This window comes from Prionailurus viverrinus, chromosome B3, assembly GCF_022837055.1.
Source record: "Prionailurus viverrinus isolate Anna chromosome B3, UM_Priviv_1.0, whole genome shotgun sequence".
NCBI lineage: Eukaryota > Metazoa > Chordata > Mammalia > Carnivora > Felidae > Prionailurus > Prionailurus viverrinus.
Window position 1 is genome coordinate 142,063,435 of NC_062566.1, and position 55,902 is coordinate 142,119,336.

General features: G+C 61.3%; 2 protein-coding genes across 6 annotated transcripts; one reads left to right on the forward strand and one right to left on the reverse strand.

Moving 5' to 3' along the window:
• The first annotated feature begins 12,687 nt into the window (after positions 1–12,687).
• On the forward strand, positions 12,688–20,179 carry PLD4 (phospholipase D family member 4). Of its 2 annotated transcripts, none has more exons than XM_047863680.1 (10): positions 12,688–12,828; positions 14,387–14,580; positions 14,942–15,125; positions 15,266–15,386; positions 15,772–15,899; positions 16,464–16,664; positions 17,214–17,353; positions 17,494–17,659; positions 17,748–17,844; positions 18,340–20,179. In XM_047863680.1, the coding sequence occupies exons 1-10, from the start codon at positions 12,802–12,804 to the stop codon at positions 18,540–18,542; spliced, it is 1,461 nt and encodes a 486-aa protein (XP_047719636.1). In that variant the 5' UTR covers positions 12,688–12,801; the 3' UTR covers positions 18,543–20,179. The 2 variants fall into 2 exon arrangements, with proteins under 2 accessions (XP_047719636.1, XP_047719635.1); XM_047863679.1 differs by having other exon boundaries at positions 12,716–12,828; positions 13,736–14,580; positions 15,664–15,899.
• A 1,242-nt stretch (positions 20,180–21,421) lies between these two features.
• AHNAK2 (AHNAK nucleoprotein 2) lies at positions 21,422–53,425 on the reverse strand. Of its 4 annotated transcripts, XM_047863674.1 has the most exons (7): positions 53,306–53,425; positions 46,817–46,875; positions 46,623–46,721; positions 45,858–45,968; positions 44,901–45,051; positions 44,443–44,627; positions 21,422–44,299 (listed from the first exon to the last, which is right to left on the reverse strand). In XM_047863674.1, the coding sequence occupies exons 4-7, from the start codon at positions 45,870–45,872 to the stop codon at positions 21,953–21,955; spliced, it is 22,698 nt and encodes a 7,565-aa protein (XP_047719630.1). In that variant the 5' UTR covers positions 45,873–45,968; positions 46,623–46,721; positions 46,817–46,875; positions 53,306–53,425; the 3' UTR covers positions 21,422–21,952. The 4 variants fall into 4 exon arrangements, with proteins under 4 accessions (XP_047719630.1, XP_047719631.1, XP_047719633.1 ...); XM_047863675.1 differs by lacking the exons at positions 46,817–46,875; positions 53,306–53,425 and having other exon boundaries at positions 21,422–35,554; positions 36,071–44,299; positions 46,623–46,715; XM_047863677.1 differs by lacking the exons at positions 46,817–46,875; positions 53,306–53,425 and having other exon boundaries at positions 21,422–29,284; positions 31,880–44,299; positions 46,623–46,715.
• Positions 53,426–55,902: the final 2,477 nt, after the last annotated feature.

Below are 55,902 nucleotides of genomic sequence, written 5' to 3' on the forward strand. Positions count from 1 at the left end.
TGAGCCTCGGTTTCTCCCAATTCCTTCACCCTTTCTGTGGCTTTGGAGCGATCGCTGACCTCACGCCGCAGTCGTGGTGGTGTCGTGCCACCCGGTGCCTGGAGCCCTGGGTCTTCCCACCCAGGGGACCACATCCCCCAACTCTGCCGCAGGGTGGACCCAGAGGAGATGGGCAGTTGGGCTGGAGAGCGTCCAGCCTGCCGTCAGCCCACACTGCTGGCTGCAACAGAGACCGATCACCAGGTCGCTCGACCACGGCACAGGAACCACTTGTACCCCACTGCTCCCCCACCAGCGCTGTTCCCCACGTCAGCTCCCTTCCCACGTTAGCTCCGTTCCCCCTTAGCTCTGTTCCCACACCAGCTCTGTTCCCACACCAGCTCTGTTCCCCCCACCAGCCCTGCTCCCCACGTTAGCTCCGTTCCCACACCAGCTCTGTTCCCCGAGTTAGCTTCATTCCCCACATTAGCTCCGTCCCCCACGTTAGCTCTGTTCCCCAGGTTAGCTCTGTTCCCACACCAGCTCTGTTCCCCACGTTAGCTCTGTTCCCCCCACCAGCTCTGTTCCCACACCAGCTCTGTTCCCCACACAGATCTGAAATGAATAATACATTGAATGGTATTAATAGCCGGGAGGCACTGCAGAAGAAAAGACTGTTCATCTAGAAAATATAAACAGGAGAAATTACCCAAAATGAAGCAGAGAAAAGGCTTTAACAAAAATGAAAAAAATTTAAAAAATAAACAGCAGCACTGATAAATGGCACAATATCGAGAAGTCCAACACACACGTAGTTGGGGTCCCAGGAAAAGTGTGGAGAAGAAAATGTCCAAAGAAATGACGGCAAAAGATGCCTAGACTGGATACAAGCTAGAAATTGATGGATGTGATAAGAACCCCAAGGCAGGCGCAAACGAAGGTGATCACCAAAGCGCATCGCAAGTCAACAGCTGAGACTCAGTGACAGGGAAGGACTGAAAAGCAGGCAGCGACTGGTTCTGGGAAGGCAGGACTACGAAGGCGGTAAGAGGCTCCGTGGTTTCCGGGGGCTGGCGCTGCGGAGGGAGGGACCGGGCGCGGCCAGTGCCGGCCCTGATAGCAGACGGGTACGTGTCGTTGTACCCTGGCCCAGACCCAGGGCGTGCGCGCGGACTGAGCCCTCCTGTAAACACAGGCCCCGGCGATGATGACAGGTCACCGTAGCTTCCTCCAGGGCACTCACGTCCCACTGTGGTGGGGACGCCGACGGCACAGGGGGCTTGCGTAGTGCAGGTGGGAGATCACTGTTCTCTCCCCACTGTTTTACCGTGAGCCTAACATCGCTCAAAAAAGTAAAGTCTTAATAAAAAATTAAATTTTAAGAGATTTATTACAGGGGCGCTCGGGGGGCTCAGTTAAGCGTCCGTCTTCGGTTCAGGTCATGATCTCATGGTTCGTGGGTTCGAGCCCCAAATGGGGCTCTGGGAGGACAGCGCAGAGCCTTCTCGGGATTCTCTCTCTCCCTCCCTCCGTCCCTCCCCCCACCCCCACTTTGTCTCTCTCTAAAAAAACAAACTTAAAATCACTTAAAAAAAGATGTATTACATGTAGAGGAACAAAGATAAGGATCTCATCAGACTTCTAATCCAAATGTCAAAGGTACAACATAACATCTAGAAGGTGAAATAAGATTGTGACTTTGGGGTTACAAAGATTTCCTAAATAGGACACAAGAATCAGTAGCTACAGGAAGTTTTTTAAAAAATACTTATTTATTAGTTTTGAGAGAGACAGCACAAGCAGCAGAGGGGCAGAGAGGGAGACGGAGAGAGAGAGAGTCCTAAGCAGGTTCCGCTCTGCCAGCGCAAAGCCTAACGTAGGGCTCGATCCCATGAACCGTGAGACCATGACCTGAGCAGAAATCAAGAGTCAGACACTTACCTGACTAAGCCCCCCAGGCGCCACCCCCCAAGGGAAGTTTTTCTTTTTTTTTTTTTTAATTTTTTTTTCAACGTTTTTATTTATTTTTGGGACAGAGAGAGACAGAGCATGAACGGGGGAGGGGGAGAGAGAGAGGGAGACACAGAATCGGAAACAGGCTCCAGGCTCTGAGCCATCAGCCCAGAGCCTGACGCGAGGCTCGAACTCACGGACTGCGAGATCATGACCTGGCTGAAGTCGGACGCTTAACCGACTGCGCCACCCAGGCGCCCTGGGAAGTTTTTCTTAAACTGGGCTAGCTCAGCTAAGAACACTTATTCATCCAAAGATCCCTCTAAGAGTGTGAAAAGGAAAGATATTACCTATAACTAGATTCAGCAAGTAATCCGTATCCAAAATACATGGGTCCTATAAGCAGAGAGAACAAGACAGACAACGCAATAAAAAATGGTCAAAAGAGCTGAGCGGGTGCTGTACGTGAGGAGCCCAGGGGGTCGGAGAACTGTGTGAAAAGAGGTGCCACCTCGTCTGTCATCAGAAGCACAAGGTAAAGCCATGATGAGACAGCACAGCACGACCAGCAGAGCTGAAGTGAGGGTCCCTGTCAAGGCTGGGGAGAGTGGAACAGCTTGACAATCTTGGAAAAAACTCAGCACTAGTTACTAAAGCTACCCAATGCCTACCCATGACCCAGCAACTCTCCTGGGTCTACACCCAAGGGAAACAGTGCGGTGATCCCCAAAAGACATCATGAGAACGCCCACAGCAGCCTCACTCATAAGCAGCTAAAAGCGACCTCCATGGCCATCAGGAATGGAATGGATCAGTAACTTCTGGTATGTTCACGCACTGAATAGTACACTGCGGCGAAACGGAACCTCACACGTTGTGATGAATCCGCACACACAACCAAGACAAAGGAAGCCAGGTGCCAAATCTATGCGCTGTGTCGTTTTGAAAATAAGGAAAACTAAGCCATGGCCGTGGAAGGCAACACCAGTACTCTTGGAGGGAGGTATTGACCAAGGAGGCCTTGAGGTAACGTCCTCCGTCCTGATTTCTGTGGTGGTTACACAGGTGCATGTATACAAAAAAATGCATTGAGTCGCACACCTGAATATGCCCTCCACACGGGTACCGTATACTGCAATAAGGATTCAAAAAACTGATGATGGAAAGTGAATGTATTGACACAAAATTGCTCATAATATTTGCTTGTCATCTTTTTAGGGTCTGAGGGTCTGTTTCTGAGGGTCTGTTTCTGAGGGTCTGTTTCTGAGGGTCTTTTTCATTTTCACCCCAAATAGTGGTGATTCACACCTTCTCTCTCTCTTGCTCAGTCTTGCTGGGGTCTACCCACTTTATTTTTCTTTCTGTAGAGCCAACTGCTTGGGTGGGTTCGTCAATTTTCTCTATGATACATTTGTTTTTTGTTGCATCAATTTTGCTCTTATTCTGTATTTTATGCTTATTGTTAGTTTTCCCCTCTCTTCCCTATTTTAAGCTTTCTTTCCTCCCCTTTTCCTTTCTTTCTTTATTTTTTTTCAACGTTTATTTATTTTGGGGACAGAGAGAGACAGAGCATGAACGGGGGATGGGCAGAGAGAGAGGGAGACACAGAATCGGAAACAGGCTCCAGGCTCTGAGCCATCAGCCCAGAGCCCGACGCGGGGCTCGAACTCACGGACCGCAAGATCGTGACCTGGCTGAAGTCGGACGCTTAACCAACTGTGCCACCCAGGCGCCCCATCTTTCTCTATTTTGTGAGATGGATCATCATTGATTTTCAGCTTTCCTTCTTTTCCGATATATGGATTTCAGGCTACAAATTTCCTTCAAAAGACAACTTTAGCTGATCCCATGAAGTTGGATATATTGTATTTTCATTGTCATTTGGGTGAAACAATTTTTAGTGTTCATTAAGATTTCTTCCTTGGCCCGTGAGTTATTCAGATATGTGTTGCTAAATTATCAAACACTTGAGGATTTTCCATTATTCTTTTGTAATTGATTTCTAGCCTATTTCCACTGTGGTCTGAATATATATTTTGAATTATTTTGATAATTGGAAAGGTATAGAGTATGCTTTTTCATCCAGAATATGGACAGTTGTGATAAATGTTTCATGCGCCTTTGAAAAGAATATATATACTTCCATATATTTTCCGTCTTTTATCAGTTTGATCAGCTTTATTTTCAAATATATCCATTAATGTTTTGTCTGCTTATTTCACCAGTTGCTCCAAGGGCTGTGTTATAGTCTGCTGTTGTGATTGTGGATTTATCTATTTCTCCTTTCAGTGCCATCAGTATTTCTTTATGTGTTTTGAAGCTATGTTATTAGTTGCGTACAATTTAGTTGCTATATTCCTGGTTGATGAGCCCTTTTATCATCATGAAGTCTTCTTTATCCCGAGTTATTTTTCTTGCCTTAAAGTCTACTTGGTATGATATCCGTATATCTAGCTTTTCTCTGGTTGGTGTTATCATAACATCCTTTTTCATCCTTTTATTTAAACCTTTGTAGATTTTGTTTTACAAAACTCAGTCTGACAATATCTATTTTTTAGTTGGGGTGTTTTTAGTAGATTCCTGGCAATTACCAACATATTTAACTTTAAATCTGCTATATTATATCTATTATTCCATTTTTCTTCCCTTTTTGTGTTAGGATTAATCAAGTATTCTTTTCCTTGTCCTTCTCCTCCTCCTCCCTCTCCCTCCCTTCCTCCTCCTCCTCCTCTTCTTCTTCCCCATTTGCTTGTTTCCCCATTTGCTTGTTAGTAATACTTTCATTATACTCTTAGTAGGTACCCAAACAATTATAAAACCCATCTTTCACTTATTATGGTCTAATGTGGATTGTTCTTTTTACTGCTTCCTGGCAATTGCAAAATAATTCACAACTCTAAAATTCAATTATAAAGTTTCTCTTTCACTTAATAGGACCCAGTGTGAGTTTGCAGTTTTGCTACTTCCTAGACCACATACAGACCTTCCAGCTCTTTAAATCCGTCTGCCTCTCCCACCTATGTGCTGTTACGAGCAGGCATTTTAACTCCGCAAATATTATAAACCCTACAATGAATTGTCTTATTGATTTCTGCAGTCAACATGCCCTGAAGGTACTGACATATTTGCAGTCTTCTTTTCAGCCGGCATTTCCATGTTTCCACCTGGGGTCATTTTCCAATAGACCGTCACTGAGATTTTTGGTTTTGGTATACAGGTTTGCTGTGATGAAATCTCTCTACTTCTCGAGTGGGGAGTGTTTGGAAATGTTTTTATTTTGCCTTTTCCTTTCACTTGGCACATTGATATAATATTCCAAGTTGGCAGTTACCTTTTTCTGGCACTTAAAATACACCGTTCCGTCGTCTTCTGGATTTCCTTACTTGCGTGGAGAGGTCAAACGCGTTACTGCTGCCTTTCTAGATGGTGTCTTCTTTTCTGGCTGTTTTAGGTTTTCTCTTTCGTTTTAGTTTTTCGGTGGTTTTCCTATAATCAGGAGCATCTCTGCGCTCCTCTGTGTTGAGGTGTGTGGCACTTCTTGAACTGGCCTTTCACCAGTTTGGGGAAAGCCTCAGCCATCCCTCTTCAGATATAATTCTGCCCCAATTTCCCAATTCCCCTTGCTCGGACTCAGTTTATACATGCGTTAAACCAGTGTGCATGTCCTGTGTGTCTGTCATGCTCTTTCCCGCATTTTCTATGCATTTTTCCTCCTTGTGTTCATCTTTTATTGTGTCTACGTCACAGCTCGCTAGGCCTCCTGCACTTCTGTCCTGGCCGTGAACCCATACGTTGCACTTTTTACTGTGGTTATTTCATTTTTAATTCTAGAGTTTCTTTGATTTAAAAAGAACGTCTCCTTTCTCCAAGTGAAAATTTCCATCTTGCCATTTGTTGTTCTGAACATATTAATCACAACTGTTGCCAAACTTGTTTGATAGCTCCAATACTTGACCCCTGCTTCTCCTCTTGGCTCGATGTGCTGCTGTCTGGGTGACTCTTTTTTTTAAGTTTATTTATTTAAACAAAATTTTTTTAATGTTTTTAAATTTATTTCTGAAGGAGAGAGAGAGCATGAGAGGGGAAGGGGCAGAGAGAGAGGGAGACACAGAACCCGAAGCAGGCTCCAGGCTCCGAGCTGTCAGCACAGAGCCCGACACGGGGCTTGAACCCACGAGCTGTGAGATCATGACCTGAGCCAAAGTCGGATGCCCAACAGACTGAACCACCCAGGCGCCCTTTAAGTTTCTTTATTTTAAGTAATCTCCACACCCAATGTGGGGCTCATACTCATGACCCTGAGGTTAAGAGTCACACATTCCTCTGACTGAGCCAGCCCGGTGTCCCTTGATGTCTGGTGACCCTTTTTTGTTTGTTTCTGAGAGAGAGAGAGAGAGAGAGAGAGAATGAGAATCCCAAGAAGGCTTCAAGCTCGACACCGAGCCAGATATGGGGCTTGATCTCACGACCATGAGATTATGACCTGAGCTGAAATCAAGTCAGATACCTAACTGACTGAGCCAGAAACCCCCAGGGACTCTGAATTTAAAGTGACAGACATTGTGAACGGGGACAAAAAGAGATCCTGTGGATGAGGTTACACTTATCAGAGAGGATCACCCCAGAGAGGGACGGATCCCTTCAATCCACTCAGGGACTGAGCTGCTACCTCCTGTCTGCCCGTCCTTCCGGGGCTCTGCTCTCCTGGAGTCCCTGGGAGTCCCACCTGTGAGGCACATGACGTCACCAGCGCCCTCCTCCTCTGAAGGTCGCCCTGAGCTCAACTCCGCGTCCCCGGAGCGGTAATGTTCCGGAGCCCCCCTGTGCTCGTGTCCCGTGCAGCACACGAGTCAGCAGGTGCCTCAGGAGGAAAACCGTCCCCGAGGGTCTGCTCCTCTTTCTCTGGAGGATCTGGACCCTCAGTCCTGGAGGCCCCAGCATTGCTGGACCGCGGTGTTTCCCCCCTGGCTTGGCGAGTCTGCCCGACGCATTCTGCCTTCCTACCCGACGCATTCTGCCTTCCTACCCGGCTTCTCAGCCCCTCACGCTTTCTGCTTCCCCTCTGACGACCAGAACATCTAGAACCGTGAGCTGAACGTAAAATCGGAACCGGACGCAAAGCTGAGATTTTAAGAAAGAAAGGGAAACCCCGCGTACCAGGAGTCCAGGGGGAACTGGAAGCTGGACGGCCAGGGAGCACCGCAGGGCCTCTGGGGGCAGCCGCGGGCCCAGAACCGCCCGTCGGGGCCGGGCACGCAGGCTCGGCAGACCAGGGCTTGTGCCCAGGAAGAGCAGCGGTGACATCAAGACCCCTGCTCCGAGCTGAGGGCCCCCAAGTCTGCACGCGCAGGGGAAGGGTCAGGAAATCTCTCCCGGGGCCTAGCGAGAGGCCAGGGAGGCGCATCGGCTCCGGGCTGTGGGCGGGAGGAAGAAAAGGCTGCGGCAAGAAACGGAAGCCCGAGAGAACGCGGAGCGGCCGGTCACAGAGCTGGAGACGCGACTCGGCTGGCGGGCGGGGTGGCGGCTGGAAACCGGCCCGATGCCACCGCGGAGGTGGAGGCGCACGGCGCGGGCAGGGGGCTCGGCGCTCACAACGCGAGGGCGCAGACAGTGGGCGACGGCGGAGAACCTTCCAGAAATGACCACGGCACGCATCCTCCGGTTTCAGAGGCCCGAGCCCCACGGCGGACGGATGCGAAGCAACCTAACCGGACCGCGCCGGGCCGCAGGACGGGAGGCCAAAGATGCAGGGACGGCCTTGGAAGCGACGCGGAGGGGAGGGGAGCCGACGCGCCGTGGGGGGCAGCAAAACGGAACCGCGTCTCCCTCCCGGGAGCCGGCCCTGCCCGCCCCCGACGCGGGTCTCCGGGCCTCCAGAACAGAGGCGATCGGTGCTGCCGTGGCAGCCGCCCGGCGCCCAGCAAACCGGTAAACGCGTTCCTTCTGCACACGCGGTGTCTGCAGACGGGGTGAGGAGAGAGAAGCCTGCCCTAGCGGCACCCTCGGACCATTCCAGAAGACCACAGACAAGGAGGGCTTTTGCCATGTTTGTTCGTTTTTGAGAGACCGAGCACGGGCGGGGGAGAGGCAGAGAGGGAGGGGGAGCCACGGAATCCGAAGCAGGCTCCAGGCTCCGAGCCGCCAGCACCGAGCCCGACGCGGGGCCCGAACCCACGAACCGTGAGATCGTGACCTGAGCCGAAGTCGGAGGCTCAGTCGACTGAGCCCCCCAGGCGCCCCTGCTCTGTTACTCGTAGGACGCAGGTCTGAAATACAAGAACACGCACCAGCCTAAGATAGAAGGGTATTTTTAAAAAGCCAGGCCAGTACTAATCAGGACAGAGCTGGCATAGCTAAGTTAAAATCGGACAACATAGGTTTTCAGACGGAATCCGTTATTCGGGAAAGTGCGAGCAGTGCGTGGTGACTGGTGGCCCAGTCGGGGACGTAGTCGCCTGAAGTACAGCCTTCGCCGCGGGAAGCAACAGTCCACGTGGGAATCTCCGTGGCCCCACGCCACAGACTGTTAAGAAATGATGTGTGATATTTGAACAGTGCGTCCACGAGCCCCACAAAGACGGATGTAGACCCCAGGCCCTCCCCAGCAGAGGCCGCGTTCTCAGCAGAGACAGCCACAGCACACGCGTGAGCACGAGGTTAAGGACCCAGTGCCGCCCGGGCCTTGTTTTCTGGCCCCAGCGCTAGGAGGCTGCGAATCAGCGACAGAAGGAGCTTCACATGACACTTGGGAATCTGAAACCAAATTTCCTTTTTTTTTTTTTTTTAAGATTTTATTAAAAAAAATTTTTTTTAACGTTTATTTATTTTTGAGACAGAGAGAGACAGAGCATGAACAGGGGGAGGGTCAGAGAGAGGGAGACACAGAATCTGAAACAGGCTCCAGGCTCTGAGCTGTCAGCACAGAGCCCGACACGGGGCTCGAACTCACGGACCGCAAGATCGTGACCTGAGCCGAAGTCGGACGCTTAACCGACTGAGCCACCCAGGCGCCCCTAAGATTTTATTTTTAAATAATCTCTACACCCAGTGTGGGGCTTGAACTCACAACCCAGGGATCAAGGGTCGCACGCCGTGCCGACTGACCCAGCCAGGTGCCCCTAAACCAGATTTCCAGATCATTCATGAGTGACAGAAAAATAAAACACTCAGAGGTAAATATTGGTGGTGCCACATAGGGGATGGTGGGACGCAGCGAAAGCAGAATTCTGCAGAAAACGGATCCCTTAGGGGCGCCTGGGTGGCTCAGTCGGTTGAGCGTCTGACTTCGGCTCAGGTCGTGATCTCACGGGTCGTGTGTTCGAGCCCCACATCGGGCTCTGTGCCGACGGCTCAGAGCCTGGAACCTGCTTTGGATTCTGTGTCTCCCTGTCTCTCGGCCCCTCCCCTGCTCATGCTCTGTCTCTCTCTGTCTCTCAATAATAAATAAACGTTTCGGGGCGCCTGGGTGGCGCAGTCGGTTAAGCGTCCGACTTCAGCCAGGTCACGATCTCGCGGTCCGCGAGTTCGAGCCCCGCGTCGGGCTCTGGGCTGACGGCTCGGAGCCTGGAGCCTGTTTCCGATTCTGTGTCTCCCTCTCTCTCACCTTCCCCCGTTCATGCTCTGTCTCTCTGTGTCCCAAAAATAAATAAACGTTGAAAAAAAAAATAATAAAAAAATAAATAAACGTTAAAAAAATAAAAAAAAAAGAAAACAGATCCCTTAAACAGTTGTAGCAGCAAAGAGAGCTGGGGGTTAAGGAGTCAAACATCCAGCTTAAGGCAGAAAAATAACCAAAGAAATATATGACAGGAGGCAGAAGGATGCATACAATGAAAGGTGAAATCATAATAGAACGAAAAATATACGAGTGGATTTCTTGAAAAAATATTAATGAAATAGCCAGAATTCTGACACGATCTCCCAAGGGGGAGAAAAGGTAGGAGGCATAAAGGCCAGTGTGTGGAAGGAAAAGGGGGCGCCCCCGTGGGCGTGGGGGGCGGACGCGGCGAGGAGGGTGGTGTTACCCATACCCTTTGTCCGCACGACTCGCAAGAGCGAACAAAGAGACACGTTCCTAGAAAAATATCATTTGCCAAATGTGACTCTCAGAGAAACAGAAAGCCTGAACGGTCCTGTAACCACTAAAGAGACTGAACTAATGGTTGAGCACCTTCCCACAAAGAGGTGAAAAATCACGACAGGTTCCCAGGCTCCCCGCAAATGAAAAGGGGTGTTTTAGCCTGTTTTTACAAACTTCGAAATGTAGGGAGAAGGGGAGAAGGGGGTGCGTACCGAATCCATTCCAGGACGCTGATGTAATTTAAATACGAAAACCAGGCGACGCGGGACCAGAAAGAAGTGTGACGAGTGACGGTCGTGAGCACGGATGGACGAGCTGAAGTCCGTTACCGCCGCGGCCAGTCCGACCGCGCGCGATCGCCGTTCGTATGGGGCCCTCCCGGGAGACGGAGGGAAATTACACCCGAGAAACTCCCTGACCCGCTCCACTAACAGGTTCAGGGAGAGAAACCCGGGCGGTGTCAGCAGGTGCCTGCGGAGCGCGAGGCAGTCCCGGCGAAGGGGTGGGACTTGCCCACCAGCCCGGCCGCACGGAGCGGTGACGTGAGGATCGCTCCTTGGACATCGTGGTAAAGATGTGACAAGCCAAAGCTAATAAATAATCATAGTGACGCTGGTGGGAACCAGCATCTTCCACGTAAGGGGAGAGAGATACAAGGACACACACGGCTGGGGGAGAAAACCTGGCGGTGGACGGGGAGCCTCCGTCCTGGGGGAGCCGCGCGCCCCCACGTCCCCTGCAGCGCTCTTCACGACAGCACACGGCGGCAACACCCTGCGCGTCCACCGGCAGACAAATGCATAAAGGAGTCGTGGTGGGGGGCGCGCCTGAGGGGCTCTGTCGGCCGAGTGCCCGGCTCTTGGTTTCGGCTCAGGTCATGATCCCGCGGTTCGTGAGATCGAGCCCCGCGTCGGGCTCTGTGCTGACAGCACGGAGCCTGCCTGGGATTCTCCCTCTTTCTCTGCCCCTTCCCTGCTGGTTCTCTCCCTCTCTCTCTCTCTCTCTCTCTCTCTCTCTCAAAATAAATAAATAAACTTTAAAAAAAGATGTGGTGTGCATTCACAGAGGCAACAGAATACCACTCAGCCATGAAAAAGAAGGAAATCCCACCCCCGGTGACCTTGGCTGGGCCTTGCGGGCATCCCGTGACCCGAGGGGAGTCAGGGAAAGACAAACACCGGAGGGTCGATCCCTTGGGTGGAGTCTGAGAACACCGGGCTCACAAAAACAGAGAACAGCCCCGGTTGCTGGGGGGTGGGGGTGGGGGGCCATGGGCCACGCTTACAGTCGCCAGGCAGATGGGTCCTGGGATGTGGCGGGCAGCACGGCGAGCACGGCCGCTAAGAGAGTGGGTGTCAGCTCTCGTCACAGCAAAGCACTGACCGCGTGCGGTGGGGGGTGACCCGACCCGCTGGTCACTTTGCAGCGTCTGGAAATATCAATCGTGTTCACCCCGGAAGCTAATACAACGTCATGTGTCAGTTATAGTCTCAATAAGACGGGGGAGGGGACATGACAAAACTCAGAAACGAGAGAAGAAAGAAAGAGCCTTGTGATGTCACGGCCGAGCCGGAAAGCTCCTCCCAGAAGGGTCTGCGAAGCCGCCGCAGAGGGAGGGGCACCGAGGTCTGCTTGGGCCAAGCCACTGAGGAGCTGGACGTGTGGCCCCAGAGTGTCAGCCCCGGGCTGCTTGCTGGGAGCAGGGCCGAGCGTTTTCCTAGCACAGATTTCGCGTCCCTAGCGGGGGACCCGCGGCTGCAGCCCCCGCGGCCATCCCTGCCCCCTCGGGCTCGGCTCGCAGGGGGGAGAAAAGGGGAGGGGGAGGGGCGCGGGAGGGTGGGTTTGGGATGGCGTCGGGAGGTGGGCTGGCAGGAGGCCGGGAGGGCAGGAGGGCGGAGCCCCCGAGAGGCTATCGGCGCCCTCAGGACGGAGCCTGCAGAGAGCCCCCGCCCCTCCCCCCTCGAGGACACAGCAGACGAGCCAGGACACCCTCGCAAGGACACCCTACCTGCTGGCGCCTCGACCTTGTGCTCCCAGCCCCCAGAGCTGTGAGGAGCAGGTGTGTGCTGTTTACCAGCCCCCCCCCCCCCGCCCCCGGTCCTCACTGTCTTGTTATGGCAGCCTGAACAGACTAAGAGAAACCAGAACTATGACCCGTTAACATCAAGGAGTCGCTGCTCTTGTGAGGGGCGGCACTCGTGTGGCGATCCTGTGGGGAATCTATTCGTTTCAGTCTTGATACATAAGTGGAAGTGCCCTGTGGGACTTCTGGGATGTCCCTCATGCCCCTAGGACACGGAGGTGATGGCTGAACTCCAGCAGCCTTTGTGGAGCCACGAGGCTGTGGTCACCGCTAGGGAGTGGGAGCTGAGAGCTAGAGGGACCTGGCTCCCAGTGGCCGTGGAGCCCACCCCGTCTCCCCGCCACCAACCCCTAAACCTGGTTAGTGGGAGAGAGAAGGGGACAATCAGGCCTCCTCGCGTCTCTGTGGCCGGCAGCAAGCCTGACCGATACCCAAGCCTGTGACTAGAGAGTGCCTCCCCCGGGAGGGGCAGATTTTCTCTGGAGGTGAAAGTTTGCAGGCCCTCACCCCACCCCCCCCACCCCCGGCTGGCTCACCCAGCTCCAGATGTCTGCGGGGGGTGCAGAGGGAGGTACTCAGGACAAAGAGGAAGTGGCCAGAAGGGGAAGCAGCAGCTACAGAGAGGAGGCAGGTGGGCCGGGTGGAGGCCGCCGGAACCCGCCCGCCCTCACAGAGCTGGGGGCCCGCAGTCTGCTGCTGGAGCAGGATGAACGCCAAGGCAGGAGCCCCAGGGGTAAGTGCCAGCCGCGCCACGGCCAGGCGGGAGAGCCAGGCGGAGGGCCCTGGAAGCAGGCTGCCAGCAGCCCTGGGCCCGGGGGTCTCCAGGCCTCCCCACCTCCCCCTCCGGCCTGTGCAGCCGGGAGAAGCAGGGCCTCGGGGCGTCCCGGCCAGCGGACGGCAGGCCCTCTCCCCTGCCCGGGCCAGGCAGCCTCGTCCCACGCTCTGCGCCCTGCAGGGCAGGAAGTCCACGCCTCCAGCCATGACCTCTGACACCTGCAGGGTCCCAGGGCTGCCTGTCGCGGAGCGGGGGGTGCTTGGAGCTGCCCCGCAGGGTCTCCCCGCCCACTGTGGTAGCGGGTCACCCTCTGCCCAGCCCTGGACGTGAGGTCGCCAGCGCTGCAGTGGCCCAGGGCCGCCCTGCATGGCCGGCCTCCCAGTGGTTGTTCCCAGTGGCCGAGAGGAGATGATGTGCTCCGGGCATCAGTGGCCGGGGCGGGGGGTGGGGCGGTGCCTGCGACAGCTCCAAGTCCCGGATGGGGGCCCTAGGGCTCTGAGCTGCCCTCTGCCTGGGACACCTAGGGGACAGGCCCTTTTCCGTGTGGTGCATCCGGGGAGGGTGTGCAGGGATGTCCCTGGTGCCACCTTGGCCCCGTCCCCAGCCCGGACTTCACACCGACTGCCTCTCCTGAGAGTGAAGGCCTGGTCGCGGACCCGGATCCCCCAGGTTGGGGGTGGGGGTGGTAGGGGCAGCCCCTGAGCTCAGCTCGGCCAGGTGGAGGGGGCACCTCGACGCCCCGAGCTCCCCTCCGGGGGACTCTGGCAGGCCGTGGTGTCGGACCTCCGTGGCTCTGCCTGAGGCCCTGTTCTGGCTTCTGGGGGTCCCCACCGCCCCCTCACGTTCCGGGCCCGGCTGAAAGCAGAAGTGACTCCGGGACTCGGCACACATGTGGCTGAAAGAAGGAACCGAGATTCAGACACCGACACCCCCTGAGAGGGAAACAGAGGGGAAAACAGCCCGAGGGCCGGGTCCCAGGCGCAGACGGACACGCGCACGCGCCTGCTCTTCAGCCTCCGCACAGAGACCACCACCTGAAGGCCAGGCCCCCCAGGGGGAGGGCAGCGGGGCGCCGCCTTGGGCAGGAAGGGGGAGGCCTCTGTGGGGGCCCCAGCTGCCCGGGCACCGCGGGGCCATTCCAGGCGGGGCTGGAGCTCCCGGTGACACCACAGCCCATGGGACGGAGGCCAGTGCGGTGGAACTGGGGGCCCAGGGGAGGGGGCCCTGAAGCCCGGCCGAGCCCCGGGCCAGACCAGCAGGGGGCTCTGCACCTGCGCGCCTCCCTGTCTCCGGGGGGGGGGGGGGGCCTGGGGGACAGCATGGGGTCACAGAGCACGCCCCAGGCCCCCTGATCCCCGGCACAGTGGGCTTGGGCCCTGCTCACTGCCACCCTCGCCAACCCCTTGCCTGTTGGTCCCCACCCCGCCGCAGGCCTGGTCCTCTCGGGGGGCCCCGGAGGGGCCACGTCAGCCCAGGCCATCTTGGGACCCCACAGTGATGCCCTTCTCCCCTTCAGGTTCCGGGAGCGCTGGCTGTGCTGTGGCTCGGTGCCATGACCCTGGTCTACCTCCTGTGGCAAGGGCACCTGTCCCCCACCTGGGGCCAGCTGCACCCCGAGGAAGGGCCCACCAGGCCCCGGGGCCACGGCTCCAGCCCGGCCCAGGAGCCCCTGCCAGGGGGGCCTCGGCAGCAGCAGCAGGACTCCTGCCGGTGAGTGGGCTTCTCGGCTCCCCACCCCGTCCCCCCGCCCCCGCCCCCTGCCCCGGGGTGGCGCCCCTGCTCCCACCTGCCCGCGCTTCCTGCGCAGCCCAGCCCGCACACTCACCACCTCCGGTCCAGCCCTTCCCCGGGGCCATCTTGGGCCGCCACCGGTAGGCGGCCCAGACCCAAAGCCCTGCTCAGGCCCACAGCCCTCCAGCGGCTCAGGTGTGCCCCGCCCAGTCTGGTGGCACCCCTGCACGCACCCTCGGCCTGGGCGGGGCCCCACGTTGGCAGCGGCCCCTCCGGCTCGGCCGGCCGGCGGGGACGGAGGTAGACGGAGGGGACGCTGGCCCCTGTGCCCCTCCTGCAGGCTTGTCCTTGTGGAAAGCATCCCGCAGGACCTGCCCTCCGCGGCCGGCAGCCTGTCTGCCCAGCCCCTCGCCCAGGCCTGGTCGCAGCTGCTGGACGCCGCCCAGGAGAGCATCCACGTGGCCTCCTTCTACTGGTCCCTCACGGGGCCTGACATCGGGGTCAACGACTCGTCTTCCCGGCCGGTACGACCCGGGCCCGGCCCGCCCCCTCCGGGCACGTGTCTCTGCTCTGAGCCGTGGGTGTGCAGGGCGGGCTCCTGGGGAAAGGTCTGGGTCCCTCCGGCTCGGCGGGGGTCACCCTCACGGCCGGCCTGGCCCCGCAGGGAGAGGCCCTTCTGAGCAAGCTGCAGCAGCGGCTGGCCAGGAACGTCTCCCTGGCCGTGGCCACCAGCAGCCCGTCGCTGGCAAGGAAGTCCACTGACCTGCGGGTGCTGGCAGCCCAAGGTAGGCGGCCGCCCGGCCTGGGCCTCTGCGCCCAGGGACAAAGGGAGAGGCCGGGAAAGGCCGGCCCTGCTCCCATCGGTCGCCAGGAGGGCGGGCGGCCAGGGCAGGGGGGTCATTTTCCACGGGGCGGAGCGCGGGGTGAGGGTGGGGCTCGGGCGGGCAGCTCAGCCAGGGAGCAAGCGGCCGTGGGCGCAATCCGTGCAAACCTGGGCTCCGGACTTGGGCTGCCCGGAGAGATCCCGGGCCGGTCAACGCCTCCATTTCCCCACCTGTAAAGTGGAGGCGCTGATGGCATCGGCTGAGGACCGATGTGAGGGTCCACACGTCGACCCGACGTACAGGGCTGAGAGCCAGCCTCGCCACAGCGCCCCGAACTCTCGGCCAGGTGCCCAGGTGCGGTACGTGCCCCTGCGGAAGCTCACCGGCGGCGTCTTGCATTCCAAATTCTGGGTCGTGGACGCACGGCACGTCTACTTGGGCAGTGCCAACATGGACTGGCGCTCCCTGACACAGGTGGGTCCGGAGCCCAGCGCGGGGAGACCACCCGGAGCTTGTCTGCCGCCCACACTCCCGGGGGCTCGGCCTGACGTCCCCTGCAGCTCATCATCAAGCGGGGCCCCGCAGGGAGTCGCCAGAGCCGGGTCAGTAGGCAGGGGCCTCGGCGGCCGCTGACTCACACTGGGCGACACCACGGCACCCCGGGGAAGGCCGTGCCAGTCACTTACACGGACACCTGCGGACCACGTCGAAACCCAGTGCAAGGACGGGGGTGGCAAGGACAGCTGCGTCTGTGGCCGGACCGTGACACGAAGAACGATTTTACGCATTTCCTGGTTTTTTTGCGAGACGCGTGTGTCGCTCTGATTACTAGAACCCAGTGCGCGAGAAGAGCCGGGAGCCCTGGGCCCCCCCACCTCATCGCCTCCCCCGAGCACGCTGTCCGTCGTGGCTCCTGTGGGTGACGCTGCCTGGACCCGCTGCCAGTGGGGGGGGTGGCTGCGCTCTGCCTGGGGGGCCACACGCGCGCACGCGCTCACCTCGGGGCCGCCTCCCGCAGCCGCTGCCCTGTCCCTGCAGGTGAAGGAGCTCGGCGTCATCATCTACAACTGCAGCCGCCTGGCCCGGGACCTGGAGAAGACCTTCCAGACCTACTGGGTGCTGGGGGCGCCGAAGGCCGTCCTCCCCAGAGCCTGGCCTCGGAACCTCTCGTCCCACATCAACCGCTTCCAGCCCCTCCGGGACCGCTTTGAGGGGGTGCCCACCACTGCCTACTTCTCGGTGAGAGGGGCTGAGGAGCCGGCCAGACCCCCAGGGAGGTCTGGGGCAGGTCCTTGGGGCACCAGTCTGGGGGGCCGGGGAGGGGAGGGACCCAGCTGCAGGGGAGGATGCCAGTCATCACCGTCCATGGGAGACAGGCAGCCTGGGAGGTGGCAGGGCGCTCTGGGGTCCTGGGGGGGGGGGGCTCCAAGCACACTGCTGGGTGGGCTCGAGGGGCCTCGGCTTGGGACCAGGGAGGGTGGGGGAGGAGGAGACCCAGCATGGGGCCCCGGAAGGCCTGCACGGTGGGGGGGCGGGGCCCTGTTCCAGGAAGTCGGGCCGACCTGGCCCCGGGTGGGCGGGGAGGCCTGCCGGCTTCCAGGCTCTCCCGCCAAGACTGGGGGCCGCCCCGAGTCTCCCCCCCTCTCCAGGCAGCACCTCTCGGTTTCCTCCAGGTTCCCAAACGCTGGGGCGGGGCGGGGGGTGGGGCGCACGCTAGGGTCACAGGTCCAGAAAGCGCGCGGCTCGGAGCCCGCCGGCCGTGCCCTCAGGGACCCCCTCCCCAAACAGGCATCGCCTCCTCCGCTCTGCCCGCACGGCCGCACCGGGGACCTGGAGGCGCTGCTGGCGGTGATGGGGGGCGCCCAGGAGTTCATCTACGCCTCCGTGATGGAGTACTTTCCCACCACGCGCTTCAGCCGCCCTGCCAGGTGGGTCCGGGTGGGAGCCCGCGGCCCTGCAGGGTGGGGGCCCCTCCGCTGCCGTTCCCCGTCCCGCGGGGGCCCCTGCCCGCCCACGGCTGGCAGGCAGGGACCCCGCCGGCCCGAGACCCCGACCCTGCCTCCCCCAGGTACTGGCCGGTGCTGGACACCGCGCTGCGGACAGCGGCCTTCAACAGGGGCGTGCGCGTGCGTCTGCTGGTCAGCTGCTGGCTGCACACAGACCCCAGGATGTTCCCCGGCCTGCGGTCCCTGCAGGCTCTCAGCGACCCCGAGGCCGGCGTCTCCGTGGACGTGGTGGGCACCCACTCCCTGCGCGGGACGGGACGCGGGGGGCGGGGCGGCCCCGCCCCTTCCTGACCCGCCCCCTCTCCGTTCCTCAAAGAAAGTCTTCATTGTGCCTGTGAGGAACCACTCCAACATCCCGTTCAGCAGGGTGAACCACAGCAAGTTCATGGTCACAGAGAAGGCGGCCTACATAGGTGAGCAGCGAGGGCGGTGGGCTCGGGCCCCGGCGTCCCCGGGCCCTCGAGCCTTTCAGGGGCCAACTGTACGGGACGCGGGGGCCACATAAACCCACAGAAGGGGGCCATGGCCCTCGAGCGTGGCCGGGCCGGGGTGCCCAAGGCGACACTGCCCTTCTGTCCAGCGGGGGCCCCTCAGGGCCGAGGGCTAGGGTGCCCGGCGGGGCTCCGAGGACCAGGCGGCCAGCCCCGCTGCCACCCGGCCCCACGGGCAGGTGGTGAGTCCTGAGTACAGGGTTGTCAGAGCCCTGAGTCCCACCCGTCCCAGGAGGCTGTGGGTGGAGCCTCACACACGAGGGGCCCTTGCCCCACCCCCAGCCGCACCTGAGGGGACGCCAGCGGCCATGCACACCTGTCCCCGAAGCTGTGGCTGAGCCACACGCCTGGGCCAGGCGGCAGAGTCCCTGTGCGAGCCCGGTCGTCAGGGACTCTTCCCCACCCCACCCCCCACAGGCACCTCCAACTGGTCGGAAGATTACTTCAGCAGCACCTCAGGGGTAGGCCTGGTGGTCAGCCAGAGGGCCTCCCGCGCTCGGCCGGGGGTGCCCACCGTGCAGGAGCAGTTACGGCACCTATTCGAACGGGACTGGGATTCCCCCTATGCCGTGGGCCTGGACGGACAAGCCCAGGGTCAGGACTGCGCTTGGCAGGGTTGAGGTCCAGCCACACCTGATTCCCTGGCCCCATGGCTCCCGGTGGCCTGTCCCCACCCTCACAAGCCCTGCTCAGGGCCAGGACTTCCCAACTCCTGGCAGGTGCAAACTGTTTGCCAGCCCTCAGCTCTCTGAACCATCCCCTCGTAAACCTCACCTCCTGCAGAGAGCCCTCCGGGATGCGCCCCCCTGATCTGAGAGCCACAGTCCCCACCCACAAGGGGGGTTGCTTCAGAGGCCCCCTGCACCTCCCTGCCTCTCTGTGTGAGTCCCACATGGGCTGCACCCCCTCCTGCTGCTCCCAGGTCGGAGTTCAGCACCCCCGGCCCTGTGAGGGTCCACACGGCTGCCGGGTGAAGCTGCTGTCTGCCCGTGTGCCATGAGAGCCGCTGACTCTCGCTGCCGTCCGGTCCCTGCCCACAGGAACCAGGGGACGGGGCAGAGGCAGGTGCCTGGACAGGGGGACCCAGGACTGTGAGGGCGGGTCTCGGAGAGGCGAGGTGGGCGCCTGGGCCCGTGGGGTGGTCCTGGTGCGTAGGGGGTCCAGGACTCCGGGCAGCGTCCAGAGAACCTGGTTTTGAGCAGGGGGCGGGGGCAGGGTGGGGACCTGGATACACGCGGGCTGGAGCCCCCTGTCCTGGGAGCTGCCCTGCAGAGCGGAGGCCGACACTGCAGAGGCAGGGTCTGAATCCCGTCGGACACCTCCCTCGGCTCCCAGCCTCCTGCTGGACCAGAGGCCTGTCTCCAGGCACCCCGGCCTCCGTCACCTCCTGGCTTCTGGCCAAGGCTTTGGAGCCCACCTGGCCCATGGAGACCCTGTGGCTGCCCTAGGCTGGCGCTTGGGGCTGGCTCAGTGGTCCAAGGGACCTAAGGGAGTGGATAGCAGATCCTCCTCTCCCCACATCTTGGGGCTCCTCCTCCCTGCCTCGCCCGGTCCCCTCTGCCCTGGAGAGAGCCAGATGGGCTGGGGTGGGGCACCTTATGCATCCGTGTCCTCGTTGGTGAAGAGGGTCCCCCAACCCAGCCCGCCTCCCCGCCCAGCCCCGCACGGGTCCGGAGGGGGTGCCTGGGGGCCACGTGGCCCTGCAAGGCGTCCAGGGCCTCTGGGAGCTGGTCTGCGTGTGGGCCGCACTTGACCCAGCCAAGCCCCAGCGGCTGCCCAGCCTCCCACCCCGGGCTCACGTGCCGCACGGCAGCTCCCCTCGGGAGCAGACACCATCCGAGACCCGCTCTGCTCTCCACGGCTGCCGGTGTGGGTTTGCCCTCTGCTTCCTGTGTGTCTCAGAGCGCGTGGCCTGTCCCCAGGCTCTGTGCCCCAGGCCACGCTGGGATGACGGGTCCAGGGGCCCGGTGGCCATCAGCCAGCGGAAGTGGTGGTCACACCTCGGTGGCAGGCTTGAAGGCCTGCGCCAAAGCAGACCCCACGGGAGACCCAGCTTGACGAGCCTCAAGAGACGCCCCGGGGGGCCTTGATGCGGCTGCTTCTGGGGGGGGGCGGTGGACACACTCTAAAATGTCCCCCACGTCCCCACCTCCCGGAACCCACAATCCCGTGTGATCCCCTCCGCTTGGGGGTGAGGAACCTTGCCTTCGCCTGTAGCCAATAGAATGTGCGGCGGTGACCGTGCGACGCAAGCTTGTGCCGGCGTCTTGCTGGGAGTCTGTTCATTGCGGGCGTGAAGAAGCAAACCGCGAGGCCGGGGCGGCAGGGCGCTGACGGTGCCCCGGACACACGGAGCTGCCCCACTGAACGGTGCCAGCCACGAGAGCCCAGCCCCGGCTCGCAGCCTGTGGGGCCCTGAGCAGAGGACCCAGCTGAGCTGTGCTCGGACCCCCGACCCACAGGGAGGGACCGGGAGGTCTTAAATGCACATTGTCTTCGGCGGCCGGTCTGTTGGAGCACGGGGACGCGGCCCGGGTGGGTCCACGCAGCATCGAGGCACCGTCGGGAGACTCTGCGGCCCCTCCTGCCTCCGGCGCCAGGGCCCCGGGGCCTCGGGTCTTGACCCCAGCTTCAGGGGAGGCGAGAACCCCGTGGAGTCAGGCAGACCCCCACGGCGGGGTCCCCAGGAGGGCCGCACTCACCGTGTCTGCAGGACGGATGGGAGAGGGGGGCTGCCGGTGCCTGGACGGTGGGATGGCCTCACTGGACCTTTGGGACAAAGACCCCGCCGACCTCCTTCTCCGTCCTCATTCACGAACTGCCCAGAGGCCTCGTGCCCACTTGCCATAATTTCACATCCCCTGGCCTCGGTGGCTCGCCCGGCCCGCCACAGGGAAAGGCCCGCGTGCGCGGGGGCGAGGGGGAGCGCCCCAGCCCCGCTCCTCCCTGCCAGGGCGGCCCCGCGTGGGGGGCTCCCAGCCCACCTCTTCGCTGCTGCACCCTCCCCTCAGCCCGAGAGCAGCCCTTCCCCTCAGGTGGCGGGTCTCCGGGAGCCAGCAGGGGCCAGGAGGGAGGGGAGAGCGGGCGGGTGCCCTGGGCCCAGGACGAGCGCCGCGGGCAGCGGAGGGGGGTGGAGAGCTGACACGGGGGTGGGGGACCCTGGAGCCTCACTCTGCTGCCCCCCCCCTTGTGTTCCCCGTGGCTGCTGGGAAGGAGGTGAAGGAAGGCCTCCCAGACGGCCTGTCACAGCCAACTGCCCTGCTCTGTCCCTGTCCTGCCCGCCGAGCAGTGGCAGCGTGGCCACACTGAGCTCCCGGCCTGCGCCTCCTTCCTTTCGGTCTCTCACAGCCGCTGACTCGAGAAGGATCTGACGGACACGCGGGTAAGCGAAGGTCTGCTCTAAGATCCCCCCGAACTCTCTCCCACGGCAACTCGGCCCAGACTGGTTCTGGGCGTGCGTGGGGAGCGCGAGCGGAACACAAGACCTCGCGGCCAGTGCTGTGGGTGCATCCTGTCCTTTATTGCCCATCTGGGGACAGCCAGGGAGCTTCCGCGGGAGGCCTGGTGGCAGCGTGTGCGCGAAGGGGCTCGGGGACCGCGCGGGGCCGTGCAGGCACGGACGGGTGCCCCCTCGGCTGGCTCACCCGCCCGCAGCCACCTCCCTCTGCCCCGCGTGCGTGTGTCGCGTGTCGTCCCCAAGCTCGCCTGGGTGAGGCCGGGAGTGAGCTCGTGACAGGCAAGCAGGTGGGGGGGGGGGGCTTCCTGGAAGGCGCCAGACTCCACCTGAGACGGGGCGGGACCAGACAGGGGCCACAGGACAGCGAAACTACTTCTACACCCTCCGCGGCCCCGCTACCCCGGGGGTCCCCACAGGGCTCCCGCCCCGGAGGGCCACGTCCGTCCGGGCACCGCCGCCCTGCGCCTCAGTCCCGTGGGCCGCGGGACGGGAGCCCCGTGCGTGGCGGGGCCTCTGCCTCGGGATTTCGTTTGGGCGCCCGTCCTCCGGGGAAGGGTCTCCCCTGCCCGGCCCTCATTCGCTGCCGGGCCTGGGCTCCGGGGCCCGGCTGGCGGCTCCGTCCCCCTCCAGCAGGATCAGCTCGGTTCTCGCCGCGGAGGCCACCATCGCCCCGGAGCCCGCGGCCTCCGCCGACCCCCCCTCTTCCTGCTCCTCGGGGGAGAAGCCTTCTCGGGCGTCAAAGAAGGTGCCTGCCTCTTCCTGGAGGCGCTGCTCGGCCGGACCCGCCTCCGCCTCCGCGCTCTTGCATTTCTTGCTGGGAGACGAGGAGAAGCCCAACCTGGGCAATCGGAACCAGCCCGCTCTCTCCTGCGGGTGCGGCGGCCGCGCCTCGGGCTGCGTCTGGACCGGAGCGGGTCTCGGGGCTTCGGCCTGGGGGTCAGTGCTGGCCTCGGCGACAGAGGAAGAAAACCCGATGCTGGGGAGCCAAAACCGGAACAGGCCGGAGGACCTTTTACCTTCTGCTTTCGCTCTGGGGGCCCCGTCCTCCTCTGCCGGGGCAGCCGCCGCCTCCCGGCCCTCTTCTGGCGGGAACTCGAGAATTTCCGCGGGCTCCTCGTCAGAACAGCTGTCTGCAGGCCCATGGCCAGAGTGGAGGTCAGAAGAGCAGGCTGGCATTCCCGGCACGTCTCCATCGGGAGAGAGAATTTCAAAGGGCTCTCCGGTGTCAGGCTGCGGGTCTCCAGAAACAGGTCCTGCTCCTGGGTCTGGCTCGTGAAGGCGCCCTCTTGGCCCAGGGTCCGCAGTCACCGCGTGTGCCTGCGACCGAGCGGTGGGCTCAGGGACCCTCCCCTTGAGTAAGGAGAACCCGTAGGAAGGCGTTTGGGCCTCTGACGCAGGGACCTCTGACTCCCGCACGATCCGGGCAGGAAGAGCCTGGGGCTCCGAGAGCTCCGTGTACATGGCTGTCACCGTGCTTTGTACGGTGACCTGCCTGCTCTCGGCCTCCGCGCTCTGAATGTGCACCCTGACCTTACAGATGGAGGCGGCTTCTGAGGAGACGGCCTCGGGCGCCTTCAGGACGCCGGCGTCCCGGGCGCCGGGGCTTTGCCCGAGCAGGGCAGTGTCAGGATGGCTCTGTGGGGACGGCAGCTCTCTGACACGGGGCACGAAAACATCAGCCTCCGCGCTGGGGGCTGGGAAGCTGAACCTCGGAACCTTTAACTTGGGGAACTGGACAGTGAGCACAGAGTCCTCCCAGACTTGACCCACGTTGACCACGGAAACCTGGGACGGCACGTCGGTACTGGAGGCCCTCAGTCTGAGAGGGCCTTCGGGCTGGGGAGGCGGCTCCTCAGGGCCCCCGGCCGGGTCCTGCGCTGCTGCTGTCCCAGCAAGGGGGCGCTGGACTGCTTCTCCTGGAGGCCCGTGGGGCTCTGCGAGTGTCCCGCACACCCGGAGGGGCAGGGAGCCTGCGCCTGGCCGGACCCTGACCTCGGGAGTGGACATGCCGGCAGCAGGGGCCTGAAGGTCTAGATTCCTCTGCGGAACGTCTGTGTCAGAAGCCTCGATGCCAGTGGCTCCCACGTCGCCACCGGCCTCCAGGGGCCGCGGGCACTTAGTCGTCTCCTCCTCGGACTCAGGAACAGGGACACCCTGACTCCGGACTGTGGTCGGTGCCTGTCCCTCCCCTGGCGCACTGGTGGCAGGCGCGGGCCCCTGAGCCCCCAGCGCTGCAGACGCAGGCCTCTCCTTGGAGGGGCGCCTGAAGCTGGGCAGACGCAGCGCGGGCATTCTAAACCAGCTCTCCCTGGGGCCGGCCGGGGTGACTCCCGCTGGCGCCTCCCGCGCTGGGCTCCCCTCCGTGGAGGAGGCGGCATCTGGGGTTGTCCGGGACGGCTGCAGGGGGACCTCTGTTGAGGGGGCCATCACCTCCCCACAAAGCTGGCTTTGCGAGCCGTCCCCGAGACCGTGCTCTCTGCTGCTGTCTCCGAGGGACGGGCCACGGGTGGACAGGCTCGCCTCCGGCGGGGCCTCGGCGGGTCTGAGCGCCTCTTCGACGAAGCCGGCACCGGGAGCGTGGGCCTGTGTGGGGTGGAGGGTCACGTCCGCTCCTTCTGGGGGCCCAGCTGCTGCACCTGCACCCCCGCCCCCGCCACTTCCGCCGGTCCCTCCTGTGGAAGCCGTCATTGTGGGAGGTGAGACCTTCAGTAGGGCGAGGGCGGGTGCTCTGACCACCCCCTTCTCTCCCTCCTGCCCAAGACTCACATCCTCACCTGCTGCTGCTGGTGGCAAGGAAACCCCCGGTGGCGGGGCGGCTCCAGGGGCTGCTTTGGACTCCTCCCCCTTTTGGGGGGACCGGCAGAAAGAGGGAAGCTTGACTCTTGGTGCTCTCACAGGACCGCCCCTCCCCTCAGGCTCCGCGTCTCCGGCCGGGGCTTCCCCTCCAGCCACTGCTGATGTCCCCGCGGTGCCCACATGTCCCTCTGCCACCGTGGACACAGAGACACCTGCAGACGGCAACTGACTGCCTGGCAAGGGGAACCCCGTGGCTTCCCTGGCCGAGGAGTGTGGTCCCCACTCAGGGAGGGGAGGGGACAGGGCGGGGACACCCTCTGCAGCTCCGGGCTCCGCCATGCCACCTGCTGATTGGGGGGATGACAGTTGGAACTTTGGTCGATGAAATTTAGGAAAAGTCACGCGGCCATAAGATTCAGGAAATACGGTGTGCACTGGGCCACTGTGGCCATCAGGCCGGGACAGGAGAATATTCTCGCTGGATGGGGAGTCCACGGCACCGGCCACGCTGGGCAACTGAGACTCCGCCTGGGACCCAGACAGGCCTACACAGGGCAGCTCGGGGGAGGCGGGGTCACGGGGGATGGTCACCTGGTACTTTGTAAGTGTGACGTCCTCACCCGGAATGAGGCTAGAGGAATCCCCACGGGGACCACTGAGCCAGCCGGGCCGGGACTCCGGCAGGGAAGTTTCAGAAGTACTGGACAGCCCCGGGGACCCGCCATGCGCAGACTCGCTCGGAGGCGAACGCATGGCAACTTCTCCGCCAAAAGCTAAGAACACTTTAGGGGTTTTCCCAGGTGGAGAAAAGACTTTGGGGAGTTTAAAATGGGATTTTTTGCTTTTGCTTCGACCTCCATCTTTCCCAATTGAGAGACCTACGTCACCTTTGACTGTGACGGCATCCTCATCACGAGTGCGTACGACGGGATGCATGGGGCCAGAAGAAGGACTGAGGTCAACATCTTTGGCAATTCCCTCAACAGGTGGAGAGACCAGAGAGGACTTACTACTGGGGTGACCAGAAGAAGAAATGTTGATTTTAGGAAACTTCAACTTGCTTCCTTTAGAAAACAGTTCCAGGTTCCGAGAGGACATATCCACATCTGACTTAGTCCTTGGAGACCGGGCGTCGACGTCCACGCTGGGAAGGGTCACATCCATGTCGGGGGCGCTCAACTCCCCTCCGGCGGACTTCACATCCAACTTAGGGCCCTTGATGTCCACCTGGGGCGCCTTAAAGTCCACCTTGGGCATCTTCACGCTGGGCATGTGCACCTTGGGCACGTGCCCTTTGAGTCCGGCCCCTGACGAGGGTTCCTGGGGCTCCCCCTCGGGCATATCGATCCCCGGGAGCTTGTCGGCTACGATGGCAGTCTTGAGTTCTAGGTCAGCAGATGGTAGCTCGACGGTCACATCACTGGACTTGACCTCAGCTTCCATGGAGGGCAGGGACACTTCCGCCTGGATCTTGGGCAGGGACACGTCCACCGCAGCCTCCAAAGACTTGCTTGGCGCCGAGGCACCGAAGGACGGCATCTTGAACTTGGGCATTTTGAACTTGCTGTCTCTAGCGGTCACCTCCTTGTCTCCCAGGGTAACGTCACCCTCCAACTTGGCGGTGGGTGCCTGGATATCCATCTCCACACTGGCCAGGGTCACATCCACATCAGGGGCGCTCACCTCCCCTTTGAGTCCTTTGATATCCACTTTGGGCCCTGTGATGTCCACCTGGGGGGCTTTGATGTCCACTTTGGGCATCTTGATGCTGGGCATGTGCACCTTGGGCAGGTGCCCTTTGAACCCGGCTCCTGCTAAGGGCTCCTGGAGCTCTCCCTCAGGCACCTGAACATCAGGGAGCTTCTGGCCCACCAAAGAAGTCTTGAGTTCTAGGTCAGCAGATGGCAGCTCAACGGTCACATCACTGGTCTTGACCTCAGCTTCCATGGAAGGCAGGGACACTTCCGCCTGGATCTTGGGCACAGAAACGTCCACCGCGGCCACCAAGGACTTGCTTGGCACTGAGACACCGAAGGAAGGCATCTTGAACTTGGGCATTTTGAACTTGCTGTCTCTAGCGGCCACCTCCTTGTCTCCCAGGGTAACGTCACCCTCCAGCTTGGCAGTGGGTCCCTGGACGTCCATCTGCACACTGGGCAGGGTCACTTCCACGTCAGGGGCGCTCACCTCCCCTGTGGGGCCCTTCAGGTCCACCTTGGGTCCTTTGATGTCCAATTTGGGCGCATAGATGTCCACCTGGGGCGCCATAAAGTCCACTTTGGGCATCTTCATGCTGGGCATGTGCACCTTGGGCAGGTGCCCTTTGACTCCGGCTCCTGCCGAAGGTTCCTGGAGCTCCCCTTCAGGGATTTGGCCTTCTGGAAGCTTCATGCCCCCCATGGCAGTCTTGACCTCTAGGTCGGCAGATGGCAGCTCAACGGTCACATCACTGGACTTGACCTCAGCTTCCATGGAGGGCAGGGACACTTCCGCCTGGATCTTGGGCAGGGACACGTCCACCGCGGCCTCCAAGGACTTGCTTGGCGCCGAGGCACCGAAGGATGGCATCTTGAACTTGGGCATTTTGAACTTGCTGTCTCTAGCGGTCACCTCCTTGTCTCCCAGGGTAACGTCAACCTCCAACTTGGCGGTGGGTGCCTGGATATCCATCTCCACACTGGGCATGGTCACATCCACGTCAGGGGCGCTCACCGCCCCTTTGGGTCCTTTGATATCCACCTTGGTCCCCGTGATGTCCACCTGGGGGGCTTTGATGTCCACTTTGGGCATCTTGATGCTGGGCATGTGCACCTTGGGCAGGTGCCCTTTGAACCCGGCTCCTGCTGAGGGCTCCTGGAGCTCTCCCTCAGGCACCTGAACATCAGGGAGCTTCTGGCCCACCGTGGAAGTCTTGAGTTCTAGGTCAGCAGATGGCAGCTCAACGGTCACATCACTGGTCTTGACCTCAGCTTCCATGGAAGGCAGGGACACTTCCGCCTGGATCTTGGGCACAGAAACGTCCACCGCGGCCTCCAAGGACTTGCTTGGCGCTGAGGCACCGAAGGAAGGCATCTTGAACTTGGGCATTTTGAACTTGCTGTCTCTAGCGGACACCTCCTTGTCTCCCAGGGTAACGTCACCCTCCAACTTGGCCGTGGGTGCCTGGACGTCCACCTCTGTGCTGGGCAGGGTCACATCCACGTCGGGCGCACTCATCTCCCCTTTTGGGCCCTTCTGGTCCACCTTGAGCCCCTTGATGTCCACCTGGGGGGCCTTCATGTCGAACTTGGGCCCCTTGATGTCCACTTGGGGTGCCTTAAAGTCCACTTTGGGCATCTTAATGCTGGGCATGTGCACCTTGGGAAGGTGCCCTTTGACTCCGGCTCCTGCCGAGGGTTCCTGGAGCTCCCCTTCAGGGATTTGGCCTTCTGGAAGCTTCATGCCCCCCATGGCAGTCTTGACCTCTAGGTCGGCAGATGGCAGCTCAACGGTCACATCACTGGACTTGACCTCAGCTTCCATGGAGGGCAGGGACACTTCCGCCTGGATCTTGGGCAGGGACACGTCCACCGCGGCCTCCAAGGACTTGCTTGGCGCCGAGGCACCGAAGGATGGCATCTTGAACTTGGGCATTTTGAACTTGCTGTCTCTAGCGGTCACCTCCTTGTCTCCCAGGGTAACGTCACCCTCCAACTTGGCGGTGGGTGCCTGGACATCCATCTCCACACTGGGCAGGGTCACATCCACATCAGGGGCGCTCACCTCCCCTTTGAGTCCTTTGATGTCCACTTTGGGCCCTGTGATGTCCACCTGGGGGGCTTTGATGTCCACTTTGGGCATCTTGATGCTGGGCATGTGCACCTTGGGCAGGTGCCCTTTGAACCCGGCTCCTGCTGAGGGCTCCTGGAGCTCTCCCTCGGGCACCTGAACATCAGGGAGCTTCTGGCCCACCGTGGAAGTCTTAAGTTCTAGGTCAGCAGATGGCAGCTCAACGGTCACATCACTGGTCTTGACCTCAGCTTCCATGGAAGGCAGGGACACTTCCGCCTGGATCTTGGGCACAGAAACGTCCACCGCGGCCACCAAGGACTTGCTTGGCACTGAGACACCGAAGGAAGGCATCTTGAACTTGGGCATTTTGAACTTGCTGTCTCTAGCAGTCACCTCCTTGTCTCCCAGGGTAACGTCACCCTCCAGCTTGGCAGTGGGTCCCTGAACGTCCATCTGCACACTGGGCAGGGTCACTTCCACGTCAGGGGTGCTCACCTCCCCTTTGGGGCCCTTCAGGTCCACCTTGGGTCCTTTGATGTCCAACTTGGGCGCCTTGATGTCCACCTGGGGTGCCTTAAAGTCCACTTTGGGCATCTTCATGCTGGGCATGTGCACCTTGGGCAGGTGCCCTTTGACTCCGGCTCCTGCCGAAGGTTCCTGGAGCTCCCCTTCAGGGATTTGGCCTTCTGGAAGCTTCATGCCCCCCATGGCAGTCTTGACCTCTAGGTCGGCAGATGGCAGCTCAACGGTCACATCACTGGACTTGACCTCAGCTTCCATGGAGGGCAGGGACACTTCCGCCTGGATCTTGGGCAGGGACACGTCCACCGCGGCCTCCAAGGACTTGCTTGGCGCCGAGGCACCGAAGGATGGCATCTTGAACTTGGGCATTTTGAACTTGCTGTCTCTAGAGGTCACCTCCTTGTCTCCCAGGTTAACGTCACCCTCCAACTTGGCGGTGGGTGCCTGGACATCCATCTCCACACTGGGCAGGGTCACATCCACATCAGGGGCACTCACCTCCCCTTTGAGTCCTTTGATGTCCACTTTGGGCCCTGTGATGTCCACCTGGGGGGCTTTGATGTCCACTTTGGGCATCTTGATGCTGGGCATGTGCACCTTGGGCAGGTGCCCTTTGAACCCGGCTCCTGCTGAGGGCTCCTGGAGCTCTCCCTCAGGCACCTGAACATCAGGGAGCTTCTGGCCCACCGTGGAAGTCTTGAGTTCTAGGTCAGCAGATGGCAGCTCAACGGTCACATCACTGGTCTTGACCTCAGCTTCCATGGAAGGCAGGGACACTTCCGCCTGGATCTTGGGCACAGAAACGTCCACCGCGGCCTCCAAGGACTTGCTTGGCGCTGAGGCACCGAAGGAAGGCATCTTGAACTTGGGCATTTTGAACTTGCTGTCTCTAGCGGACACCTCCTTGTCTCCCAGGGTAACGTCACCCTCCAACTTGGCCGTGGGTGCCTGGACGTCCACCTCTGTGCTGGGCAGGGTCACATCCACGTCGGGCGCACTCATCTCCCCTTTTGGGCCCTTCTGGTCCACCTTGAGCCCCTTGATGTCCACCTGGGGGGCCTTCATGTCGAACTTGGGCCCCTTGATGTCCACTTGGGGTGCCTTAAAGTCCACTTTGGGCATCTTAATGCTGGGCATGTGCACCTTGGGAAGGTGCCCTTTGACTCCGGCTCCTGCCGAGGGTTCCTGGAGCTCCCCTTCAGGGATTTGGCCTTCTGGAAGCTTCATGCCCCCCATGGCAGTCTTGACCTCTAGGTCGGCAGATGGCAGCTCAACGGTCACATCACTGGACTTGACCTCAGCTTCCATGGAGGGCAGGGACACTTCCGCCTGGATCTTGGGCAGGGACACGTCCACCGCGGCCTCCAAGGACTTGCTTGGCGCCGAGGCACCGAAGGATGGCATCTTGAACTTGGGCATTTTGAACTTGCTGTCTCTAGCGGTCACCTCCTTGTCTCCCAGGGTAACGTCACCCTCCAACTTGGCGGTGGGTGCCTGGACATCCATCTCCACACTGGGCAGGGTCACATCCACATCAGGGGCGCTCACCTCCCCTTTGAGTCCTTTGATGTCCACTTTGGGCCCTGTGATGTCCACCTGGGGGGCTTTGATGTCCACTTTGGGCATCTTGATGCTGGGCATGTGCACCTTGGGCAGGTGCCCTTTGAACCCGGCTCCTGCTGAGGGCTCCTGGAGCTCTCCCTCGGGCACCTGAACATCAGGGAGCTTCTGGCCCACCGTGGAAGTCTTAAGTTCTAGGTCAGCAGATGGCAGCTCAACGGTCACATCACTGGTCTTGACCTCAGCTTCCATGGAAGGCAGGGACACTTCCGCCTGGATCTTGGGCACAGAAACGTCCACCGCGGCCACCAAGGACTTGCTTGGCACTGAGACACCGAAGGAAGGCATCTTGAACTTGGGCATTTTGAACTTGCTGTCTCTAGCAGTCACCTCCTTGTCTCCCAGGGTAACGTCACCCTCCAGCTTGGCAGTGGGTCCCTGAACGTCCATCTGCACACTGGGCAGGGTCACTTCCACGTCAGGGGTGCTCACCTCCCCTTTGGGGCCCTTCAGGTCCACCTTGGGTCCTTTGATGTCCAACTTGGGCGCCTTGATGTCCACCTGGGGTGCCTTAAAGTCCACTTTGGGCATCTTCATGCTGGGCATGTGCACCTTGGGCAGGTGCCCTTTGACTCCGGCTCCTGCCGAAGGTTCCTGGAGCTCCCCTTCAGGGATTTGGCCTTCTGGAAGCTTCATGCCCCCCATGGCAGTCTTGACCTCTAGGTCGGCAGATGGCAGCTCAACGGTCACATCACTGGACTTGACCTCAGCTTCCATGGAGGGCAGGGACACTTCCGCCTGGATCTTGGGCAGGGACACGTCCACCGCGGCCTCCAAGGACTTGCTTGGCGCCGAGGCACCGAAGGATGGCATCTTGAACTTGGGCATTTTGAACTTGCTGTCTCTAGAGGTCACCTCCTTGTCTCCCAGGTTAACGTCACCCTCCAACTTGGCGGTGGGTGCCTGGACATCCATCTCCACACTGGGCAGGGTCACATCCACATCAGGGGCACTCACCTCCCCTTTGAGTCCTTTGATGTCCACTTTGGGACCTGTGATGTCCACCTGGGGGGCTTTGATGTCCACTTTGGGCATCTTGATGCTGGGCATGTGCACCTTGGGCAGGTGCCCTTTGAACCCGGCTCCTGCTGAGGGCTCCTGGAGCTCTCCCTCAGGCACCTGAACATCAGGGAGCTTCTGGCCCACCGTGGAAGTCTTCAGTTCTAGGTCAGCAGATGGCAGCTCAACGGTCACATCACTGGTCTTGACCTCAGCTTCCATGGAAGGCAGGGACACGTCCGCCTGGATCTTGGGCACGGAAACGTCCACCGCGGCCTCCAAGGACTTGCTTGGCGCCGAGGCACCGAAGGAAGGCATCTTGAACTTGGGCATTTTGAACTTGCTGTCTCTAGCAGTCACCTCCTTGTCTCCCAGGGTAACGTCACCCTCCAGCTTGGCAGTGGGTCCCTGAACGTCCATCTGCACACTGGGCAGGGTCACTTCCACGTCAGGGGTGCTCACCTCCCCTTTGGGGCCCTTCAGGTCCACCTTGGGTCCTTTGATGTCCAACTTGGGCGCCTTGATGTCCACCTGGGGTGCCTTAAAGTCCACTTTGGGCATCTTGATGCTGGGCATGTGCACCTTGGGCAGGTGCCCTTTGAACCCGGCTCCTGCTGAGGGCTCCTGGAGCTCTCCCTCAGGCACCTGAACATCAGGGAGCTTCTGGCCCACCGTGGAAGTCTTGAGTTCTAGGTCAGCAGATGGCAGCTCAACGGTCACATCACTGGTCTTGACCTCAGCTTCCGTGGAAGGCAGGGACACTTCCGCCTGGATCGTGGGCACAGAAACGGCCTCCAAGGACTTGCTTGGTGCTGAGGCACCGAAGGATGGTATCTTGAACTTGGGCATTTTGAACTTGCTGTCTCTAGTGGCCACCTCCTTGTCTCCCAGGGTAACGTCACCCTCCAACTTGGCCGTGGGTTCCTGGACGTCCACCTCTGTGCTGGGCAGGGTCACATCCACGTCGGGCACACTCACCTCCCCTTTTGGGCCCTTCTGGTCCACCTTGAGCCCCTTGATGTCCACCTGGGGGGCCTTCATGTCGAACTTGGGCCCCTTGATGTCCACTTGGGGTGCCTTAAAGTCCACTTTGGGCATCTTAATGCTGGGCATGTGCACCTTGGGCAGGTGCCCTTTGACTCCGGCTCCTGCCGAGGGTTTCTGGAGCTCCCCTTCAGGGATTTGGCCTTCTGGAAGCTTCATGCCCCCCATGGCAGTCTTGACCTCTAGGTCGGCAGATGGCAGCTCAACGGTCACATCACTGGACTTGACCTCAGCTTCCATGGAGGGCAGAGACACTTCCGCCTGGATCTTGGGCAGGGACACGTCCACCGCGGCCTCCAAGGACTTGCTTGGCGCCGAGGCACCGAAGGATGGCATCTTGAACTTGGGCATTTTGAACTTGCTGTCTCTAGCGGTCACCTCCTTGTCTCCCAGGGTAACGTCACCCTCCAACTTGGTGGTGGGTGCCTGGACATCCATCTCCACACTGGGCATGGTCACATCCACGTCAGGGGCGCTCACCGCCCCTTTGGGTCCTTTGATATCCACCTTGGTCCCCGTGATGTCCACCTGGGGGGCTTTGATGTCCACTTTGGGCATCTTGATGCTGGGCATGTGCACCTTGGGCAGGTGCCCTTTGAACCCGGCTCCTACTGAGGGCTCCTGGAGCTCTCCCTCGGGCACCTGAACATCAGGGAGCTTCTGGCCCACCGTGGAAGTCTTGAGTTCTAGGTCAGCAGATGGCAGCTCAACGGTCACATCACTGGTCTTGACCTCAGCTTCCATGGAAGGCAGGGACACTTCCGCCTGGATCTTGGGCACAGAAACGTCCACCGCGGCCTCCAAGGACTTGCTTGGTGCTGAGGCACCGAAGGAAGGCATCTTGAACTTGGGCATTTTGAACTTGCTGTCTCTAGCGGACACCTCCTTGTCTCCCAGGGTAACGTCACCCTCCAACTTGGCCGTGGGTGCCTGAACGTCCACCTGTGCACTGGGCAGGGTCACATCCACGTCGGGCGCACTCACCTCCCCTTTTGGGCCCTTCTGGTCCACCTTGAGCCCCTTGATGTCCACCTGGGGGGCCTTCATGTCGAACGTGGGCCCCTTGATGTCCACTTGGGGTGCCTTAAAGTCCACTTTGGGCATCTTGATGCTGGGCATCTGCACCTTGGGCAGGTGCCCTTTGAACCCGGCTCCTGCTGAGGGCTCCTGGAGCTCTCCCTCAGGCACCTGAACATTAGGGAGCTTCTGGCCCACCGTGGAAGTCTTCAGTTCTAGGTCAGCAGATGGCAGCTCAACGGTCACATCACTGGTCTTGACCTCAGCTTCCATGGAAGGCAGGGACACGTCCGCCTGGATCTTGGGCACGGAAACGTCCACCGCGGCCTCCAAGGACTTGCTTGGCGCCGAGGCACCGAAGGAAGGCATCTTGAACTTGGGCATTTTGAACTTGCTGTCTCTAGCAGTCACCTCCTTGTCTCCCAGGGTAACGTCACCCTCCAGCTTGGCAGTGGGTCCCTGAACGTCCATCTGCACACTGGGCAGGGTCACTTCCTCGTCAGGGGTGCTCACCTCCCCTTTGGGGCCCTTCAGGTCCACCTTGGGTCCTTTGATGTCCAACTTGGGCGCCTTGATGTCCACCTGGGGTGCCTTAAAGTCCACTTTGGGCATCTTCATGCTGGGCATGTGCACCTTGGGCAGGTGCCCTTTGACTCCGGCTCCTGCCGAAGGTTCCTGGAGCTCCCCTTCAGGGATTTGGCCTTCTGGAAGCTTCATGCCCCCCATGGCAGTCTTGACCTCTAGGTCGGCAGATGGCAGCTCAACGGTCACATCACTGGACTTGACCTCAGCTTCCATGGAGGGCAGGGACACTTCCGCCTGGATCTTGGGCAGGGACACGTCCACCGCGGCCTCCAAGGACTTGCTTGGCGCCGAGGCACCGAAGGATGGCATCTTGAACTTGGGCATTTTGAACTTGCTGTCTCTAGCGGTCACCTCCTTGTCTCCCAGGGTAACGTCAACCTCCAACTTGGCGGTGGGTGCCTGGATATCCATCTCCACACTGGGCATGGTCACATCCACGTCAGGGGCGCTCACCGCCCCTTTGGGTCCTTTGATATCCACCTTGGTCCCCGTGATGTCCACCTGGGGGGCTTTGATGTCCACTTTGGGCATCTTGATGCTGGGCATGTGCACCTTGGGCAGGTGCCCTTTGAACCCGGCTCCTGCTGAGGGCTCCTGGAGCTCTCCCTCAGGCACCTGAACATCAGGGAGCTTCTGGCCCACCGTGGAAGTCTTGAGTTCTAGGTCAGCAGATGGCAGCTCAACGGTCACATCACTGGTCTTGACCTCAGCTTCCATGGAAGGCAGGGACACTTCCGCCTGGATCGTGGGCACAGAAACGTCCACCGCGGCCTCCAAGGACTTGCTTGGTGCTGAGGCACCGAAGGATGGTATCTTGAACTTGGGCATTTTGAACTTGCTGTCTCTAGTGGCCACCTCCTTGTCTCCCAGGGTAACGTCACCCTCCAACTTGGCCGTGGGTTCCTGGACGTCCACCTCTGTGCTGGGCAGGGTCACATCCACATCGGGCACACTCACCTCCCCTTTTGGGCCCTTCTGGTCCACCTTGAGCCCCTTGATGTCCACCTGGGGGGCCTTCATGTCGAACTTGGGCCCCTTGATGTCCACTTGGGGTGCCTTAAAGTCCACTTTGGGCATCTTAATGCTGGGCATGTGCACCTTGGGCAGGTGCCCTTTGACTCCGGCTCCTGCCGAGGGTTTCTGGAGCTCCCCTTCAGGGATTTGGCCTTCTGGAAGCTTCATGCCCCCCATGGCAGTCTTGACCTCCAGGTCGGCAGATGGCAGCTCAACGGTCACATCACTGGACTTGACCTCAGCTTCCATGGAGGGCAAGGACACTTCCGCCTGGATCTTGGGCAGGGACACGTCCACCGCGGCCTCCAAGGACTTGCTTGGCGCCGAGGCACCGAAGGATGGCATCTTGAACTTGGGCATTTTGAACTTGCTGTCTCTAGCGGTCACCTCCTTGTCTCCCAGGGTAACGTCACCCTCCAACTTGGTGGTGGGTGCCTGGACATCCATCTCCACACTGGGCATGGTCACATCCACGTCAGGGGCGCTCACCGCCCCTTTGGGTCCTTTGATATCCACCTTGGTCCCCGTGATGTCCACCTGGGGGGCTTTGATGTCCACTTTGGGCATCTTGATGCTGGGCATGTGCACCTTGGGCAGGTGCCCTTTGAACCCGGCTCCTGCTGAGGGCTCCTGGAGCTCTCCCTCAGGCACCTGAACATCAGGGAGCTTCTGGCCCACCGTGGAAGTCTTGAGTTCTAGGTCAGCAGATGGCAGCTCAACGGTCACATCACTGGTCTTGACCTCAGCTTCCATGGAAGGCAGGGACACGTCCGCCTGGATCGTGGGCACAGAAACGTCCACCGCGGCCTCCAAGGACTTGCTTGGTGCTGAGGCACCGAAGGAAGGCATCTTGAACTTGGGCATTTTGAACTTGCTGTCTCTAGCAGTCACCTCCTTGTCTCCCAGGGTAACGTCACCCTCCAGCTTGGCAGTGGGTCCCTGAACGTCCATCTGCACACTGGGCAGGGTCACTTCCACGTCAGGGGTGCTCACCTCCCCTTTGGGGCCCTTCAGGTCCACCTTGGGTCCTTTGATGTCCAACTTGGGCGCCTTGATGTCCACCTGGGGTGCCTTAAAGTCCACTTTGGGCATCTTGATGCTGGGCATGTGCACCTTGGGCAGGTGCCCTTTGAACCCGGCTCCTGCTGAGGGCTCCTGGAGCTCTCCCTCAGGCACCTGAACATCAGGGAGCTTCTGGCCCACCGTGGAAGTCTTGAGTTCTAGGTCAGCAGATGGCAGCTCAACGGTCACATCACTGGTCTTGACCTCAGCTTCCGTGGAAGGCAGGGACACTTCCGCCTGGATCGTGGGCACAGAAACGGCCTCCAAGGACTTGCTTGGTGCTGAGGCACCGAAGGATGGTATCTTGAACTTGGGCATTTTGAACTTGCTGTCTCTAGTGGCCACCTCCTTGTCTCCCAGGGTAACGTCACCCTCCAACTTGGCCGTGGGTTCCTGGACGTCCACCTCTGTGCTGGGCAGGGTCACATCCACGTCGGGCACACTCACCTCCCCTTTTGGGCCCTTCTGGTCCACCTTGAGCCCCTTGATGTCCACCTGGGGGGCCTTCATGTCGAACTTGGGCCCCTTGATGTCCACTTGGGGTGCCTTAAAGTCCACTTTGGGCATCTTAATGCTGGGCATGTGCACCTTGGGCAGGTGCCCTTTGACTCCGGCTCCTGCCGAGGGTTTCTGGAGCTCCCCTTCAGGGATTTGGCCTTCTGGAAGCTTCATGCCCCCCATGGCAGTCTTGACCTCTAGGTCGGCAGATGGCAGCTCAACGGTCACATCACTGGACTTGACCTCAGCTTCCATGGAGGGCAGAGACACTTCCGCCTGGATCTTGGGCAGGGACACGTCCACCGCGGCCTCCAAGGACTTGCTTGGCGCCGAGGCACCGAAGGATGGCATCTTGAACTTGGACATTTTGAACTTGCTGTCTCTAGCGGTCACCTCCTTGTCTCCCAGGGTAACGTCACCCTCCAACTTGGTGGTGGGTGCCTGGACATCCATCTCCACACTGGGCATGGTCACATCCACGTCAGGGGCGCTCACCGCCCCTTTGGGTCCTTTGATATCCACCTTGGTCCCCGTGATGTCCACCTGGGGGGCTTTGATGTCCACTTTGGGCATCTTGATGCTGGGCATGTGCACCTTGGGCAGGTGCCCTTTGAACCCGGCTCCTACTGAGGGCTCCTGGAGCTCTCCCTCGGGCACCTGAACATCAGGGAGCTTCTGGCCCACCGTGGAAGTCTTGAGTTCTAGGTCAGCAGATGGCAGCTCAACGGTCACATCACTGGTCTTGACCTCAGCTTCCATGGAAGGCAGGGACACTTCCGCCTGGATCTTGGGCACAGAAACGTCCACCGCGGCCTCCAAGGACTTGCTTGGTGCTGAGGCACCGAAGGAAGGCATCTTGAACTTGGGCATTTTGAACTTGCTGTCTCTAGCGGACACCTCCTTGTCTCCCAGGGTAACGTCACCCTCCAACTTGGCCGTGGGTGCCTGAACGTCCACCTGTGCACTGGGCAGGGTCACATCCACGTCGGGCGCACTCACCTCCCCTTTTGGGCCCTTCTGGTCCACCTTGAGCCCCTTGATGTCCACCTGGGGGGCCTTCATGTCGAACGTGGGCCCCTTGATGTCCACTTGGGGTGCCTTAAAGTCCACTTTGGGCATCTTGATGCTGGGCATCTGCACCTTGGGCAGGTGCCCTTTGAACCCGGCTCCTGCTGAGGGCTCCTGGAGCTCTCCCTCAGGCACCTGAACATTAGGGAGCTTCTGGCCCACCGTGGAAGTCTTCAGTTCTAGGTCAGCAGATGGCAGCTCAACGGTCACATCACTGGTCTTGACCTCAGCTTCCATGGAAGGCAGGGACACGTCCGCCTGGATCTTGGGCACGGAAACGTCCACCGCGGCCTCCAAGGACTTGCTTGGCACCGAGGCACCGAAGGAAGGCATCTTGAACTTGGGCATTTTGAACTTGCTGTCTCTAGCAGTCACCTCCTTGTCTCCCAGGGTAACGTCACCCTCCAGCTTGGCAGTGGGTCCCTGAACGTCCATCTGCACACTGGGCAGGGTCACTTCCTCGTCAGGGGTGCTCACCTCCCCTTTGGGGCCCTTCAGGTCCACCTTGGGTCCTTTGATGTCCAACTTGGGCGCCTTGATGTCCACCTGGGGTGCCTTAAAGTCCACTTTGGGCATCTTCATGCTGGGCATGTGCACCTTGGGCAGGTGCCCTTTGACTCCGGCTCCTGCCGAAGGTTCCTGGAGCTCCCCTTCAGGGATTTGGCCTTCTGGAAGCTTCATGCCCCCCATGGCAGTCTTGACCTCTAGGTCGGCAGATGGCAGCTCAACGGTCACATCACTGGACTTGACCTCAGCTTCCATGGAGGGCAGGGACACTTCCGCCTGGATCTTGGGCAGGGACACGTCCACCGCGGCCTCCAAGGACTTGCTTGGCGCCGAGGCACCGAAGGATGGCATCTTGAACTTGGGCATTTTGAACTTGCTGTCTCTAGCGGTCACCTCCTTGTCTCCCAGGGTAACGTCAACCTCCAACTTGGCGGTGGGTGCCTGGATATCCATCTCCACACTGGGCATGGTCACATCCACGTCAGGGGCGCTCACCGCCCCTTTGGGTCCTTTGATATCCACCTTGGTCCCCGTGATGTCCACCTGGGGGGCTTTGATGTCCACTTTGGGCATCTTGATGCTGGGCATGTGCACCTTGGGCAGGTGCCCTTTGAACCCGGCTCCTGCTGAGGGCTCCTGGAGCTCTCCCTCAGGCACCTGAACATCAGGGAGCTTCTGGCCCACCGTGGAAGTCTTCAGTTCTAGGTCAGCAGATGGCAGCTCAACGGTCACATCACTGGTCTTGACCTCAGCTTCCATGGAAGGCAGGGACACTTCCGCCTGGATCGTGGGCACAGAAACGTCCACCGCGGCCTCCAAGGACTTGCTTGGTGCTGAGGCACCGAAGGATGGTATCTTGAACTTGGGCATTTTGAACTTGCTGTCTCTAGTGGCCACCTCCTTGTCTCCCAGGGTAACGTCACCCTCCAACTTGGCCGTGGGTTCCTGGACGTCCACCTCTGTGCTGGGCAGGGTCACATCCACATCGGGCACACTCACCTCCCCTTTTGGGCCCTTCTGGTCCACCTTGAGCCCCTTGATGTCCACCTGGGGGGCCTTCATGTCGAACTTGGGCCCCTTGATGTCCACTTGGGGTGCCTTAAAGTCCACTTTGGGCATCTTAATGCTGGGCATGTGCACCTTGGGCAGGTGCCCTTTGACTCCGGCTCCTGCCGAGGGTTTCTGGAGCTCCCCTTCAGGGATTTGGCCTTCTGGAAGCTTCATGCCCCCCATGGCAGTCTTGACCTCCAGGTCGGCAGATGGCAGCTCAACGGTCACATCACTGGACTTGACCTCAGCTTCCATGGAGGGCAAGGACACTTCCGCCTGGATCTTGGGCAGGGACACGTCCACCGCGGCCTCCAAGGACTTGCTTGGCGCCGAGGCACCGAAGGATGGCATCTTGAACTTGGGCATTTTGAACTTGCTGTCTCTAGCGGTCACCTCCTTGTCTCCCAGGGTAACGTCACCCTCCAACTTGGTGGTGGGTGCCTGGACATCCATCTCCACACTGGGCATGGTCACATCCACGTCAGGGGCGCTCACCGCCCCTTTGGGTCCTTTGATATCCACCTTGGTCCCCGTGATGTCCACCTGGGGGGCTTTGATGTCCACTTTGGGCATCTTGATGCTGGGCATGTGCACCTTGGGCAGGTGCCCTTTGAACCCGGCTCCTGCTGAGGGCTCCTGGAGCTCTCCCTCAGGCACCTGAACATCAGGGAGCTTCTGGCCCACCGTGGAAGTCTTGAGTTCTAGGTCAGCAGATGGCAGCTCAACGGTCACATCACTGGTCTTGACCTCAGCTTCCATGGAAGGCAGGGACACGTCCGCCTGGATCGTGGGCACAGAAACGTCCACCGCGGCCTCCAAGGACTTGCTTGGTGCTGAGGCACCGAAGGAAGGCATCTTGAACTTGGGCATTTTGAACTTGCTGTCTCTAGTGGCCACCTCCTTGTCTCCCAGGGTAACGTCACCCTCCAACTTGGCCATGGGTGCCTGGACGTCCACCTCTGCGCTGGGCAGGGTCACATCCACGTCGGGCGCACTCATCTCCCCTTTTGGGCCCTTCTGGTCCACCTTGAGCCCCTTGATGTCTACCTGGGGGGCCTTCATGTCGAACTTGGGCCCCTTGATGTCCACTTGGGGTGCCTTAAAGTCCACTTTGGGCATCATAATGCTGGGCATGTGCACCTTGGGAAGGTGCCCTTTGACTCCGGCTCCTGCCGAGGGTTCCTGGAGCTCCCCTTCAGGGATTTGGCCTTCTGGAAGCTTCATGCCCCCCATGGCAGTCTTGACCTCTAGGTTGGCAGATGGCAGCTCAACGGTCACATCACTGGACTTGACCTCAGCTTCCATGGAGGGCAGGGACACTTCCGCCTGGATCTTGGGCAGGGACACGTCCACCGCGGCCTCCAAGGACTTGCTTGGCGCCGAGGCACCGAAGGATGGCATCTTGAACTTGGGCATTTTGAACTTGCTGTCTCTAGCGGTCACCTCCTTGTCTCCCAGGGTAACGTCACCCTCCAACTTGGCGGTGGGTGCCTGGACATCCATCTCCACACTGGCCAGGGTCACCTCCACATCAGGGGCGCTCACCTCCCCTTTGAGTCCTTTGATATCCACCTTGGGCCCTGTGATGTCCACCTGGGGGGCTTTGATGTCCACTTTGGGCATCTTGATGCTGGGCATGTGCACCTTGGGCAGGTGCCCTTTGAACCCGGCTCCTGCTGAGGGCTCCTGGAGCTCTCCCTCGGGCACCTGAACATCAGGGAGCTTCTGGCCCACCGTGGAAGTCTTGAGTTCTAGGTCAGCAGATGGCAGCTCAACGGTCACATCACTGGTCTTGACCTCAGCTTCCATGGAAGGCAGGGACACGTCCGCCTGGATCTTGGGCACGGAAACGTCCACCGCGGCCTCCAAGGACTTGCTTGGAGCCGAGGCACCGAAGGATGGCATCTTGAACTTGGGCATTTTGAACTTGCTGTCTCTAGCGGTCACCTCCTTGTCTCCCAGGGTAACGTCACCCTCCAACTTGGTGGTGGGTGCCTGGACATCCATCTCCACACTGGGCAGGGTCACATCCACATCAGGGGCGCTCACCTTCCCTTTGGGTCCTTTGATGTCCACCTTGGACCCCTTGATCTCCCCCTGGGGGGCTTTGATGTCCACTTTGGGCATCTTGATTCTGGGCATGTGCACCTTGGGCAGGTGCCCTTTGAACCCGGCTCCTGCTGAGGGCTCCTGGAGCTCTCCCTTGGACACCTGAACATCAGGGAGCTTCTGGCCCACCGAAGAAGTCTTGAGTTCTAGGTCAGCAGATGGCAGCTCAACGGTCACATCACTGGTCTTGACCTCAGCTTCCATGGAACGCAGGGACACTTCCGCCTGGATCTTGGGTACAGAAACGTCCACTGTGGCCTCCAAGGACTTGCTTGGCGCCGAGGCACTGAAGGAAGGCATCTTCAACTTGGGCATTTTGAATTTGCTGTCTCTAGCGGCCACTTCCTTGTCTCCTAGGTTAACATCACCCTCCAACTTGGCGGTGGGTCCCTGGACGTCCATATGCACACTGGGGAGGGTCACTTCCACGTCAGGGGTGCTCGCCTCCCCTTTGGGGCCCCTCAGGTCCACCTTGGGCCCTTTGATGTCCACCTGGGGGGCCTTCATGTCGAACTTGGGCCCCTTGATGTCCACTTGGGGTGCCTTAAAGTCCACTTTGGGCATCTTCATGCTGGGCATGTGCGCCTTGGGCAGGTGCCCTTTGAACCCGGCTCCTGCTGAGGGCTCCTGGAGCTCTCCCTCGGGCACCTGAACATCAGGGAGCTTCTGGCCCACCGAAGAAGTCTTGAGTTCTAGGTCAGCCGATGGCAGCTCAACGGTCACATCACTGGTCTTGACCTCAGCTTCCATGGAGGGCAGGGACGCTTCCGCCTGGATCTTGGGCAAGGACACGTCCACCTCGGCCTCCAAGGACTTTCTTGGCACCGAGGCACCGAAGGATGGCATCTTGAACTTGGGCATTTTGAACTTGCTGTCTCTAGCGGTCACGTCCTTGTCTCCCAGGGTAGCGTCACGCTCCAACTTGGCCATGGGTGCCTGGACGTCCACCTCTGTGCTGGGCAGGGTCACATCCACGTCGGGCGCACTCACCTCCCCTTTTGGGCCCTTCAGGTCCACCTTGGACCCTTTGATGTCCACCTGGGGGGCCTTCATGTCGAACTTGGGCCCCTTGATGTCCACTTGGGGTGCCTTAAAGTCCACTTTGGCCATCTTCATGCTGGGCATTTGCACCTTGGGCAGGTGCCCTTTGAACCCGGTCCCTGCTGAGGGCTCCTGGAGCTCTCCCTCAGGCACCTGAACATCAGGGAGCTTCTGGCCCACTGTAGAAGTCTTGAGTTCTAGGTCAGCAGATGGCAGAACAATGGTCACATCACTGGTCTTCACCTCCGCTTCCATGGATGGCAGGGACACTCCCGCCTGGATCTTGGGCATGGAAACGTCCACCTCGGCCTCCAAGGACTTGCTTGGCGCCGAGGCACCGAAGGAAGACATCTTGAACTTGGGCATTATGAATTTGGTGTCTCTAGCGGCCACCTCCTTGTCTCCCAGGGTAACGTCACCCTCCAACTTGGCGGTGGGTGCCTGGACGTCCACATCTGCACTCGGTCGCGTCACATCCACGTCTGGCATGCTCACCTCCCCTTTGGAGCCCTTCAGGTCCACCTTGGGCCCCTTGATGCCCACCTTGGGCCCCTTAGTGTCCACCTGGGGTGTCTTAAAGTCCACTTTGGGCATCTTCATGCTGGGCATTTGCACCTTGGGCAGGTGCCCTTTGACTCCAACGCCTGCCGAGGGTTCCTGGAGCTCCCCTTCAGGTATTGTGCCTTCTGGAACCTTCTCCCCCACCGTGGATGTCTTGAGTTCCAGGTCAGCAGATGGCAGCTCAATGGTCACATCATTGCTCTTGACCTCAGCTTCCATGGAAGGCAGGGACACTTCCGCCTGGGTCTTGGGCAGGGACACGTCCACCGTGGCCTCCAAGGACTTGCTTGGCACGGAGGCACCAAAAGATGGCATCTTGAACCTGGGCATTTTGAACTTGCTGTCTCTGGCGGCCACCTCCCTTTCTCCCAGAGTAAAATCGGCTTGAGTTGTCTGAACACCCTCTCTTCCTCCCTCTGTGGCTCCTGAGTCTAGCTCAGGTGTGTCTAATTTTGTTTTTTCGCGTTCTGACTGTTTGACTCTGGCACCTGTCTGTTCGGTCAGAGTGGTGAGCGTGCCCTCCATTTCTCTGTCCTGTTCCTGACCTGATTTTATGTCCTTTCCTGGAGACCACCCGAATGAGGGTGTTTTGAATTTGAACCTAGTTTTCCTTTCCTGTCTGCCCTGTGCGTGTGTGTCCCCGTCTTCGGCGTGTGCCTCTCCGTGCCCTGCCTCAGCTCCCTCTGCTCCTCCTTCCTCCCGTTCTGTCAGGGGCCCTGCAGGCTTTCCGGCCACCTGTGGCCTCGGTCTGTGGTCAGGCTGCTCTTTCATGCCCGTGGCCTCTGCTGTAGGACCTCCGTGTCTGGGTCCCTGCAGTCGTGCTGCTGTGCCCGCTTCTCTGTCTGGCATTGTTTCTTTGCAGAATTCAAAGCTGGGCGTTTTGACATCGGGTATTTGGATTTGGAACTCCAGCTGGCGGCCCTGTGTGTCCACTTTGCCTCGCAGAGCCGATGTGGCAATCCCAGTTTCTGTGCCCTGGACTGCTTCTCTGTGGCCGTCTCCACCTGGCTTTGGACCTGAGTCCATCCCGGGTTTCCCGTCTGACACAGAGTCGACCTGGTCCTTCACTTCCTTTGTCTTTCTTCGGCGCCTGGGTGCCACGCTGGCCCCGTCCCCCAAGGCTCCCTCGCTGGGGCGGCCTGGCTCCGCGGGTTGCTGGGCAGTGAGAGCTGATGTCCCCTCTGGTCCCTCCACCGTCCTGTCTGTGCTGGCCTTGGCGCCCTCTTGGCTGTCATCCCAGGATGCTGCCTCCTCTAGGACCCCGGACTGGACCTCTGTGCTCGGCCTCGCCCCCGGTGTTGGACCCTTCCCTGAGCCCACTCTGAATCGCAGGTTCAGGAACCTTCTCCTCCGCTGGCCGTCCGGTCCTGCCTTCTGCTCCTGCTCCTCTGTTGGGAGCTGGGCCTCTGTGTCTGTGCTCGTGGGGGACATGTCAGGTGGGTGTCCTCGCTCACAGGCCTCTGAAGAGCTGTGTGACCTCCGCGGCCCTGACCTGGGCTTGGTCTTTATTGACTGGAATTTGGGCCAGGAGAGCCTCTCGTTTTGGGACGGCCTGCCCCTGCCCTCCCTGGGCTTGGAGATCAGTCTCTCCTTGTCTCCACTTCCTTCCACAGTCTTCGTGGGTGTCTCTGTGCACCCATCGGCGACATCTTTGTCCTGAAATACAAGGACAGGGGGCGTGGCAGCAGTACCATGGGAATTCTAGGGCCCTGGGCTCACAGGACAGATGCGGGAGGGGAGGGCGCCCCCCACTCAGCCTCGGCCCCGGGAGCAGGGCGGTCGGCGGGGCCCAGCCTCACCTGCGTCTCACTGTCCTTGCGGCCGGGCTGAGCGCCACCGGAGACCTCTTCCTCATCCCCTGCGGCAGGACGTTTCCGTCTGACTTGGAATTGAACCTTGTAAGGCTCTGAGTACTGAAGAATTTTGAGAGCGTCTTCATATTTAATGTTGTCAAAGAATATGGTTGCACTGAGCAGCTGATCACCTAGACAAACACAGAGTGGGCCCTTGGCCTCAGTTTCCCCGCTCTCGCCGTTCCTTCCAGAGATACAGGGGTGTGTGAGAGGGGCCCCTGACGGGGAGCCCGGCCCACCCTGCACGGAGCCCTGCGTGGGAAGGAGGCCACCCAGCCGCACAGAGAGCGAGCCGGGCTCAGCCCGAAAGGGCCTGGCGGGGTCCTCGGGGGCGTCCTGAGCCCCGGGGCCCTCCCGTCCTGGTGGGACCCGTGGGGACCGCAGGGGTGGGGCGGCCAGGGCACCTTCTCTTAGGCTGAAGAGCTTGGCGGCGGAGGAGTCCTTCAGCACTTGCTTGACGAAAATCCCTCGGTCCCCGCCCCCTGTGACGCTGTAGCCGCTGGCTCCGGCCTCCACGTCTGTCCTCAGCGTCACCTCTGTCGCCTCCTGCACGGACTGGATCAGAAGCACACAGGGGCCGTGGCGACCATCGGCCTGTGCCGCTGTGGCCATCGGTGCTGGGAGCCCCCCTGCCCTGCACACGGGGACCCCAGAGTCCCGCCCCTCATCCAGGTGACGCGGGGAAGAGGAGGAGCCCCAGCCAGAGCCCACGCTGTGTGTCCGAGCTCTGGAGGAAGCCAGCTGCAAGCCACCTCCCGTGGGAGCGGCCTCCTCGTATCCCCACCCCCACCCGCCAGGACTCGGGGGCAGCCCCGTAGGCCCAACGGGGCCGAGGAGGCTGGCCTTCTGGCTGGGCGGCCAAAGTCTCGTTCCTTCTTCACACACTCCAGCAGCGATGACGTGCAGCGTGGCCGATACTCTCTGAGGAGCCCCCGGGGCGCACGGCACACGGTGTGGCCAGCCTGACCTCAGACCCAGCGGACGCTTCCGGTCCCAGCCGGCTTCAGAGGTGCTGACCCACCGACGGCACGGCAGGCCGCCTCGGGAGGCAGCACGCCCTCCTCACAGGGAGCCCCCGGAACCCAGCCTCGCCCCTGGCCTGTGAAGCAGCTGCACCCATTACACAGCCGGGGACACCGAGGCCCACGTGCCTGGCTCTACCGGCCCGGTGTCCCTGCCCTCCCCCCCCCCCCCCCCACCGTAGGTTTCAGGGGAAGCCCGGACCAGCCTCTGGAGCCCCTGCCCGCAGACCAGGCCTGACAAAAGCGACAGGCAAGTCCCTCTCCTTGCTCCGACCTGCCCCCCCACCCCCCCAGAGCGGGGCCTCCCCCACCCTGACCCTCGGGCGTGGCCACACCCACCTGCCGACGACTCATCCTGGAAAACGTTCGAGAGTCTCCCGAGTCTCGCTTCCACCAGGACCTCCGACCCCCCGAGCCCGAGGAAGCCCGCCTTCTCCTTGTGTCCTCCCCCTGCAGGCACAGATGCCAAGGGTCACCCACCCGCCTCAGCCCGGAGCACGCGGGGGGCCCGGAGCGGTGCCGCGTGCCAGGGAGCCGAGCGCGTGGGGTGGCGGGGAGGCGGCCCTTGGCCCTGGTGCTTCCCGACCGGGCCCAGCCCCCAGGCCCCAGCGCCCGCACCCAGGGCGAACCCCACGGCAACTGGGGTTCTGTGTGGAGGGGGAGGAGGAAATAAAAGAAAACAAGGATTCAGCAAGAAGGCGCCCCCCGGCCTCCCCCGGCCCCCCGGGCCCCCTCCCCGGCCCCCTGGGCCCCCTCCCCCGGCCCCCCGGGCCCCCTCCCCGGCCTCCCCCCGGGCCCCCTCCCCGAGATGGTGTGTGTGCACGTCCAAAGTGCGGGCTCTCTTCCCCCACACGCACACACGCACGCATGCGCCCTCTCAACTGCGTCCCGGCCACCTGAAGGGAGGGGTCCCGAGGGAAGAAGGTCAGGATGTGGGAACGGCTGGAACTGTGGCCCAGGGGGCGGCAGGGCAGGGCAGGGCACGGCCGTGTGGCTGCACAAATGGTGCCAGTTGCCCACATGGGGCGACGAAGGAGACGCGGCCCCTGTGGCCCCACACCCGCACCTTCCCTCAGCCTGTGGGTCTCCGTCCGGCAGGCTTACCGGGAGTCCAAAGCCGGCACCCTCAGCAGTGCATTCGTAGACCGGCGAGGACCCCTGTGGCCTCGGCCGGACGATCTCGTCCACCGGCCCTTCGGTCACCTGGCAGGAGAGGACAATCAGGGGGGCTCTGCCCAGGCCCGCCAAAGGACGGGGGCTGTGTCGGGGGGGGCATGCATCCTCCGGGCCTTGCTTACAGAGGGGTCCTCTTCCGTTTCTGCATCTGGGTCCTCAGACTGCAGCTGCCGGCCAGACACTGCGGAGAGAGGGGCTGAGTCAGTGCGGCCTCGGGGGTGCGGAGACCAGATGGCAGACCCCGGGGGAGGGGCCCCGGAGAGTCTACGCACCGTGTTCGTGCACACGTGGCCCCGTCCCGGACGCCGGGCCTGAGGGCACGCGCAGGCCGGATGGCAGAGAGCCTGCACGAGGGAAGCTCAGACAAGGCACACTTCACGGATTTAGCCCAAGAAAGTCAGTAAGCAAACACGCAGGAAAGAACGCGCCCAGCCCCGAGGGAGGCCGCGGTGCAGGGCTGCCGCGGTACGGAACCCACGGTGTCCAGCAGTCAGCCGAGGGTTACGCGACACGCAAAGAAACAGCAAAGTATGATCCATACGGAGGAACAAGCAAGTGCTGGAAATTCTCTGAATGTCCCCAGGTGTTGGATTGAGCACAGACTTCCAAGCAGCCACGAGAAATGGAAAGTACGATGGCTTATCGTCGCAAAGACGTACAAGTGACAACAAAGCTACACAGAGATTCTGGAGTTGCAAAATGTACTACTGGGACTCAGTATCAGAACGGAGATGCCAGAAGAAAGAATCGAAAAACTCGAAAGCGAAGAGAAATTGGCCACTTTGGTCTTTTCAGCCCCCTGGCTGCGGGAGGCTCGGCCGCAATCGTGAACCACACAGCAATGACCCGCACCAGGAAGTTCATGACCGCCCGACGACTTCAGCGCAAGCAGCTGGTCACTGATGCTTCTCACCCCGGAAAGGCGACCGTACCTAAGACAGAAATTCGGGAAGAAGGAGCCAAATGGACAAGACCACCCCAGAGTCATCTTCGTATTGGATTCAGAGCCCACTTTGATGGTGGCGCGGTTTAGGATCCCTTGGATCGTGCAGGAACAGCGAACCCAAACGTGGACTCGTAAGACACGGCCTGTACACGAAGGAAAACGGGGAAAGGGACGCAAGAACAGAGCTAAGCACGTCAGGAGGTCTGCAAACGCCATGTGGGCGCCAGCAACGAGGAGGAGGAAAGAGTCTGCAAGGACCATTGGTGATTCCTGAAAAACGCGGAGAAGTTTCCCGAGAGGATGAGTAAACTAAGAACGAAGAAGAAGAAGAAGAAGAAGAAGAAGAAGAAATTGTCCAATTTGGAGAACAGAGGAAGAAAGGTTCAAGAGAACGAAAGCGCATGTGAGGTCGCGGGGCCACGTTCAGCCCAGCGGCACACAAGCAGTCGAAGGAAAGGAGAGAGAGAAAGAGGCGGAGGAAACGTGGTTTCCAACGGTACGCGGCGGTCGCAGCATGCCAGACACAGAGAGGCCCGGCCCCGAACGCATCCGGGCCGCGGGGTTGAAGAGGAGGAGAAGGGTGTGAAAGTGGCCAGAGAAGCGAGACCCGCCTGTGACCCTGTGACGGGCTCGGCCGCACAGTTCACGCCCAACGCCCGGGGAGCCGGGAGGACGCGGCCCGAGGCACCCAAGCTGCTCAGGGGAAAACCTTGTGAAGCAAGAATCCCGCGTCCAGCAAACCACCCTTCAAAAATCAAGGCAGGCGCGCCCGGGCGGCTCAGTCCGCGGGGCGTCCGACTTCGGCTCAGGGCGTGATCTCGCGGTTCGTGGGTTCGAGCCCCGCGTCGGGCTCGGTGCTGACAGCTCGGAGCCTGGAGCCGCTTCGGATTCTGTGTCCCCCTCTCTCTCTGCCCCTCCCCCATGCGCGCTCTCTCTCAAAATAAGTAAATAAACATTTAAAATGAATGAACAAATTAAACCAATTAAAATTAAAACCAACAGAACAGAACAAAGATCCCAGAACCAGACTCCTAGACACGAAGCTGTGGGAAACGGATAGGTGTTTTCAGTCCCTCGTGCTGGGTCGGTTGGCGATCCGTGCAGAGAAATGTCAACCCTTACGTCAGCCACAGGAAGTATTAACGTCACGGGGATTGTCGTTCCAAAGTGGAAGGCTTAACAGTGAAGCTTCCAGGAGATAAACAGAAATGACTTTGCGGTAGGAAAGCGACTCTTAACCAGCATACAGAAAGCGCGCTCCCTGAAGGAAATGGCCAAGTGGTCTACGCGAAAGTGAAGAGCTTCTGTTCGTCAGAAGACACCACTGAGGGAGTGAGCAGCCAGGCCACGGGTTGGGCAGAGATTTGCAACACGCTTACCAAACCGCAGCCTCCTACCCAAAATGTACAAAGAATTCGTGCAACACAAAAGGCAAAGACAGACAACCCAGTGGAAGAAGGGGCGAGAAGAACTTGGAAAGGCAAGTTCTCACAACAGACGACGCCGAGCCGTGAATTAACTTACGGAAAGGCGCACGGCGTGCTGGGTCCTCAGGACAGCGGCCAGTGGGAGCTCCGAGATACCGCTCCACTGCCACAGTGGAACGGTGGGAACGGCGGGAACGGGCAAGGGGGACCTCCCAGAGAGCTGTCCCGCACGTGGGCGACGGGAACGCCGCCCTGATGTGGGCGTTGGGTGCCCCGGCACAGTCACTTTGGAAAACCACCAGCAGTAGCTACTGAAGTCTGACCACCCTGCTCTACGGCCCAGCAGCTCCGTACCCAAGGGCATGCCCCCCAAAATGCACTCCCCAAAGGACAGGTACAGAAATGCCCATCCTGGCACCACGTAGTACCAGAAACCAGAAAGTCTCAAATGTCCACCGGCAGTGGGACGAGGAGAAACCGTGGCTATTTGTCCGACGGAATGCTCTCTGGGGACGATGTGACGGATAAAGGAGTGCAGATGGAAGTCCAGTCTACGCGGTTCACCGTCAGGCACGAGCCCACTCACGTGACAAGCTTTCTGGGGAGGGCAGAGCCTGGGGGGAAGGGCCTCTGGCGGCCGGACAGCTGCTTCTCCACAGGGGCACTGGGGACACGCGTGTGGCCACTTGGGGAAAATGCATCAAGCCACACGCTTAGGATTTGTACTCTTCCCCGATAAAGAATCTTTAAGGGGCGCCTGGGCGGCTCAGTTGGTCGAGTGTCCAACTTCGGCCCAGGTTCGTGGGTTCGGGCCCCACGTCCGGCTCTGTGCCGACAGCTCAGAACCCGCTTCTGATCTTGCGTCCCCTCCTCTCTCTGCCCCTTCCCCACGTGCCCCCTTCCCCACTCTCTCTCAAAAATAACCATTAACAATTTTTTTTAAAAAGAGAGAATCTCTAAAATTCTACATAAAGTTGAAATGAGGAAATCATCAACTTTATGCCCGTGAATGTGCACATTCAGACGTACTGGATTATCTGCAGACAAGCCCCCTGCGGACACTGCAGAGCAGACCAGACGGTTCTGTGATGAGTTAGCGATCAGCTCAGAACCCTCCCACACACACAGCTGAGCCCGGCGCCCCCGAATCGTACTAAACATCCCGAGAGGAAACGCACTGATCTCACACCAGCTCTGGTGACACGGCTGGGGCCGAGGGACGCACAGGTGCCCACCCACCCCAGCCAGCAGCGCGTGGGGAGAGGAAGGGTCTGGTCGGGGGTGCGGCCCGGGCCATCAGGCGAGGTGGGGGGAGGGGGTGGGAGGCCGCTCAGGGGGAGCTCCGCCAGGTGTCACCGGCCCGCCCAGAAACCCGCGGCCGCCCATCCTCGCCCAGAGCCTCCGCAGCCCAGCCGTTTCCCTGAGTCACACAACAAAACAGGAGCCGGCGACCGCCCTCTCCCCGGGCGTGTCCCTGGAGAGGCAGGGGGGCGGAGTCCCACAGGCCTGGGAAGGGCCACCCCCACCTGCCAGCTGGATGCCCTGTGCCTGGGGGTGGGGTGGGGTGGGTGGGATGGGGGCGCGCGGCGGTGGGAGCCTCCCGCGGTGCAGCAGGGATCCCCGGCCCTGAGAAGCTGCACCCCCAAATCTACTCCAGGAGTGTCCCGTGGGCGTCCAGGGCCCGGGTGAGGAAAGGTGTTGACAGCACGGAAGCCGGGGCACACCCCTCGCTGGGAACCAGCCTCACCACAGCCCCTCGGGCTCCACACCCCTGCAGGGTGAAGAGCGGGCTCTAACAGGTGGCTCGCTCGGCCCCAGCCCGCACCCCATGGAGGTGCCAGGAGGTGCCTGGCTCGGGCTCTAGGCCCTCCTGCACCCCCCTAGGCACAGCCGCTGGCTGGCCCGCTCGGGCCCAGGGACGCACAAACAGGAAGGAGGAAATCCCGCCTGTCTGATGCCAGCAAACTGCCAGCCTTGGGCCCGCACCCCGGGGAGGGAGGAGGCCCCAGTGCCCCCCAGAGCCTCGTCCCACCGGCCCCCCATGCCTGTGGGCCCCCCTCAGCGGTGACTGCAGGGGAAGGTGTCCTGTCCTTCTGCCTGACCCGCCCCCTGCCCCCTGCGGCCCCACAGACAGGCTCTGTGGACAGTCCAGCCCCGACGGTCATCTGGAACAATGGCTACTAAAAATACAGTCACCCCCACTTTCCAGGGGCGACAGGCTGAGCCAGCCCAGCGGTTCTGGCTGCTGGCACCTGGTGTCCCCCCAAAGGCCCTCCCCCGGCCTCCTCCTGGCTCGGGGCCCTGCCGCATCCATCCAGCCCCAAACCCTGACCCTTCCATGGCCTCAAATGTGACTGTAACATCCAACTGGGGCCGGTGCTTGTACCCAGGGTCGGGGAGGAGGGGCTCAGGACTTGGGGTGAGGGGTGAGGGGAGTACGCACCTGGGTCAGCAGAAAAGTTTCACTCCCTAGAATGTTGGAATATTCTAGGGCGGGGCTCAAGGAAGTGGGTCTGGGGAGAGGGCAGAGCCAAGGTGAGGTGAGCTGACAGGGGGAGCAGGTGCAGGGGGATGCAGACAGTGGGGTGTCTGCCCAGGATGACTCCCCCACGCTCACCTTGCCCGTAGGGCTCCCCTGTCAGCCCCTGGCCGTGGGGGTGCTCGGAGGGTCCAGAGTAGGGCCAGCCATGGGTGGGGCAACTTTGCTTAAACAAAACCCAAGTCTGCAAGGAGACTGGCTGCCCTCCAGGCGGGCCAGGGATGGTGGGGGTGTTTGCGTGCTGCCAGGGCAGCGGTGGGACTGGGGGTCTGGGACAGGCAGGGAGGAGAGCTGCAAACGGGGACCTGGACCGTGGCCCGAGAAGCCATCACGGGTGGGTGCGTGCGTGCATGCGCCTATGAGACCGTGGGTGTTGACGTGTGTGCCTGGCTCGGGAACCTTCCCTCGAGCACGGGTGCACAGTCCCGGGCAAGGCCCCCCAGCCACGCAGGGAGCCATGGGGGCGCCTGAGTCAGCTCTCCCCTCAGGGGACACTGCCCTTGGGCTTGGAGCCCAGGGCCGACACGGGCACACGGCACACTGGGGCCTCACCCCATCCTGGAACTTCACGAGGAAAGTGCTGGGCTCGGCTGACTGGTCATGAGACCTTCAGACTTCCCGAAGCAACACCCACAGGCAGCCAGGGCCTGCCCCCCTTCCCGACTGGCTCAGGGTAACCGTGCTGCCTGGGGAGGCCAGCTCGGCTCCCGCCTCTGCCCCCGCGGCTCTTGCCTGGCTGCCCTGGCCTGGGGGCGAGGGTCCTGTCCCACCGGCTCCGCTGCTGCTACAGCTGCAAGCTGGACACTTCCACACCACCCTGTCCCGCCCCCAGATGCCCAGCCCCGTCTGCCGAGCCCCAGGACGCCCTCAGTCCTGCCTGCAGAGGCCTGGGCCCCAGACCTTTGGAGCCGCACCCCAGACCGGCTCTCTCCCTGGCCCGGGCACTTCTCACGTTTGCTTCCTCTGCCGACTCACGGGCCCAGTGTGGCCACCCCGCCTCATCTCTGGCCCCAAGCGCTCAGAGCCCGGCACACAGTAGGTGCATAATAAAGGCTAGTGCAGGAAGGAGACGGGGAGCAGGGCAGATCTCTTGGGAAGGGGCACGTCCCACCCAGTCTGAGGACGCCCCTGAGCTGTGGGACTAGGCGGGCAATGGTGGGCCCAGCGTCTCTCCTTCTGCACCTGGAGAAACTGAGGCATGGGGGGGGGGCACACCAGCCCACCAGCTCCAAAGGGCCCGGCAGCCAAAAGGAAAGGCCCCCACAGTCCCGCCCGTCCCAGATGGGACTGGTGGGCCCGAGCCTATTTCTGTCTCTGAGCTGACAGGCCAGGACCCCCCAGACATCCCGCCCACCCCTGCAGGCCCCCAGGGGAGCTGGCCTTGCCTGAGGAGCCCTCCCCGGCCTCCCGGTCCAGCCTGGGGACCTGCCTGTCCTGGGATGGCAGTGGCTATGCTTGGCCACAGCCTTGGCTGCCGTGAACTGACATGCCTGTCCTAAGGAGGGCTGGGGCTGAGGCAGGGCAGAGGGCCAGGGACATAACAGCCGTGCTCCCCCAGCCCGAGCCCCCCACCCAGCCCCCTCAGGCCGACCGACTGGGCAGTGAAGAGGGCAGGGGCCCAAGGGTTGGACCTGGGCAGGGGGCAGGGGCAGGGGGCAGGGGGCAGGGGCAGGTACAGAGCACGGCCGCTGTGGCTTACCCAGCTCAGAAGTCCTCCCAGCTTGCCCAGGAGTGAAGGTCCCAGCTGGTGCTCCCTGCAGCTGCCCTCCCGGGTCCCTCCCCTCCACAGCCCTCCTCCGCTGCCAGGCCCTGGCCTCCTCCTCCTCAGGCCTGCCTGGAGCCCCACCAGAGGGATGGGCGGCCCCCTCACAGGCCCGGAGCTGGGCCAGGTCCCTCCCCCTGGGCTTCAAGGAGCTGGGGAGCCCGCCCCTTCCCCAGAGCCCCCCCCCCCCCGCCCCCGCCCCCGCCCCACCCAGCCCAAGCAGCTGACTGGGAGAGGAAACGCCCGCCCGCCCAGGGATGTCTGAGTCACTACCACCCGCCCGTGCAGTCCAGTCCAGTCCTGCTGTGTAGACAGGTACGCAGATGCAGATGTCAGATAGGACGCTCCGAGCAAGCTTTTCTTGGGCCCCGCGCCTCAGTTTCCCTGCAGGAAGCTGGCCAGGCTAGGGGGTGCAGGGCAGGGGAGGCACAGCCCAAGGCGTACATAGGCCCTTCCAACAAAGTCCTGCCCCATCTGGGCCGAGGCCCCGGCCCAGGGCACAGCCAGCTCCTTCCACAGCAGACACCGGCAAGGCCAGAGCAGGGAAGGACCCAGCCCACCCAGGGTCCCGGGCGAGCCAGTGACCTTGTGGGGCGGGGGGGGGGGGGGGGGGACTGCTCACCCGCCGAGTCCCCCTGGGGCAGCCTGACCCCGGCCACCCTTCCAGTCCTGCTGCCACCTCTCCAGGTGGGTGCCTTGGGGCCCAGGAACCTGCATCTGTCCCCCCCTCCCCAGTCACTTGGCTAGAAGCGGAGCTGAAGACCCCAGTCATCTGCTCCCCAAAGCTCCGGCTGCCTGGTCTGCCACATCTGGTCACCTCACCCTGCCGGCCCCAGGACTCAGCTCCCACGCTGGGCACCGAGGGGCGGGTGGGAAGACGCGGACCCCAGGCCCGACCGGGCTGCAGGAGCCCCGGCAGGCCCGGGCAGGACCGCACCCGCCGTGCCATCGGCAGATCTCTTGCTGGGTCCCAGAGCCGCCCCGCCCCACGCCCCACGGCCCCGCGGGGTGGGGCCCGGCTGGCTGCTGGCATCTGCACCCCACGAGCAGGTCGGAGCAGGCCTGCACAGCTGAGGGACCCACACGGGGTTCCAGGGCAGTGTGGGGTCAGGCCCGGCCCTGGGGAGGAGGCAGTGGGGCGGCCGAGCACACACCCCTGCCTGACACCACAGGCCAGGATCAGCAAGGTTGGGGGCTCTGGGGACGGCCGAGGGCAGCAGGCCCCACAGCAGAACAGGAGAAGCCAGGGGTGGCCTGGGGTGTGGTGCCGGGAAGGGGGATCCCAGGGAGGAAGGAGACTCTGGCCAGCCTGGGCCCGGGGCGTCGGGCACTCTTGAGCCCAGGGGTGGGCCACCAGTCCGGGAAGGAACGATGGCACCCAGGCCTCTCCCAGCCTCCCCTGTCCCTAAAACTTTAACGGTCACAGATGACTCTATGTCCAGTGAGACAGGAAAGCTGGTGGCCAGACGGTCCTCACCTGGGAGCTCTTTGTTTCCTGCCTGACACGCAGCAGATGTCACCTCCCCCAGGGCAGGGCTGAGCCTCCCCGGAGGAGAAGCAGGGTCACCCCCGCCCCTCCTCTCCTGAGCCCGGGTGCCCCAAACCCACAGAGCCACGTCCCCAGCCTCCCGATCCGCCGGCCGCAGGCCCTGGGCCCTGCCATAGCCCTGGTTCCCCGGCAGCCCGCAGGCTGCAGCCCTGCCCTCCCCTCCCCGACACCCCCCCCAGGCCCCCAGGGGTGCACGTGCTGCTTACTCTGCCCGGAGTGCTTTCCCAGCTCGGACCCTGGCCTCTCTCCCACGTGTGGCCCGTGGCCAGCACTGTGTGCGGGCGGCTCCCCTGCCCGTGGTTCCACACAGGTGCCAGCCAGATGGGACAACTGGACATACAGGGCTCTGGGTCCAGACCACCGTGGCCTTGCAGGGGCAAGACCTTTCATTCCTCGTCCCCGGGATAGTGTCCAGTCCCACGGGGGTCCCACCCGGCTCTCCGGCTGGTAAGGGCCACGGTGCAAGGCCCTGCCCGCCTGCCGGCCCCCCGCTGCCGGCCCCCCGTGGCCAGGCAGGTGCTAGGGCAGCTGAAGGGGGTCTGATGAGCTGCGGCAGCACGGGTCCTGAGGGTTAAAGCCACCTGCACCCTGGGCTCCCACTCGGAGCCACCATGGGAGCTCAGCTGCTGTCCAGGGCCGGGCAGGGCGACGGGGGAGGAGGCCAGGCCCAGGCACGGCGTTCCTAGCGGGGCGTGTCACAGAAGACCCCCGAGGTGCTGGTGCCACCCAGGAGTAAGGCCTGCCAGGGAGGGAGCCCGGGGGGGAGGCCATCCTCTTCCCCACCCGGGAGGGGCCCACGCCGCTCCGGGGAACGAGGGCGTCAACAGGACGTGGGACGTAGGACGCAGGAGGGGGCAGAGCACCAGAGCCTGGCGCAGGTCGCCCAAGGCTGACCCCACTCAGAGCGGCAGCCGGCAGGGGGCTTGAGCCCCAAACACAGGGTGCATGACTTACCCAAATGGGGTCTCCTGCCCACTAGCCTCCT

Coding starts and splice junctions, on each gene's coding strand:
- PLD4 (XM_047863679.1), top strand. CDS start 14,423: ATGACCCTGGTCTACCTCCTGTGGCAAGGGCACCTGTCCCCCACCTGG. Junction 15,126..15,265: donor ACGACTCGTCTTCCCGGCCG/GTACGACCCGGG, acceptor CTGGCCCCGCAG/GGAGAGGCCCTTCTGAGCAA. Junction 17,354..17,493: donor CGCTTCAGCCGCCCTGCCAG/GTGGGTCCGGGT, acceptor TGCCTCCCCCAG/GTACTGGCCGGTGCTGGACA.
- AHNAK2 (XM_047863674.1), bottom strand. Junction 44,628..44,900: donor GCTCTTCAGCCTAAGAGAAG/GTGCCCTGGCCG, acceptor GTGTTTGTCTAG/GTGATCAGCTGCTCAGTGCA. Junction 44,300..44,442: donor GCAAGGACAGTGAGACGCAG/GTGAGGCTGGGC, acceptor CTTGTATTTCAG/GACAAAGATGTCGCCGATGG.